The following is a 51,801-nucleotide window of genomic DNA, read 5'->3' as shown; positions in this document are numbered from 1 at the left end:
CTGATCCTCAACACTGGAGCTCCCCAGGGGTGCATGCTCAGTCCCCTCCTGTACTCCCTGTTCCCCCACAACTGCATGGCCAGGCACGACTCCAACACCATCATTAAGTTTGCAGACTACACAACAGTAGTAGGCCTGATCACCAACAACGACGAGACAGCCTATAGGGAGGTCGTTAGAGACCTGGCCGGGTGGTGCCAGAATAACAACCTATCCCTCAACGTAACCAAGACGATGATTGTGGACTACATGTAAAGGAGGACCGAGTACGCCCCATTGTCATCGACGGGGCTGTAGTGGAGCAGGTTGAGAGCTTCAAGTTCCTTGGTGTCCACATCACCAACAAACTAGAATGGTCCAAACACACCAAGACAGTCGTGAGGAGGGCACGACAAATCCTATTCCCCCCTCGGAAAACTAAAAAGATTTGGCATGGGTTCTGAGATCCCCGAAAGGTTCTACAGCTGCACCATCAAGAGCATCCTGACTGGTTACATCACTGCCTGGTACGGCAACTGCTTGGCCTCCGACCGCAAGGCACTAGTACATCACTGGGGCTAAGCTGCCTTTTTTCCACTGTCTTTTTACTGTTTTTATTTCCTTACCTATTGTTCACCTAATACCTTTTTTGCACTATTGGTTAGAGCCTTTAAGTAAGCATTTCACTGTAAGGTCTACCTACACCTGTTGTATTCAGGGCACGGGACAAATAAACTTGTTTGATTTGATTAGAGTCCAACTGTCGGCTGTTGCAGATGCACCTCCCCGACTTCAGTTGGTTGCTTTCGCCTTACCACAGCCAAAAGTCTGTGAGAGCATAGGAGACAAAACAGTAAAACAAAACTTATTGGATGCAGGAGTGCAGATTGTGTAGTACACAGAACAGCCCCATACCAAAGATTTTTTATAACTAAACCAAGACAAACCACAACCTGTCGTTTCCAATGGGAATAAATTAGCCATAGTGGGCAGAACAAGGAGGGGGGCAGAGCCCAGCACGAGCAAGCGAGATCTAATTGAAGCTTTCTAGTATTATCTGCATATTTTCATTTTGGAATGCCTACTCTGAAGTGCGTGTGCAGTTACTCAATTCGCCTTCACACTCCTAAACACAATTTCAAACTTTTTTTGTTCAAAAGATTCTAGTTTTGGGAACAGAAAACAGTATTGAGATCAAATGTTTCAATTAAAAATATTGTAGAATATCTGCCAAAATGCATCTAGCTCCATCTTCTTCCACTGCCCGCCAATGGGCTTCCTCTCACTAGCATATTTGCTAGTGAGTGGAAACACCAAGCAGATGCTTTGCATTAACATCCAGTGAAATATCTGGATCTTTGTCCCATCTGTGCCTATACCACTGGGCTTTTATCTAAAGTGAGGCTTGAGCCAGCAAGCCTTCTGTCTAGACTACAGGTCAAAACAATTGTCTGTGGAAGCTGTATTCAAGTGTCATTGAGGAAAGACATTACAAGGCAGAGAAAAGCAAAACACAGACTGCAGAATTAGTTAAAGATGAGTTTAATAAACAATCAAGCAACATTGCAAGGACTATTAATTCAGGCTAGACCCAACACAAGGCTGACAAACCATTTCCAAAAATAGAGTAAAAATTACAATTGTATAATGTCATCTAACAGTTAATTTTTTTTCCTCATGAACTCAAGTAACTAAAGGGAACTGAAATAGGGCTGTGATTTTGCTGAAGCAATACAAGCATGGAGGGGAAAGGTTGTTAACAGAACAAGTAAGCATCCAATCAGACTTCCTTAGAATTTAAGTTGCTCAGAGCATCTCTTAAGCCAATCAGCTGTAGGATGCAAAATCCTATTCCCTGCTGCATCCACATGGACCTAAATGAATTGTCTTGGGAAAAAGCTCACCAGAAACCTCTGAAATGCACAGGTTGTTTTCTTTAAAAAATAAAAATAATAAACATTACTACAAAGACCCGTTTTTCAGACAAAATAATCAAGATGGAAATGCGACGTCCAAGAAATTTGAGCAATTACACTTCACATCGAGTTCAATTAGAAAAACAGCAGAAAAATATTCAGCTCAGTGAAACCAATAGCAAGTGAATAGAACATGACGATGAATGAAGGCCGAAGCCATTGGACTACCATGCCTACAAAATTGGCTGGATAATCTGAACAGTAAAATGTCCTGTAGATGATGACAAAATGATGACTAAGCTTGAGCTCAACTTTAATAGATCACCCCATAACCAATGTATTCAAGGTAAATATCCATCAAACAGCTTATAAGCCTGTTATAACTCAGAAAAACACACTAGTTATACTTTTAGGTAGAACTAAGGAATGAGAATAGGACATTCATAGTCCAGTCGGCAAACCAAAGCATATACATATCTGAGTTGGGTTATTTGGTATGCAAAGTGAGTCATAAACCAATCATGGAGGGAGTAAACCCTGGAAAAAAAATCCCCCCCAAAAAACAAAACAAAAAAAATAAAAAAAAATAAATCGACAGAACGTATAGAGTGATCAAACACACCAACTTTAACAGAAACATTAAGTTAAGCAAATGTACAAATTCAACCACACCACCTCCCTCTTGTTTGAGGAGCTTCTCTGCATGCTAAGCAGGACTGTGTTTAAGAAGGTTCAGTGGGTGTTTAATTTTGGGGGGGTGGCGGTGGAGGCGCAGGGGGCATACCGAAGGGGGGCATGCCTGGCACCCCCATCCCCATCATGGTGACAAAGTTGGAGGGATCCATGGGCGGAGGGGGAGGTGGAGGGGCATACATCATGCCGGCCGAGCCGGGGGGTGGGGGAGGAGGGGGAGGGGGGGCGCCGGGGGGGAGAGGGGGCTGGACTCCGGGCGGAGGGGGGACCATGGAGGGGTTGCCCATGGGGGGAGGGGGCTGGGCAGCCGAGGCAGCGGACTGTTGGGGCTGCTGCCAGGGGGGCAGGTTGCCAGTGCCAGGACTGGACGTTGTGGTCGTATCTGGGGAGGAAATAACTTTAGTTAGTGGGAGACACAAGAAATAACACGCTGCACTGATTCAATGCTAGTGTTCTTACTCTGTTGCCATGGCAGTGGTGCACTAGTGGCCATGCTGCTGGTGGGAGGGGGGGAGGGGCCTGCTGTTGCCATGGAGGCAGGGGACCCGAGGGTGGAGGGGGAGGCTGGTTGTTTGGGGGTGGTGGTGGTGGTGGCATCATGGGTGGAGGCAACAGACCTGAACACAAATAAGAGAAATAAACACTTTACACTCGTGGAAATGGGCCTAAATGGAAATGTTCCTTACAGAAGAGATGAACAGAATATACACAGTAGCAATCTAAAAAGGGAACAGTTTTAATTATTAGACCAAAGACGGACAACATCTCATCCGACAAGACTGAAACCAAACACACTTTATTTTTGTGTGCATTTTACATTCACTGTACTTTCCCTCACATTTGTTGATAAAGAAATCTGAAAATACTCTGGATACATTCAGTAACGTAAGAAAATTCCTGGAAAATGTGGGGAAGCTGCTACATGACAAAGGAATTACAAGGGTTTGAGTAAAAGGTCTAATTGGGGGCCTCCTGAGTGGTGCAGCGATCTAAGGTACTGCAGCATAGTGAGAGACATTATTACAGACCCGGGTTCATTCCCGGGCTGTGCCACAACCGGCAGTGGCCATCAGTTTCATAGGATGCCGCACAATTGGCCCAGTGTCATCCAGGTTAGGAGGGTTTGGCCAGGGGGCTTTACTTGGTTCATCGCCCTCTAGCGTGACGGGTGCCTGCAGGCTGACCTTGGTCGTCAGTTGAACAATGTTTGTAAAATCCAACCTCTCCAAAGTGTACACAGTTCCTGTCATTTCAATGCATTTATGACTCAAATAAGTCTTCAATATGTTTAAAAAGTAATAAAAACAATAATAATAATAGTCAAGGTGCTGGTTTGAGCTCTGCTAGCTGTGCCGTTGAGGAACAACATGAAGCACATTGGGGTTCACACAATTACGGTTGTTTTCGTGATTCAAAAAAATTTGATTATAAATCTGGGTCTGGTGAACATCATGTGAAAGCCTGTTCTATTGCCAACATCACTAGTTAAGTTCTAAAATAGGATCTTACAGTGTTAGTCTTTCACAATGCAATTCAGGGAAACAGATTTGGTGATCATTGACAGGAGCCATGAGTGTGTCACAGTGAGTTCTCTTCACAATAGACTAACTGGGTCATTCTGTTCAGAACAACCCAGGGTATGACCACATGTCATCTTTTAACCACACATCAAGCAAAGTGATCAAACACATTGACACTGAATATTACAAATTTTATGATTTGGAAATGTGAAGAGCACATGTGGATTCACGGGTGTTTGTCTTTCTTGTATGACATCAAAGCGGTATTTATTCTAATCTTCAAAGTCTCATCTTTCAAAATACATAGTCGCAATAATTTACAGCCTTTTCCCCACACAACAAAAAAACACCCAAATGTTGCCCAATTAGCAGGAGGGATGGGGGCAACTTGTTGTGCGCCATTCTCAAGTTTAGAACAGCTGTCAGCCAAAATCCCATAAAGTGCTGTGAAGCAGAGACCCTGTGGTCTGACGCCATGTATAGCATGTATAGCTATTGCGTTCCAATTGAGGTGTTTATCAGTGCCCAAATATGCCCTTCTCAACCCAGGTACGAGTGTAAAGGGCTACAGGATACAATTGCGGCGTTATAACTGATTCGACTGCGAAGACCAAACAGACGGCTTCATGTGTACATGACACCACAAAGACAGTTTACAAAAAGGGAAAACAAAACAGAGGCAAAAACAACAAAGATATCTCTTATCATCGTCTCTCTTACCCATATGGTGTCCGTGTCCCTGGCCCATGGGGGGCGGTGGGGGCTGCATCCACGGGGGTGGCATACCGTTGTTGGGGGGCATGGGGTGTCCTCCCATGTTGGACATGGGGGGTGGGAAGTTGTGGTGGCCTCCGTGACCTCCATGACCACCGTGTTGGTTGCCATGACCACCGTGTTGGTTGCCATGACCACCGTGGCCTCCGTGCATGCTGTGGAAGTTCCTGTTCTCAGACTGGCCAGAGTTCATCCAGGGAGGACGGCTCTGCAGCACAAACATAGTCAGACAAGAGGCACTTTTTGGGATTCCATGACTTGCACGGTTTATCATGTAGTCTAAGCTCGTCTGTTGATAAAACTGAACTCCACGAAGGAACCAATGAAGTCTCCATGAATCTCTGGCATGGAACAAAATGCCTATTTTGATGTGTAGATTTTTGAAGACAATTGAAGCACAGGTCGTGTTAGTCACTACATTCAACTCACCGGCGGTGGCTGGTTGTTGCTGCCTCTGTTGTGGCCGCTGTTCTGATTGTTGGAGTGTCCCCCACCAGAGGAGGGTACAGGGGCCTCGCCCAGCTCCGCCATGAGGGACAGGTATTCCTTGTCCATACGGGCCTTGTCCTGGGCAGACTGGGGGGGCTCACCGGCCCTGGGCGCAGCAAAGGAGCTGGAGAGAGAGGTCCTTTTAATGCGTGGTACGTTTTTAGAAATTGTTTTAGAAATTCTCTTTAGCGTTTATGTCGGAGCTATGATCACTCCAAGTACCCACTGTTCCAGGTCCTCGGCATGGACCTAGCCCCTTCATTCGACGCCCCTCACAACACAGGCTCAACACTTCCAGTCGGACTGGAACGCCTCAAGGGGCAGGTTCCTGCATAATCTCTAGTACTAGATTGGGCTAGCCAAAAAACTATTTTGTGTACCTTATAAGAATAATCTAATTTCAAAGTAATTCCATGTGTGCAAGCAAAAATACTTATTTCTGAGCAGGAATAATTTATGTAACAGAGTACGTAGATGGTAAGTTACCTGGTGAACTTGCAGTCTGAGGAGATGTGGCCTGCACCGCCACACTTGGTACAAAGGGTGGTGTTGGTGACGCTGCGGGGTTCAGTGCTCTGCCACGGACGTAGGATCCTGTGGGGGAAACAGATGGGTGAAGCAGTGAGCAGTTATCCAGGCACCCGGGATCATCCAACATCCATAGAATGGCTGACATCAGAACTTGGCAGGCTCACCTGTTGTCGTCCTCTCTCAGGGTTCCGTTGAGTCTGGCCAGCTCTCTCAGCTGCATCTTCCTCAAGTCGTTCTGGTCCTCAGGGGTCTCGATGCCCTGCTTCAGGATGGTGCGGATCTACGGGACACACCATAGTGGACAACCCGTAAACATGTATGCAAATGAACATAGAAATGCATAGCACTAGCTAGTTATAGTATTATACGAGTGGACAGTGACAAGAGGTAAGCCAGTAGACCAGTGTTTCCCAAATGCTGGACCTTGGGACCCCAAGGGGTACAAGTTTAGTTTTTTGTCCTAACTCTACACAAATGATTCAAATATTGATGATTGGGTGATTCTTTGAATCTGCTGTGTAGTGCTGGGGCAAAACCCAAAACGTGCACCCCTTAGGGTCCCGAGGACCGAGTTCGGGAAAGCCTGCAGTAGACGTTATGAAGGGCTAACCTGTTCCACAGCCTTCTTGACGTTCTCCATGGTGTTGGCGGTGACCAGGGCGTGCAGCGGCTCGTCCTCCCCCGGCAGCATTTGGCCATCCTTACGGCCCACCTTGCCCTCCTTTACCGAGCCCTTACCACGGATCATGATCTTGGCACAGCACTCCTTCTCTATATTCTTCAGGGTGTTGCCACTGCAAGGACACAAGTAATATCCTCAGCATGTGTGTGAGATGTAGTAATGAATCAGCACCACCTACTGAGCTACCACCCAAGACTGTTCGCTCTGCTTCCGCACGGCAGGCGGTACCGGTTCATCAAGTTTGACACCAACAGGCTCCTGAACAGCTTCTATCTCCATGCCAAAAGGCTAACTAAACGTCTAACTAAATGGCTCCACAGACTAGCTGGGTTGACCTTTGTATTTTATTCTTATTTTAGCACCGTCTCAATGCAAACACACACAGGCACCCTACACGCTATGCACTGATACTCCAACACACATACAAACACACACTCCATTTGCACACACAATCATATACACTGCTGCTACTCTTTTTACCATATATCCTGATGCCTAGTCACCTTACCCCTAGACATATCTACCTCTATCGATTCAGTATCCCCCTGCACATTGTAAATATGGTACAGACCCTGCGTACAGTAGGCTTACTTTGTGTGTGTGTATATATATATATATATATATATCTTGTGTGTTTATATTGTGTGTTTATTTTCTACCTTGTTATTTGTAGTATTACATTGTTATTGATTACTGCATTGTTGGGGTCTAAGGCATTTCACTGTACTTGTGCCATTGAAACTTCCAGGCAAAACCCCAGACATAGTAACCCAATGTGCCAATAGACCCACAACACAGGAATATTATATAGAACCATTTTTTATGGGTTTGGGGGGGGATTGATACAGTTACATATTGGGATATTAATTTGAGGATATATCATGTCGTTTTCATAATACCGCAATATTATTGTTGCGCTAGTTGGCTGTATCTTCATAACTTGCTCCCCATATCCTTTTTAAAATACAGAGCCAATTTGGTGTTAGCACTTCTATTTCTATGACTGATCAAAACTCGTTCTCATGGCTCTCTTGAACAATATGTTTGGAACATCAAATTGCAAGAATATCATATTGTGAGGTCCCTGGCAAACTCCCAGCCCTATGGTAAAGGCCTGTAACTCACCGTGGTCCAATCAGCAGGCCAACAAAGTTGATCTCTGGGTACTCGTCCTGTGGAATCATCACCTTGTCGTTGACTCTGGTAGCTGGGGGCCTGTGTGGGATATTCATGTTTAGTATAGTGAAGGATACAACCCAGTCTCTACACATTCAAGCCAAAGGGAAGAGTTTCTCATTTCATATGCATATACTGTATCCTAGTTAAAACCACTCCAATATCGCTCATCCTAATACTTAAATATTTGGGTGTATTGTTATATACTACCACAATGTTGGAGCCAGGAAGACAAGCACTTCGCAACACCCACAATAACATCTGCTAAATAACATTTGAAGCATGGCTGTTCTCAGAAGTCATTAAAACCAGAAGAGACATAGCAATAGTTATGAAACTCAGACCAACCATGAAGTGTCATTTAAACAGGGAATAAACAAGAACATTCTGGGGGAATGGGAAGAAACTAGACTATAAACAGCTGTTGCTGTAGTAACAGCTAATGGGGATCCAAATAAACAACACTATGTTAGTAGATAGGGGAATAGGGCACATACTTGTAGTCAGCGGGGGGCTTGAACTCAGGGTTGAGTGCCACCATGTCGGTGATGAGGGAATGACGCTCCTCCTCGATCTTCTTGCGTGTGCGGTACTCCCTGGTGTTCAGCCTCTTGCCCTCGCTGTTATAGATGGGCTCTGGAGACGGGGATCTGGGGGAGGGGGAGAGAGTACAGACAGGCAACCATTAATATCTCCAACTGGAGGGAGAACTAAGACCATTGACAATCATACACAAGTTTCCCTATGTCTAAGCCTTGAATAACATTGTTACCAAGAAAGCTCTTTTTAAGGTACACTTGATAATTTCATGTCCCCGTGCCACTTCTCAGTGAAGGGGAGGCAAGAGAAACAATGGTTACGGTAAGCAGTTGGTCACACTGGGAAAAAACAAGTCATCTCTCATAGGAATGGCTATGCGATAGCTACTTGGCTTTACTTCCTGCATTCACAAAGGGACATTTGTTGCTACAATGCTATAGCGTTTGACTGGCCAAATGGTTTCTGGGATTTTATTTACATCTGAAAAATGGGGACATATCACCTTGCGATAAGTAATAAAGACTATTCCGAAAGGCCAACCACCACTTCAACAACTAAATCTATCTAGACAAAATGGACAGAATTAATCCTGCATACAGGATGTAATGTGAAAGGGGTGGGCAATAAAAAATGAAAACGTTTTTAAAAAAGCGTTGCATTCCTAAAGGAACCGCTGGCTTTGGGAGTAAGACTGCCATAATGGATGCCGAGGTGGAGAGGGTGTTAAAGCCAGGTCCATACCTTCCCCTTGGATGGAACACCTGAAAACCTGTTTCGCTGCGTTAAAGAGGCTCTGTGCTTGAAAAAGGTTAAGGTGACAAGGGGTAATTTGGGGTTAGAGAAAATGAATTATGATTAGACGTTAACCCTTTTCATTGTGCACTCTCCCACAAATGAGGTCTGGTCGATGAACAATTCAGGAGGAAATGTATAGGAAAGGTTTCTTTTATACATCTTGAAATTTCCACTGCGGACAACCTGAAACACTCCCGTTATTTGTTGGGAGTGGAGGAGTGACGTTATTAGCGTCCTGGGATGAGCTTTTTGCTGTTGCTGTGGAAACGTCTGATTAAGATAATGAAACTATGTCAAGTACAGACAACAGGGACTGTGGCCAACAAAGAGATATCAATCTCACACTCATAAAAACAACATGACATTTCCTGCTGGAATAATAAATAGATGCTTATGCACACTAAAGTGTCAGAGCCGGTCTGTGTCATTCCGGAATAGTCAGGATCGGAGGAGTTCTCCTCCAGAGCCCTAGAGTTCCACCTGGAATACTGTGGAACCCCCCCCCATGGGTGGAAGATCCAGAAGCCTCATTATGGAAAACCCATTAATGACCATGGAAAAACACCCAACGGTTAAAAGTTAATTTGTCAGGATTCAGGTGGAGTCTGACAATGTTTGGACCACTTGAATTGACGAGATGAGTCCAGAGAAACACATCAGGATGTTTTTTTTTGTCATGTCAAGCACTGGCAGAAGCAGGTTATCCTAAAGAAACCCATTACTGAAAACTATACTTGACCTAGTTGTTCAAATTGCAAACAGTATATCATTATATAACTATTTAAGATGCTAGACTCCCCATACCTTACACCTGACTAGTCAAGGAGACTGAAATATGCATTCTGGCCATCACTAAAATCTACAAATATCATCAACCATAGGCTGCTAAATGAACAATAAGATTAACTTAGATTCATAAGTATTGACCCAAACCTGCAGTGTTGAAGAAAAATGTCTCCATCAATAATCAAAATGGCACACACACAGTCAAGTCAACATCTGAGTTGACAGAATGGATAAATCAGGATGCATACACAATAAAAATAAGACACTGCACATCATTAACAGATGTTACAGCTAATGCAGTGAGATATATTCTGAATATCTATATAATATAAGGGTAATTGTTTTTTGACTTATGATTAGTAATAATACCATCTGTCAGGAGACAATGATGCCATTTAAGAAAATCATTGAGGAATATAAGAACAATATAAACTTATGAGGCTAATTTAGATAGGTATAAACATAAGCTGGAAATACTTGAAGAACACCAAGTTAACCGGAAAGGTGCCCATGGTAACTTCACACCTTACCTAAAGAGCCCAAAGGTTTCTATCATTTGTCACTTTTTCAAAATTACAATTTAAAATGGTTGGATGTCACACTGAAATGTAATACTGTATTCAGAGTCAAATCTTTAGTCTTCAGACGCCCTGGAAGTTATAACTATAAGAGCCTAGAAGTAGGACATCCCTGTGTACTTACTACTGAAGAAAATATAAACTGAGAAAATTACGCTACTATGTCACAATATGCCTCTACCACTAGTGAATGGATACTAAATCTACTACACTTCAAGACCTAAAGCATCTTCTGAAAATTATGTATAATTTTCCAAAGACCAACATTTGGCGTCAAAAGAACAAGGTAGAGAAAATGTTACTGTTCGTGGGTTTAAAACTTTTCCCGACCTGTCCTCAGGGTTAACAGGGATTCCCAGGTCTCCTGTACGCAGTTTACGAGTCAGGTCTTCAATCTGGAGTTGGACTGGAAGAATTCAGGTTAGGAAAGAAAAACAAGAAGGATGGAGAGAAATGCAGTTACCACCATAACATTAATCTGGAAACAGTGCTTTCTAAATTAGAGCACCGTCTCATTTGTTTAGAGGCAAAAAAAACCACGATTACAATGAATGATTAAACATTTACATTAAAACACAAGGGGAATAAAGTATACTTCTGAATTCCAGCAAATATTCTACAACAGTAAAACCCTTCCTCATTTCCAGGGGAAATGGATGTACCGAAATGACCATGCAAAACTCTACAGAGCCAATTCATTGAACGGAAAGTGAGCTGTCATCAGGAAATAAGCCCCAGGATGTGTTTTACATATGCATGGATGTTATGTACATATGCAAAATTTGGCATCCCATTAATGAAGGAAGGGTTTATATGTACAGCAACATTTCAGAGGGTCATTAGAGCAGGGTTCCATGCCTACCGGCATAAAATAACCACATTCCAAACCCTATTATAGGCATGTAGATTAATTTCAATTTGTAATATTATTATCATAATAATAATGTGACCTTTGTTATACGATCATAGTTAAGTGTGGCTTTAGTAGAATAGGGAAACGTAGAATAGGGAAACTCAATCCATAAGTCATCCTAACACAATATAACATTAATAAAGTTCAATGAGCCAATAGAGAGTCACTGTCTGCACACCAGTGGCTCTACAGCCAAGGAGCTATTGGTTATGTAAAATAGGAAGGAACAAAAATAAACCACTCATCACATGCACATTTCTGTATAGGAGTTACGACCAAATGTAAACCAGTCCTCCCCAACCTCCAAAAACTCCCACCCCTTCCTGACAAGATTCAAATGAGATGAACATAGCCACTGTGAATTGATATTTCACTGCTATTTCATCTTACACGCTTCCAACAAATCCTTTTGAACTTATTGTGTGGTTATTGTGGTGAATGAACAAAGGAAAAATAAAAAGAAAGAACAGAAGGCAGGCACAAATGAATGTTTACATACCAAGGAAGATCAACCATTAACAATGACTCAACATCAATAACCCATTCTGTACTGACATGTAGACAGACTCAACTGAAATCGGACTTCCGCTTTATCCAAACCCCTCCAAATGACACACATACAATACAGGTTGGAGAGGTTGGATCAGGGGGCGCCAATAGACAAGTTGTTGTGAGGGGTTAAGTGCCTTGCGCAAGGGCACAACGGCAGGCAAAGGCATCTAGGATTAAATACCAGCTGCACCAAGGCCGGTTTGGTGGTGTTACACTACTGTTGGAAGGCATTTAGAGTGAAGATGACCGTTTCTTAAACTAACTGGGTCTTAAAACATCCAAATTAGTGCCTATTCTAAAGGATGCACAGGAAATTAGTATTTTGCTTTTTGTCATTTAAGTAGCATTGCTCATAAACTAAACTCACACGTATGATATTAAGGAAAATCTTAGCATGTCACAAGGACAACATTGGTCGATCCCTTCATGCCAAGGGACAGTGACACCTTTCTTTTTTGCTAATGGATGTCCAGTGGTATGCAAACCTTGATGCCACAAAAAAAAAAAATTGCTATAGGAGAACCACATTACTGTAACTCCTTAGGATAAAGGCCTTCTTTTATACACCCCACATCCACAAGTTAGTATAGTCAGTTGTTTAAAAATACTGAATTTCGTTAGGTAGAGCAATACGATTCCACACTATAGCTTGAGCTGCAAAGCTTTGTCTATGTATTGGCAAATACTGTACTTGAATCAACTTCAACACAAATCAACCCTTTCGTGGTTATGCACTAGTCAGGACATTGCTCTCCCAACGTGGGGTGAGTGACTCTAAACAGACTGTTTAAATATGCTCTAACTGATGAAATTCAGCAAACATGTCATGAACTATACATAACATTTCAATACTCAGAAAGTGAGGGGGAAAAAAACACTAGGCAACTGGATCTCACAGGGACATGTAAAGAACCAGGCAGTTAATCCTGTAAATCTAAACACTAGCTTGTAAATTAATGTACAGTACAGTTCTGTTATATAGTAGTGGACAAGTTAGCAAGTTACCTATATAGGCCTTCTCCTGATCCCGAGTCAGTCCAGGCGGGATGACGGTGGGCATACCAGGAATGACTGTCTTCTGGTCGGGTGTTTCACTATTCCAGCGGCTCCTTTTCCTGGCTTTTTTCTGACCAAAGTCTGACAGATGAGAAAGAGGGTATTCTCAACGTGAGTCTTATACATGTTGACTGATAATGTACAATTTACGATTTCCTAAACAAACACCTAAGTAACGTTAGTTAAAAAGACGATGTCCTAATAACTACCGTGCATTGTTAAATGACCAGTTAACGTTGAACTAGTTATAACAAATATTGTGTTTAACGTTAATTACGTCATTGGCTAGAATCCTGTTCACTTCATTTGGCACATATTACTAATGTACTAAGTGTATTTCGCATTGCAATGACTAGTTAGATACATTTCAGCATATTAAGCATCGATAATGTTGGCTAGCTAATATGGGGTGTTAGCAAGCTACTTTAGCTGCTCAACCCACAACACAGTGAAGGACTTTCTCCACGCTGTTTAGCTCGCTAGCTAGCCTAGCTTACCTGACTGGGGCTGCATTCCGGCACCTTGGGGTGGTTGTGGTGGGGTGGGAAAAGCAGCCACCGCAGTAAACACCGGGTGAACTTGCGGGAAAGACACGTTGGGAATTGGTGGCTGAAAATTTGGTATCGAAGGAAAGGCCACAGGAGGCCCGGGTGGAGGCATCAACCCCGCACCAGGCCCAGCATCAAAACCTCGTTTAGCGCCGATACTCGGGTGCAGCTTCCCTAGAGGGGTTGCATTCGCTCCCGTAGCCATTTCCAAAGGTGCTCTGTTGTATCAAATTAAAGTAGGCTACCAACGCTTGTAAATAGATAAACAAATATTACATTGAACGACATCCACAACCTTCTCCACTCGAGCTGGGGAACATAAAATGGCGCACAGCGAAATATCGCAAAGGAGGATACCGAGAACCTGTACAGCGAAACTCTACTATTGGTATAGACCAGTTCCAGCCTAAACGTTCCCACGTTTCATTGGTTAAAACGAATAGGGTCAGTCTGCCATTCCTTAACTTCCTCGAAAAACGATTGGATGTTTACCATGACAATCATTGGGCCACACTCTTTGATTGGGTCTTGAATGTTGACGTCTGCCTACCGTTACAATTTGTTGCTGCTTTATCCACCATAACTGTTGAGAGCTGAAAAAATAAACAATGACCAAAGAATGTAATTTATTTTTATTTTTATATGCAGTTCTAAACATTTTGCAATGACAGTGACTGAAAATGTTTTATAGCATAATTTCACACAATTCTACGCATTTTGACATGGCTAATGCTGTGTTCTTATGCTCAAACATACAATCAATGGGAGTCTGATGTTCTAGCTTTTATTTTGATGATTGTAAATTCTCAAAGATTATAGGCTATATACATATATATATATATGCAAAGTACCAGTCAGAAGTTTGGACACAGCTTTTTATTTTTGACACAGCTACTTATTCAAAGGTTTTTCTTTATTTAAACTATTTTCTAGAATGTAGAATAATAGTTAAGAAATCAAAGCTATGAAATAACACATATGGAATCATGTGGTCACCAAAAAAGTGTTAAATCAAATATATTTTATATTTGAGATTCTTCAAAGTAGCCACCCTTTGCCTTGATGACAGCTTTGCACACTCTTGGCATTCTCTCAACCAGCTTCATGAGGAAAGCTGTTCCAACAGTCTTGAAGGAGTTCCCACATATGTTGAGAATGTGTTGGCTGCTTTTCCTTCACTCTGAGGTCCAACTCACCCCAAACCATCTCAATTGGGTTGAGGTTGGGTGATTGTGGAGGCCAAGTCACCTGATGCCACACTTCATCACACTCCTTCTTGGTCAAATAGCCTTTACACACCCTGGAGGTATGTTTTGGGTCATTGTCCTGTTGAAAAACAAATGATAGTCCCACTATGGGCAAACAAAATGGGATGGCATATCGCTGCTGAATGCTGTGGTAGCCATGCTGGTTCAGTATGCCTTGAATTCTAAATAAATCACAGACACTGTCACCAGCAAAGAACCCACACCTCCTCCATGATTCACGGTGGGAACCATACATAAAGAGATCCTCTGTTCATCTACTCTGCGTCTAACAAAGACACAGCAACATTTGGACTCATCAAAGGACAGATTTCAACAGGTCAAATGTCCATTCCTCGTGTTTCTTGGCCCAAGCAAGTCTTTTCTTCTTATTGGTGTACTTTAGCAGTGGTTTCTTTGCAGCAATTTCACCATGAAGGCCTGATTCACGCAGTCTCCTCTGAACAGTTGATTTTGAGATGTGTCTGTTACTTGAACTCTGTGAAGCATTTATTTGGGCTGCAATATGAGGTGCAGTTAACTCTAATGAACATATCGTCTGCAGCAGAGGTAACTCTGGGTCTTACATTCCTGTGGCGGTCCTCATGAGAGGTAGTTTCATGTTAGTGCTTGATAGTTATTGCGACTGTACTTGAAGAAACATTAAAAGTTATTGAAATGTTCCTGATTGACTGACCTTCATGTCTTAAAGTAATGATGGACTGAAGTTTCTCTTTGCCTATTTGAGCTCAGTATATATATATATATATATATATATATATATATATATATATATATATATATTGAAGTCAGAAGTTTACATACACTTCGGTTGGAGTCATTAAAACTTGTTTTTCAACCACTCCACAAATTTCTTGTCAATAAACTAGTTTTGTCAAGTCGGTTAGGACATCTACTTTGTGCATGACACAAGTAATTTTTCCAACAATTGATTACAGACAGATTACTTCACTTATAGGCTACCTGAAACGTTTGACCCAAGGTAAATACTGTCTTTCAAAGATAATTCATAAAACTCCAAATAACTTCACATATCTTCATTGTAAAGGGTTTAAACACTGTTTCCCATGCTTGTTCAATGAACCATAAACAATTAATGAACATGCACCTGTGGAACGGTCGTTAAGACTAACAGCTTACAGACGGTAGGCAATTAAGGTCACAGTTATGAAAACGATGGACACTATAAAGAGGCCTTTCTACTGACTCTGAAAAACACCAAAGGAAAGATGCCCAGGGTCCCTGCTCATCTGTGTGAACGTGTCTTAGGCATGCTGCAAGGAGGCATGCGGACTGCAAACGTGGCCGGGGCAATACATTTCAATGTCCGTACTGTGAGATGCCTAAGACAGCGCTACAGGGAGACAGGATGGACAGCTGATCGTCCTCGCAGTGGCAGACCAGGCGTAACAACACTGCACATGGTCGGTACATCCGAACATCACACCTGCATGACAGGTACAGGATGTCAATCAACAACTGCCTGAGTTACACCAGGAACACACAATCCATCCATCAGTGCTCAGAATGTCCGCAATAGGCTGAGAGCGGATTGACTGAGGGCTTGTAGGCCTGTTGTAAGGCAGGTCCTCACGAGACATCACCGGCAACAACGTCACCTATGGGAACAAACCCACCATCGCAGGACCAGACAGGACTGGCAAAAAGTGCTCTTCACTGACACGTTGCGGTTTTGTCTCACCAGGGGTGATGGTCGGATTCGTGTTTATCGTCGAAGGAATAAGTGTTACACCGAGGCCTGTACTCTGGACCGATTTGGAGGTGGAGGGTTCGTCATGGTCTGTGGTGGTGTGTTACATCATCGTCGGACTGAGCTTGTTGTCATCGCAGGCAATCTCAGTGCTCTGCGTTACAGGGAAGACATCCTCCTCCCTCATGTGGTACCCTTCCTGCAGGCTCATCCTGACATGACCCTCCAGCATGACAATGCCACCAGCCATACTGCTTGTTCTGTGCATGACTTCCTGCAAGACAGGAATGTCAGTGTTCTGACATGGCCAGGGAAGGGCCTGGATCTCAATCCCATTGAGCACGTCTGGAACCTGTTGGATCAGAGGATGAGGACTAGGGCCATTCCCTCCAGAAATTTCCAGGAACTTGCAGGTGCCTTGGTGGAAGAATGTGGTAACATCTCACAGCAAGAATTGGCAAATCTGCTGCAGTACATGAGATGCACTGCAGTTCATGAGATGCACTGCAGTTCTTAATGCAGCTGGTGGCCACACCAGATACTGACGGTTACTTTTGATTTTTGACCCCCCTTTATTCAGGGACACATTATTCGATTTCTGTTAGTCACATGTCTGTGGAACTTGTTCAGTTTATGTCTCAGTTGTTGAATCTTATGTTCATTCAAATATTAACGCAGTCGACAGTGAGGACATTTATTTTTTTGCTGAGTTTGTGCCTTTTCAAATCATGTCCAATCAATTGAATTTACCACAGGTGGACTCCAATAAAGTTGTAGAAACATCTCAAGGATGATCAATGGAAACAGGAAGCACATGAGCTCAATTTTGAGTCTCATAGCAAAGGGTCTTAATACTTATATCAATAAGGTATGTTTTTAATACATTTGCAAGAATTGCTGTCATAATGTGTCGATTGCTGAGGGAATTGTTTTATTTAATCAATTTTAGAATAAGGCAGTAATGTAACAAAATGTGGAAAAAGTCAGGGTCTGAATACTTCCCGAAGGCAATGTATAGGTCCATCATCTGTTCTACCTACTTTCTATTTAATCTTATCCATTTAAGTTCACACTGAACACGTTATTCCATCCTGAAATTTAAAAAAAAAAAAACTAAACCCACAGTTTGGGAACCACTGGACTAACCTTTTTCCAAGGGTTCATGCACTTCACTTGTCACTTTGGATTGATACATTCAAATGAAAAAAGGCTTTGGAAAAAACTTCACATTAACAAAAAAATGTAGGATTAAAATGATCACTGTACTGCAAATACTAAATCAATATATTGCAAAATCAAGTTCAAGTTGGTGTGTATTCTTTTCTTGATTTTATATGTATTATAATTATTTACACAGCCAGCATTTCAAATCATCAAACCCATGTGTATACTTAACCAAATGTTATGTAATAACACGATTTACCCATGAGGCACAAACACTGAAGGAACCTTTTCAGAAACCAATTTGTGGATTATAAACTGGGTGGTTCGAGCACTGAATGCCGATTGGATGATAACCGTGGTATATCAGACCGTATATGACAAAACATTTATTTTACTGCTCTAATTATGTAGGTACCCAGTTTATAATAGCAATAAGACGTGTTGCTGTGCGTTTTGCTACGGACGTTAAGGCTAATCTGAAGATGGTGCTGGCTAAAGATAAAACTGGCGAGTGTAGAGAGTATGGAGATATTGATATCCACGTCGGCACCAAGGATGTTAGGATGAAACAGTCAGAGGTCACCAAGCGCAACATAGCTTCAGCATATAAATCAGCTCAAAAGATGTTGGCATCGAGTAATTGTCTCTGGCCCCCTCCCAGTTAGGGGGAGTGATGAGCTCTACAGTCTCACAACTCAATAATTGGTTGAAAACTGTTTTCTGCAACACCCAAAAGATAGAATTTGTAGATAACTGGCCCTCTTTCTGGGACTCACCCACAAACAGGACCAAGCCTGGCCTGCTGAGGAGTGACGGACTTCATCCTGGAGGGGTGCTCTCATCTTACCTACCAACATAGACAGGGCTCTATCTCCTCTAGCTCCACAATGAAACAGGGTGCAGGCCAGGCAGCAGGCTGTTAGCCAGCCTGCCAGCTTAGTGGAGTCTGCCACTAGCAATCAGTGGTCAGCTCAGCTTTCCCCATTGAGACAGAGTCTGTGCCTCGACCTAGGTTGGGCAAAACTAACATGGCTGTGGTCGCCTTAGACATCTCACTAGGATAAAGACCTCCTCCATTCCTGCCATTATTGAAAGAGATGGTGATACCGCACATCTCAAAATAGGGCTACTTAATGTTAGATCCTTTACTTCAAAGGCAGTTATAGTCAATGAACAAATTACTGATCATAATCTTGAAGTGATTGTCCTGAATGAAACATGGCTTAAGCCTGATGAATTTACTGTGTTAAATGAGGCCTCACCTGGTTACACTAGTGACCATATCCCCCGTGCATCCCGCAAAGGCGGAGGTGTTGCTAACATTTACGATAGCAAATTTCAATTTACAAAAAAAAGCACTTTTTATAGCTACTGTTTTACAGGCCTCCTGGGCCGTATACAGCATTCCTCATTGAGTTCCCTGAATCCCTATTGGACCTAGTCACAGCAGATAATAATTCAAATTTTTGGTGACTTTAATATTCACATGGAAAATTCCACAGACCCACTCCAAAAGGCTTTCGGAGCCATCATCGACTCAGTGGGTTTTGTCCAACATGTCTCTGGACCTACTCACTGTCAGTCATACCTAGTTTTGTCCCATGGAATAAATGTTGTGGATGTTAATGTTTTTCCTCATAATCCTGGACTATTGGACCACCATTTTATTACGTTTGCAATTGCAACAAATAATCTGCTCAGACCCCAACCAAGGAGCAGAAAAAGTCATGCCACACCTTCTCTCGTGCCTTATTGCTTAATTAACCACCTATAAAAGGTGTGCTAACTAGTGTACAGGACAATATTACCAATATCATGCATGAGTAACAAACTAAAATGTGAGCAGTTGTGTTCATTCTAGGGGGAAAACAACCTTTTTCCAAGCTCACCTACTACCGTCCAAAAGAAGAATGGGGGGGTGGACAAAACATGTTAAGAAATCATGAATCAAAAGACCAATAACTTTTCAGACAGTGACTTTATTGAGAAACAGATGGACAGAAATATTTATCATATCATCATTCAGGACAAATGGTGGCAAATCCACTTCTAAAAAAAACTGATTTTGTCAAGATGGAATGGGTTCATGCGGCCGTCCCATGGTGATGTATAAGCCTACACAACAGTTTAGAAATGTTCTAAAACTGGGGCCTCCCGGGTGGCGCAGCTCCTCAGTTACTGTGCCACCAGAGACTCTGGGTTCGCGCCCAGGCTGTCACAGCCGGCTGCGACCGGGAGGCCCGTGTGGCGACGCACAATTGGGCCAGCATCGTCCGGGTTAGGGAGGGTTTGGCCGGTAGGGATTTCCTTGTCTCACCGCGCACCAGTGACTCCTGTAGCGGGCCAGGCGCAGTGCACGCTAACCAAGGTCGCCAGGTGTTTCCTCCGACACATTGGTGCGGCTGACTTCCGGACTGGATGGCGCTGTGTTAAGCAGTGCGGCTTGGTTGGGTTCTGTTTCGGAGGACGCATGACTTTCGACCTTCGTCTCTCCTGAGCCCGTATGGGAGTTGTTGCGATGAGACATTATAGTAGTTACTAACAATTGGATACCAAGAAATTGGGGAGAAAAAGGGGGGTAAAAAAAAGGCTCCAAAACTAAGAATCTATTCAAAGTGTAATATTTCATTCACATACAATTTGAATAATACTGTAACATTTGAAGTGAATGATTTTTTGATACAGGTACAATTCAGCCAAAAAGCGGGATTTGGTCATTTGTCCATTGCGGCCCCTACCTCAGGTGTATAGTAGAATTAGATAGGTATTGTGAATGGATGTGTAAATAATACACATGTATTTTCGATTGTTTTAAAATGAATTAGAACATAATTAGAAAATGACTGCATTCATCACAATAATGCATACAACTGCTACCTGGAGTCAACTGCATCGGATGATTCAACTGGTGCTACTTTTCGTATAACTGCAGGACTCTCATTCAAATCAACTTCTTTTTGTAAAAAAAATTCTATACGTACATTCTGCTTTTAGTGGGGAAATGCAAACGTTACTAAGCGATCAGTTGACACACGACACAGATACCGAACAGAGAAGCTAAATGTCTGCACTTTCACAGTCCCTCGATTGCGGGCCATAACCCGAAATGCATCATGAGTCGAAACAAAGATAATCTCGTGCTCGGTTGACCGTCGCGATACCTGAAAAAAGAGCATACCAAATAGTAACATGGTCACCCACAAGATGCATTTAAGTTCTACGGCACGCATTCTCTTCTATTTGATCAACAAGCTTGATGGGCATCAGTCTTATCAATCTACGTCAAGACAGAAAACCTGATGTTTCCTAGGACTTTACCTAGGAAATAAACGATCAAAACACCCAGTGTTTACATTAATACTAGTTCCCTGGGAACTTAATCACGCTAACCTATGAAAGCTAAATCAGGTCTCACCTGGACAGGAGGAAGAAAGGTTAGTAAGCATATCGCGCCCGCTCGGCGTAGGGGTCCCGCGGGATGTCGTAAGCCGATCTTCTGGGGAGGGAGGGCACCGGGGAGAGGCGCGCGCGCTCGTACGCCTCGGTAGGTATTCGCCGGAATGGGCTCCGGTCGCGGGAGTAGGATGAGGAGAGGGGGGCTGGTGGAGAAGGGAGAAGACAGCGCTCGTATAGGTCGGGGCTAGAGGGAGGCAGGCGCTCCCTCATTATGGCCAAGGAGGAAGGGAACGGTGGGCTGGGCAAAGGAACAGACCGGCGCTCTTCGAAATAACTGGCTCCATACGGGCGAGCCCGATACTTCTCGTAGAAGTCCACGGCACCATACGGATCACGGTCCTCATACGATGACCGGCGCACAGGGTAGGCTGGGACCACGCCGTGGCTCCAGCTGCTGCCTCCGTACGCTGCCTCACTGGCATACACCCGTGCCATGCTATGTTCGGCGGCGCTCATTCCGTAACCCGGCGGAAGCCCGTAACTCAATGTGCTTTCATAGCCTGCGCCCCTGCCATACCCGGGCACACCGCCAAAGCCGTGCGCGGGAGAATAGCTTCCACTGTAAACTGGATCACCGCCACTGTAACCTGGAACGCCGACATTCAAGCCCCGGTGATAACCGCAGCCACCGCCGAACCTAGGGTCAGAGCTTGGCTCGGCACCCTCTCTGTAGTTGCCCGAAGTGTCGAGCGGGCACTCTTTGGACCAGTGGCCTTCCTGCCCGCACCGATAACAACCTGTCCTCTCTCCCATTCCCGGCGTAGTACGCAGGCGGCTAGTCGAAAGCTTCACGCTCATCAGTTTGCCTTAAAAAAGAAAAACGCAAGAGTTTACCACGATACAACAAAGTGTTCAATCTATGCACATGCTCTAAGGAATCAGATAAAAGCCAGGCATGAATTAGACCACCACCCTCATGACATTCATCTCGGAACTCCTCTGAAAGTGAACTCCGACAATTGTTCCACGTTCTAGGCATATGAGTAAGTTACCTTCTTATTTATCACCACTCATCAATATTTGAATTATAATTCCTAAAACCATGTCTCAAGCATGGATTACACTCGAGTCCCATGCGATTTCCAGAGTTGGGTATGGCTGCCTTTTCCTGTTACGCTCCTTGCCTATGGAATAGCCTGCAGACTAAACTTAAACGTGAGACTCATTTTAAATATTTATTGGAGCATTTTTATTTTTGTATTGCGTGTAACGGTTTCGGGTAATGCAAGTTATTGTGCTGTTAGTAGAATAACCTGTGTAAATGAAATCTGTTGCTGTATTTGTAATTTTTGTATCATCTGTGATCGTTTTGTTTGTCTTGTGTAGTTTTTTTAATCATTGTACCTAAACTGTATGTGTAAACATGTATACGTAGGGCCCAGCTGTAAAAGAGACCATGGTCTCAGTCTGTGTTCCTAGTTGAAATAAAGGTATAATAATGCAGGCAAAGCTAGAGTCCACACGCTGGCCTGAAGTTGGGGGAAATGTGGACAACGTGTTGGATGCATTTTGAGACAGTGCTCGACTGTCCCTTACTCTGTCACCACTTACATTTATCCTTGAGTTACCCACCAGTTTTGTTAGTGAATAGAACTCATTCTAATTACCAGGGGGATACCTACACCACACCGGCAACTGACCAACCAAGCCCTGTGTGAGTTCACCTTGGAAGGCTGTGTTGTCCAGCCCACTGATGGCCTCCATGGCATCCTCCATACGCTCCAAGTGGACAAAGGCGTAGTCCTTCACTATGTCACACTCCACCACAGGGCCGTACTCCTCAAACTTGGCCCGCATCTCTTGGTTGGTGCAGCTGCTGTTGATATTGCCCACGTGCAGCTTGGTGGTGGCTTTGGGTCTGCCGCGGCTCATCTCCACGTTCATCTGCTCCCCGTTGAGCTCATAGTGGTGGAGGTTCTTGATGGCCTCCTCCGCTTCAGCTTTATCCTTCATGTGCACAAAGCCAAAGTTCTTGACAATGTCACACTCGGAGACCTTTCCATACTGGGAGAAGAGGGAGCGCAGCTCCTCTGCCATGGTGTCTGGAGACAAGTTCCCAATGAAGATTTTCACCATGGTGATGATCCCACTTTAGTATATGAACAATGGAAGAGGATTAGACATAGGAAATAATTTGATATAAAAAAATTGGCTCAGGGAGTCTTATGAACTCAAAAGTATATTGAGTAACCTATTAAAATATCAAATGTTTGATCAATAACGCTAGTGTCTTAGGACTCTGTATGCATCGTCGTCGGCATGTGTTTTGTCGTAATATATATATTATCCCAGCCCCGAATTAGTTTTTTTCTTAGGTAGGGCCGTCGATGTAAATACAAATGTTCTTCACAGACATGCCTAATAAAATAAAAATGCACTGTGCGGTGTAAGTGGATGGACTGGGTCATAAGTAGGAGGACCAGTTATTAACCAATCACAATGCTGTTTTTGCAACAGTGGTTATGCTTAACTAAACAAACTGTACATTGCCCATTCATTCAGCTCGCAAACCAACATTAACAATTTCAGCGACCAGCATATTTTTGCACGTGTACTCGTTTGGAACGTGCATGAGAACTAGCGACACTACTGCAGACAGGCTAGTAATTGCCTTTTGTGGCAACGCTAGCAAGTTGTGTCGTCTGTGTCTGCGTGCACAACGAGCATGCTACGCTAACAATAGATCCGAAACGCGTTGCATTACGGTCATATTTTACATAGTTGTATTTAATATTTGTGCTGGTTGCAACATACAATAAATGGATAGCTAGCTAGATTACATATTCTAAGTTCCTTCGTACCTTTCACGATGGACTCACTGGGTTGATGCCACTAGTTTCCGATGGGCTGAAATGGCTCCTCTCTGCCGGCGGTTTGCTACCTACGGCATCTCTATCCAGCCCCCCACAAGGCAAAACCAGATCGGGTTTCAAAATCAGACCTGTTGATTGGCCGAATGGACAATTACTTTAATTTTCTTGATTTAGTACCCATCATCAGGTTTTAATAAGTATCATCTGAAAAGTATTGTCAATGCATTATCAAGTATAGATGTGGGAAAAAGTCCGGATGTCTCAAGAGAGGATAAATACAAATAGGATTCTCACCAAAATACATTTTGGTTTATTAAAAAATAAAATGCATAAAACGTACACGCTTTGACTGTAGGAAATATACAAACTACAACAATTCCCATAAGAACTGAGCAGACAGATGCTCTGTTTAGACAGGACGCCCAATTCTGATATTTTTTCCACAACTGTGTCTTTTGACCAATCACAGATCTTTTCACATCGGCTCTTTTTGTATATCAGAATAGGGCTGCCCATCTCAACGCAGACTAAGGCACCCCAAGAAAGTGATCAGACTAGAGCCCATTATATCTCAATGGTAATGTCATGTAAGTAAGCATTTCACCGTAAGGTCTACACTTGTTGTATTCGGCGCACGTGACAAAGTTTGATTTGATAGCAATGCCAGTTATGCTCATGTTATTTACTGTATTCAACATGTTTATGTCTAGAAATAAATATTACATTAATAGAGGACAATTTTGGATTATTAAAGCTTGGGTTGTTAGAAACAATATTTAGAGTGTTGAAACAAGCCTCTTAAATTTGAATTTCAGACTGGGCCATCCTAATCATGCAAAAATAGTTACTCTTGGAAGTGTATTAAGCATGCACTGTTCGAATGGGTACCAACCGATTGCTTATTTTTGGTTAGGAAACGCACATACTGTTTTTAACCCTGCAAATACATCCAAAATATTTCTAAAGCTGGAATGTTGTCTTGGGATAATGACAATGTTGTGACAGCAGATATTAACCAAAGAATGATCGAGGCCTCTAGTGGCCAAAAGCTGTACTGGCATGGGCAGCACCAGAGGGCATCCACCATTTTAATATAGACAACTGGGTGGGACTTCCAACTTCATTGGTTGATCCCTCCTGGTGACCCCGCTGGGAGTCGTGTCCAACCAGGTCATCAGGAGGGAACAGCCAATTGTGAAGAGAATTGACTACCTCAAAATGGAGGTCTCAATGGTGCTACCCATGCAGCCACAAATGCTATAATGGCACAGATGCAAAGATGAGTCCTCTATCTCAATGATATTAACTCAAGATATCCTGTTGTCCTACTGCTTAGGCTCTCTTCTACACTTAGAAAATCCTCCTTTAACAAAATGAAAGCGTTCTAAAAATCCAGTGGATGAATTTCACAGATTGTTCTGGGGAATATTCATACCCACCTACTCTTACATTGCTTTCCCGGGGGGGGTAAATAGGGAAAACATTTTTAAACGACTACTGAGCTATACATGGAATGAAGTTAAATTAATAGTTGAACAAACCAATTAAATGAAAACGAGATATTTCTCAAAAAGGATAAATATTTCTCTAAACTACGGTCACCTCAATCCGACAAATAAAAAAGTGGCAAATTCAGAGGCCAATTTGCTTTGACGATATTAAATCACAAGGGGGAGAGGAGAAAAAAATGTTTAAAATCCCCCACAAAAAACATAACCCACACAAACTAACAAAGCGATTTGAAAGCCGGTATAATTAAGCTACTATTAACATCAAACTGTAGAAATTCCACACTGGTGGTTTTCTATAGCAAACAGGCTCTGTAACTGACAACTAAAATAAAGGAAGAATGTGGTGTGGACTGATTGGTTAGTTGAGAGGATTATTCGTCTGCCGGCACCGGTGCCAGGAAGATGCACACGCCAATTTCCGTCCGCGTCACTCTCGCGTCACCACATTCCGAGTCGCGAAAGGTTTGTTTGCGGCACAGCTCGATGGAACCATGCAGCTGGGAGGAGGAATGGTAGCAAAGGAAAAGTCCGGCATTTCATACACACCTAGAAAAAGAGCAGAGCATTCGCTTTGAGAAATGAGATGGTGTCTCCCGGTTTAAAAAGCACTGTGTGTGGGTGGAGTCTTAGTTCTTGTTCTTCATTGAAGAAATATAAAGATGAACACGAGTCTACAGTATCCCAGTCCCCACTGTAACATCAAGTACCTGTTTTACAATAAATGGAACGCACCATTCCAGAACACACTCACCCACAGGAATGGGTTAGTATTCCTAGTTGGTTGGCTCACCTTGGCAGTGTGTGGCTCAGTAAGCATAGCGTGCCCGATCGGTGTAGGGGTCCCTGGCCCGCGGGACGGCATACGAAGAGCTTCTGGAGGACGACACCGGGGACAGCCGCGAGCGCTCATAACCATAGCTGTCAGAGGCGACGGCCACTCGTCTGATCGGGCTGCGGTCTCGCAAGTAGTACGAGGCGGCTGTCGAGGGTGGTAGCGGGCGGCGCTCGTACGGGTCGATACTAGAGGAGAGCCTTGAGAGGGAGGAAGAGGGGGGAGGGGGAGGTGGGATATAGCCGAGGCGGCGCTCTTCAAAATAGCTTGAGCCGTATGGCCGTGCTCTGTACTTCTCGTAATAGTCAACGCTGCTGTAGTGGTCTCGCTCGTAGGCCGATGCCCTCTCAGGATAGGAGCTCGGAAGCCTGCCACTGTACCGATCCCTGGCATCTGCGCTGTACTCCCGAGCAGAGCCATAGCTAGGCCTACGGCTCAGAGGGGGAGGCCCCCCCAGGTAACTGGACGCTCTACTATACCCTAGCCCGCCCATGTAGTCGGATGCCGCAGCCCTGGGGGGCATCCCGTAGCCACTAGGGTATCCACCGCCACCCCTGCTGAAACCCTGTGGGAAGCCCCTGCCGCGGCCCCTCATTGGGCCACCCCCGGGTCGGTCATCGCGGTCACTGTAGCTACCGCCATTCTGACCGCCGTTAGGGCAGTCTTTCGACCAGTGACCCTGTTTCCCACAGACATAGCAGCCGGTTTGAGCTCCCATTCCCGGGACCGTGCGCAGGCGACTGGTGGACAGTTGTACGCTCATCAGCTTGCCTTTTGAGGAGAGAGAAGAGACGCATGAGACGGTAGACTTCTGACACGCTCCACTGCTTCTTAACGACTAAAGTTATTTTCTTATTGCAAATACTTATATATTAGCATCAATTGGTTCACCTGCACTGTTACGTTGAAACCGAATAAAAGAACCACGGAAAAGACTCAACCTTATTGCCGTTACTTATTAATTGACCTCAGAATTAAACCAAAATGCTATTCAGCATCACGTTACGATCTTTATGCCATCTAAAAAGGAAGTGTATTCTGTAACTACGGAGAGCACAGACTATCTGCTCTCTTCTGCCTGCGGGTTCACCTTGGAAGGCTGTGTTGTCCAGCCCACTGATGGCCTCCATGGCATCATCCACAGACTCCATGTGGACAAAGGCGTAGTCCTTCACTATGTCAGCCTCAACCACAGGGCCGTAAGCCTCAAACTTGGTCTTCAGCTCCTCATTGGTGCAACCCTCTGGGATGTTACTGACATGCAGCTTGGTGGTAGACTTTGGTCTGCCGTGGCTCATCTCCACGTTCATCTGAGCACCGTTGAGCTCATAGTGGTGGAGGTTCTTGATGGCCTCCTCCGCTTCGGCTTTGTCCTTCATGTGCACAAAGCCAAAGTTCTTGACAATATCACACTCAGAGATCTTTCCATACTCGGAGAAGAGAGTGCGTAGCTCATCCTGCGTGGTGCCGGAGGCGAGATTGCCAATGAAGATTTTCACCATCTTCAAATCAGAATGTTGTTATTCCTGGAAGGGGAGACAAGCAGTTTGTTTACCAAGTATATATAAAATATTTTTAGATTTCATTAAAGAACCACGTGTAGACTTAGCTTTGCAAGACAGACAACTTTCAAATGTAGTATGATATTATAAGCGTTCTTTAATACGGCAAGAGAATAATACGTCAGCAAGTTATCGGACGTAACATTAGCTAGTTAGCAAACGTTACTTCCGCAGCTAGCTGACCAGGCCAACTAGCAAACAGTTGTTTAACATTGATGACTTGCCATTTAATCATTCATGGCTAGCTATCAAGATTATATATAAATATTAATCTAGCAGCTAGCTTCAGAGGTTGCATCTAAAGTTGAATTTACCGCACTTTAGCCAGCTAACGTTGGTTAGCTTGCTATGCTCCAAGCTAACTGTTTTAACTACAATTTAAATATATATATTTAGCTAAATCATGTGACTGAAAACTGGCTTACATTGGGCGATAGTCTGAAACCTCCAACTGATATTCAAATGGTGCTGACAACCTAGCCAGCTAAGTTAGTTTGGTAGCCATTTGCGTTAGTTAGTATGCTAACGTTACCGCTGATACTACAGTAGTTTTAGGAAGAAACGTTTGCACGGTATGGTGCTAGCGTACCTAACTCGTTCCTACTTTTGGTCAAACAAACACGCCATGATAATATCGTACAGAATACCTTACTCCAAATACTAACAACTTGTTAAATAAAATTCACAAATAAATGAAATGTCCTCACCTGAACTATGAATTCAGCCGCCAATGAATGACTTCTGAAATGGCGTCGTGATGATTTTTCACCTTCTTCTTCTGTCGAATTATGGCGGTCCGCAAACATACCTTAGCACCAAAGACATAACAATGAGACAGATATTTCACCGGATGTATAAATCTCAAGCATCCGCTCGGCTTTTCCACTCACAACCACTTCTAAATTTGGTAGTGAGAATATGAGACGATATGGATTTTAACCGATATTCTGCAAATGTTCTCATCGATGAAACATTTGATCACAATACAGTTTTCTGTTGCCAAAACTATATGTGTGCACTATGTTCTGTAGACTTTACCCTTTGCCAAAGTTGTTTTTTAAATTGCGTGGTTTAGATGTATGCTAAAACGCGTCAACTATCTTATAGTAATCGTGAAATGGTAACGGTATCTTTGTGTAAGGTTCTTCTTCTTTGATGTTTAACTTCGGTTGGCATCCACCGCCACATACTAGATTGGAGTACAACAACTCTCCTATGCTTCCCTTGAAAAAATAAACAAATACCCTACCATCTAACGCTACACTCACAAAATAAAAAGAACACTCACCTACTACTCCACAATGTAAATGTAAATCTATTTAGTCCTACCTCATGCCAACAACCTGAAAGGATGGGACATCACCCTGTAACTCTTCTGACGTCAAGTCTCATTCACTCAAATACAGTTGAAGTCGGAAGTTTACATACACTTAGGTTGGAGTCATTAAAACTCGTTTTTCAACCACTCCACAAATTTCTTGCTAACAAACTATAGGTTTGGCAAGTCGGTTAGGACATATACATTATGCATGACACAAATAATTTTTCCAACATTTGTTTACAGACAGATTATTTCACTTATAATTCACAATATCCCAATTCCAGTGGGTCAGACGTTTACATACACTAAATTGACTGTGCCTTTAAAGAGCTTGGAAAATTCCAGAAAATTATATCATGGCTTTAGAAGCTTCTGATAGGCTAATTTACATCATTTGAATCATTTGGATGTGTACCTGTGGATGTATTTCAAGGCCATACCTTCAAACTCAGTGCCTCTTTGCTTGACATAATGGGAAAATCAAAAAGAAATCAGCCAAGACCTCAGACAAAATTGTAAACCTCCACAAGTCTGGTTCATCCTTGGGAGCATTTTCCAAACGACCGAAGTCATTTGTACAAACAATAATAGGCAAGTATAAACACCATGGGACCACACAGCCGTCATACCGCTCAGGAAGGAGACGAGATGAAGGTACTTTGGTGCAAAAAGTGCAAATCAATCCAGAACAACAGCAAAGGACCTTGTAAAGATGCTGAAGGAAACAGGTACAAAAGTAACTATATCCACAGTAAAACGAGTCCTATATCGACATACCCTGAAAGGCCACTCAGCAAGGAAGAAGCCACTGCTCCAAAACCGCCATTAAAAAAGCCAGACAACGGTTTTCAATTGCACATGGGGACAAAGATTGTACTTTTTGGAGAAATGTCCTCTGGTCCGATGAAATAAAAATATACCTGTTTGACCATAATGACCATCGTTATGTTTGGAGGAAAAAGGGGAGGCTAGTAAGCCGAGGAACACCATCCCATCCGTGAAGCACGAGGGTGGCAGCATCATGTTGTGTGGGTGCTTTGCTGCAGGAAGGACTGGTGCACTTCACAAAATAGAAAAATATTGTGGGAAGCTTGTGGAAGGCTACCCAAAACGTTTGACCCAGGTTAAACAATTTAAAGGCAATGCTACCAAATACTAATTGAGTGTATGTAAACTTCTGACACACTGGGAATGTAATATAAGAAATAAAAGCATAAATAAATAATTCTCAACTATTATTGTCACATAGTTGACGCTGGAGAGGCGAAGCAGGTACAGGGAGTCAAACATTTTATAAAGAACGGACATGGAAAGAGACAGGAACAGCATCAGCACATGGGTAACAAAGACAAAAACAATGAATGCATCAGCAGGGAACAGAGCAGAGGAACTGACAAATATAGGGGAAGTAATAAACAGGTGATGAGTGAGTCCAGGTGAGTCCAATATCGCTGATGTGCTTGACGAGAGAAGGCAGGTGTGCGTAATTGATGATGGCAGGAGTGCGTGATGCAGGGCAAGCCTGGCGCCCTCGAGCCCCAGGGGGGAAGAGCGGGAGCAGCCGTGACAATTATTCTGACATTTCACATTCTTAAAATAAAGTGGTGATCCTAACTGACCTAAGACAGGGAATTTTTACTTGGATTAAATGTAATTAATTGTGAAAACTGAGTTGAAATGTATTTGGCTAAGGTGTATGTAAACTTCCGACTTCAACTGTAACTGTAACACTACATGACCAAAAGTATGTGGCCACCTGCTCGTCGAATATCTCATGGGCTTTAATATGGAGTTGGTCCCCCCTTTGCTGCTACAACAGCCTCCAATCTTCTGGGAAGGCTTTCCACTAGATTTTGGAACATTGCTGCGGGGACTTGCTTCCATTCAGCCACAAGAGCATTAGTGAGGTTGGGCACTGATGTTGGGCTATTATGCCTGGCTTGCAGTCGGCATTCCAGTTCACCCCAAAGATGTTCGATGGGGTTGAGGTCAGGGTTCTATGCAGGCCAGTCAAGTTCTTACACACTGATCTCGACAAACCATTTCTGTATGGACATTGCCTTGTGCATGGTGGCATTGTCATGCTAAAACAGGAAAGGGCCTTCCCCAAACTGTTGCCACAAAGTCAGAAGCAAAGAATTGTCTAGGATGTAGCGTTAAGATTTCCCTTCACTGGAACTAAGGGACCTAGCCCGAACCATGAAAACAGCCCCAGGCCATTATTCCTCCTCCACCAAACTGTACAGTTGGCACTATGCATTCGGGCAGGTAGCGTTCTTTTGGCATCTGCCAAACCCACATCCGTCCATCGGACTGCCAGATGGTGAAGCATGATTCATCACTTTAGAGAACGCGTTTCAACTGCTCCAAAGTCCAATGGCGGCAAGCTTTACACAACTCCACCCGAAGCTTTACATTGTGCATGGTGATCTTGCATGGTGATCTTAGGCTTGTGTGAGGCTGATTGACCATGGAAACCCATTTCATGAAGCTCCCAACGAATAGTTGTTGTGCTGACGTTGCTTCCAGAGGCAGTTTGGGACTTGGTAGTGAGTGTTGCAACCGAGGACAGACGATTGCAACGCACTACGCACTTCAGCACTCAGTGGTCCCATTCTGTGAGCTTGTGTGGCCTACCACTTCGTGGCGGAGCCGTTGTTGCTCCTAGACATTTCAACTTCACAATAACATCACTTACAGTTGTCCGGGGCAACTCTAGCAGGGCAGAATATTTGCGAACTGACTAGTTGTAAAGGTGGCATCCTTTGACGGTGCCACATTGAAATTCACTGAGCTCTTCAGTAAGGCCATTCTACAGCCAATGTTTGTCTATGGAGATTGCATGGCTGTGTGTTCGATTTTACGCACCTGTCAGCAACCGGTGTGGCTGAAATAGTCGAATACACAAATTTGAAGGGGTGTCCACATACATTTGTGTGTATATACTGTATATTCATTGCGGGAAAGGGGAGAGTTAAAAATATAATATACAATACAAAAATAAAATACATCCCCCAAATCCCCACCCCACTCCTTCAGTGGTAATCTAAATCACATCCCTACACAAGCTCATGTGTCTGTGTTGAACGAACATTAATCGACAGGATTCCTTGTAATGCTCCAAAAAACGTTCAGCCGCACTCACAACGATGCCTATTTTCTCCGATTTCTTCTTTGTTTGCGCTGTGCAGTTTATAACCAATGCAATAAACGATACTAAGTCCACCTTTTTAACATGCAACGTGCCAGGGTCCTATTGGCTAGTAACATTTACTGATGTCTCTAATCCAGCTACCATGGTTTCTTCAACTTTACTCCCTTCTTCCACTCTTCTTACCCCCTCCGGATAGGAGATGCTGAACAGCCCTTATTCTTGTCACCTCGGTCTCCTTCACCCTAACAGGGCACTTCATGAATTCTGGTACATGCTCACCACCACAATTGCAGCATTTTGCCTCTACTGTCATATGATACTCCTCCCGTCTACATACACTTGACAAATGTCCGATAGTACATTTATCACACTGCAAGAGGTTTGGGCATGAAGCTCCAACAGGATATCACACATAACCCAAATATACGTACAAAGGGCGAGACTCTTCAAATAACAAAATAATGGGCTTCCTCACACCATTCACCATACGGATCAGTCGGCGTGCACCAACCACTGGGCTTCCTCACTCCATCCACCATACGGATCAGTTGGCGTGCACCAACCACTGGGCTTCCTCACTCCATCCACCATACGGATCAGTCGGCGTGCACCAACCACGGACTCTTTTTCCATTTACCAACCACTGGGCTTACATCATGGATGCATTCTCTTCCACCATAGCGCCTTCCTCACTCCATCCACCATCCAGTCGGCGTGCACCAACCACTGGGCTTCCTTTGGATAGGGCGTCACCAACCACTGCTTCACAGATCCAAACCACTGGGCTTCCTCACATCCACCATACGGATCATTCACAATCCGATATCTTTTTCAGGTGCCCTTTGATAGGCGTCCTGCTTCACAGATCCAAACACGACACATTCCAATCCGATATCTTTTTCAGGTGCTAAGCACGCACCTTCTGCTGCCACAGCCTGTCGTTTGAAATGGGAGCACATTATTCGTAGCGGGCAAAATAAGCAAGGAGGTGGGCAGAGCCAAGCACGAGCTAGCAAGAGCCTATTGGCGAGTTCTAGAATGTATTTGCATATTTCCGTTAGGGAACGCCTACTATGTGAAGTGAGCGTGTGCAATAACTCACCATTGCACTCCTAAACAACGCCATTTTTTAAAACTTTGGCAAATGGGAAAGTCTACCAACTAGTTTTGCGAAACAGAAAACTGTATTGAGATCAAATGTTTAATCAATGAGAAAATTAGCAGAATGTCGGACAAAAACCATTTAGCTCCATCTTCTCCCATTGCCGGCCACTGGGCTTCCTCTAACCCTACACCCATTAAAACATCACCACTATTCCACCACTTTGTCCCTATCTGATCCTTCACCAGGCCGGCAGCCTGGGAGGATGGGACACTATGGTTCGAAACATCTTGTAAGAATTCTGCAGTAAAATATAGTACACCCAAGTGCTTCTCCGCAGATGCCACATCTATTTTCTGGAGAAGCACCTGAAGGAGTGTGCAGTTCGGGGCTCAATGTGGGCAAACGCGTTTAACCCGAAACCTTCCCGTCTCCTTCAAGGTCACCCAAGTTGAGGTTCAATGTCAACGAAAGCGAATCTTAATCGAACCTAACCTACATGGATAAAAACATAAACCATGGAAGTAAGTGAGACTGTCATTATGCATAATGTACTTTGTAATACTCATGTTATACCAGTGCAGTGGTATATCTTTATATAACCAACTACCGCATCGATGTTAGCATAGTGTTAATTAGCACCCATTTGCATGTGAGCTAGCTAACTGCTTACAATGAGGGCATCTTATTTGGACAATTTTGCCTACTTGAGCAGTAAGCCTAAGTAGACATGTACAATTATGTAATCGATTTGATCGTTGATTTTCTGTGGCCATTCCCTAAGTTACAATGTATGCCAATATTGTGTTTGGCAACTCTAAATGTGTATCGTTGATGCCAACAACCACATCAAGGTCAACAACATTAAAGGTCAATAACCAATCAAAGGTCAACAACCACATCAAAGGTCAACAACCACATCAAAGGTCAACAACCACATCAAAGGTCAACAACCACATCAAAGGTCAACAACCACATCAAAGGTCATGCGTCAGTGAGGCACAGAGGTACTATTTCTTTCTTTGTTTATTGAATATATTTGACGTCCACGTTTTTTCATTTGCCCTGTTTTTTCACTTACTTCGTGTATTTAGTTTAATTTTATGACTTGTTACTTTGCTGTTATTCCTCTCTTTCAGAGTTCACGATCATAAAGTGTTGCTTCAGTTGTTGAAATGCGACACACTTTCATTGTTGCTATTGCTACGGCAACAATAATCAACAGAACACAGTTTCTGAAGCACCTGACATACACCCAGCACCCAGCACCCAGAGGCCCTTAAACAGTGGCCCCTCAAGAGCACCCAGAGGCCTTCAAACAGCAGCCAGTGGCCCCTCAAGAGCACCCAGAGGCCCTTAAACAGTCCCCAGAGGCCCCTCAAGAGCACCCAGAGGCCCTTAAGCAGTCCCCAGAGGCCCCTTAAGAGCTCCCAAAGGCCCTTAAACAGTCCCCAGAGGCCCCTCAAGAGCACCCAGAGGCCCTTGAACAGTCCCCAGAGGGAATGTGATATGTGTTATGTTGTTTAGTAAAGATGACATAGAAGTCACCCGAGTCGCTGATCTCTGTACTGGAGCTGGTATAACTTAATGTACGAAGCACATTCAGCTTGTCAGTATGTCTGTATGGTATATTCTGTCTCCATTCTCATGAGGAAAGTAAATAGCATTATAAATCAGGATAGGTAGTAACTTTATATATATGCTCAATTAAATAATATAATTACAAAGTCATACATCGGACGACACACAGTTGTACATTTCGATGAAACATGGTGAAGGCACAAAATGTCCTACCCTGGAAGCCTGTGTTTCATGCATAAGGAAGTGGATAGCGACGAATGGTTTTCTTTTAAACTCGGACAAAACAGAGATGCTAGTTCAAGGTCCCAGGAAACAAAGAGATCTTCTGTTGGATCTGACAATTAATGTTGATGGTTGTACAGTCGTCTCAAATAAAACTGTGAAGGAACTTGGCGTTACTCTGGACTCTGATCTCTCTTTTGACGAACATATCAAGAATATTTCAAGGGCAGCTTTTCTCCATCTTTGTAACATTGAAAAAAATATTTTTTTTGGGGTCAAAATTTATGCAGAAAAGCTAATCCATGTCTCTGACCCTATTGCAGGGGGCTGAGTCATTGGCTTACTAGTACTCTTCCATGCCGTCCCTAGGAGGGGTGCATCAATTGAGTGGGTTGAGTCACTGACGTGATCTTCCTGTCCGGTTTTGCGCCCCTTGGTTCTTGTGCGGTGGAGGAAATCTTTGTGGGCTATACTCAGCCTTGTCTAAGGGTAGTACGTTGATATCCCTCACATGGTGTGTGGGCTGTACTTTGGCAAACTGGCTGGGGTTTTAATCCTGCCTGGTTTGCCCTGTCCGGGGCCACAGTGTCCCCCACCACCCCATGTCTCAGCCTCCAGTATCTATGCTGCAATAGTCTATGTTCCAGGGGGCTAGGGTCAGTCTGTTATATCTGATATAAATCACCTGTCTTATCTGGTGTCCTCTGTGAATTTAGCTATGCTCCCTCTAATTCTCTCTCCCTCCCTCCACTCAAATTCTTATTTACAATGACGGCCAAACCCTAACGACCCTCCTTCTCTCTCTCTCTCGTCTTTGAAAAAATATATTGTTTGGCGAAAGTTAAAACTAAATATACATAAAATCTCTTAAATCCATATTCACACATCATATATCATATGATTTTGCTAAAATAAAATTCAAAAAGCAACATGCATGCTCCTTCAAGTGTATTTCATGGATGATGAGTGTTACATTGGGCCTCATACTGCACAACCAAACCAAACCAAACCAAAATCATTAAACACAACATAGTATCACTACCAGTCTTTGAGCATTTTGTGGCAAACAAACACATGTTGCAAGCCCTTTTTAGTGCAGGAATAGTCTTCATCTGGGTCTGGGAAACAGGCCTTTAAATTGATCTCAGTAAAGTATTTCAAAGCACTTTTACAATGTAGTGGCCCTCTGATTCTATGGCACATATTTTCTAAACTATTTATGTTGACATCTTGGAGTGGCGCCACCTATGCCATGACGTTACATAGTAATACTACAGTTAGTGGACAGAGCAGGGTGGTGTTCACAATGTTGTTTAAGGAGACAGATCAGACTTCAGTTAACAGTCAAACCAGTAAAAATAGACAATGGGGTTATGCAAGGTTAAAAGTAGTTTGTGTCATTCAAGGGGTTAGAGGTCACGACAGGGGGCTCTCTCTGACAAGTCTTTTTTTACAAGTCCTTCCATGAACATACACCAGCTCAGTTATCTCCCTGCGGTTTAGTGTCTGTCTGTTCCCCATATGCAGGTAGAGGGGGTTAGTTCAGTTTAAGACAAGTCTACAGTGAGGGGGCTTGTTCGCTCGTGAGTTTATTAGGTGGCAGAAAAGCACTTCCCATCTCAAGACACACTCTTCTTCTCTTCTTACTTTAATCCCAATTTCTATTATTTTCTTTCAGTCCTTTTCTCTCTTCTCTCAGTAGCTGCTTTCATGGCCTGTCAGGATATAGAGGTTGGTCATGGCTGACGGGTCCTCTGTGGGGGTACTCTGAAGGACGATATCCCTACGGAAACGACAAAAGATCGAATGTGATTGATTTTCTCAGATAACCTTTGACCCCTAATGCGAACACACATAATGTGGTATTCAAGGTAACAGACCAGCGTTTGGAGCATACCTGTTCGTCCCCAAGACCTGGAATACTCTGCTTTCGTCTGTGATTTCCTGTGTGACCTACAAAGATGAACGTAAATGTATTTCACTGTTTCGGCGAGATAATATACTTCCAATGCAGATCAAGCCTTTTATTTTATTTTTATGAGTGCATTACAATGAAACATAATCACCTCATTTGTGTGAAGACTCCTCCCTTGAAGACCATGCTTCCAGAAAGCCAGAACACTGTCCTGTAAACAAACTAGCCACACAACAGTAAAGTCACAAACAAAATCTTCCACGCACGTAGTGTGTGGCTGTAACTACAGTACCTCACCCCTGCCTGTACCTATGATGTGGTGATGAATTGAGAACATTCTATGAGGTATTATTGAGATTAAATGAAGTTAGTACTTAGTGTTTCAATGGGGAAGTCAAAGACAAGTTCAGAAGCCAGCTCCTTGGAGGGAAGACCTTGTAGGTTGACAATCTTCACAGTCTCTGTAAAGTGACATTAAAGATACCGTTAGTAGTGGACATTAAAAGGAAGGTGGTGCTAATGATATTCTAGGTAGGATGTAATATATTCCAATAGACTCACTCTCCAGTAAAATGAGAACCGTGTCTCTGTCCAGCTGTGTTGCCTGCATGGCTCCCGGTCCGGCTCCGGTCCGGGTCCGGTCCGGCGTACTCTCTGTACACACACGCACACACACACATGCACATATACAAAGACAGAGAGAAAGAAAGAGAGAGAGAGTGAATTAAGGTTATACAATTTCTCTACACAATGTCATACGGTTCAAATCCTAATATCTGACATCTCTGTGCTACCTGGTGAAGAATTTGGTGTGCCGTTCAACTCTATGATGTCGAACTTCAGCTGCTGGTTGGATGGTGGTTTCCCTCCCTCTGCAGCACAGTCCCCAACCCCTACACATAGCTGTGGGAACTCATCCTTCACTAACACCAGTAGCTCAAAGATAGGGAGCGAATCCGGTAGACGTATGTCTATATGCTGAGAGGGAAAAAGTGTAGAAAGAATTTTACAAGTCTTACAATCACGGTTCATATACATGCACCACAAAAGTATGTGGACACCTGCTCGTCGAACATCTCATTCCAAAATCATGGGCATTAATATAGAGTCGGTCCTCCCCTTTGCTGCTATAACAGCCTCCACTCTTCTTGGAAGGATTTCCACTAGATGCTGGAACATTGCTTCAGGAACTTGCTTCTATTCAGCCACAAGACCATTAGTGATGTCAGGCACTGATGTTGGGCGATTAGGCCTGGCTCGCAGTTGGAGTTTCAATTCATCTCAAAGGTGTTCAATAGGGGTTGAGGGTCAGGGCTCTGTGCAGGCCAGTCAAGTGTATGTTGTATGGAATAATTGTTATGTCGATACAAACCTTGAGCTGCAAGAACCTCTGCAGAGGCTCATACCACAAGAGTAGAATTAGACCAGATGGAACAGCCCCACACAGGAACGTGCTGTCTGTGTGTGGGTTTCTTGCTAGGAGAGAGGAGAAAAAGCCATTTCAATTGAAGCAGCTTTCTGTGTTGTGATTGAACATAATGCAGTGCCAAATTTCACTTACCCACGCTGCATCTTCGACAGCCTTTAGTGTCTGGTATCTTCACAGTTACAGCATATTTCCTGCTGATTTACATTTCATATATTTTTTACTTTAAATTAGGACAGGCACATACTGTATATTGAAGACAAATTGAACCCGAACACATTGATGCACACGCACACACACACGCGACCGCACGCACACACACACACACACACACACACACACACACACACACACACACACACACACACACACACACACACACACACACACACACACACACACACACACACACACACACACACACACACACACACACACACACACACACACACACCCCCTCTGCCTGGGGTTGATCCTCTCAGTGAGGCGGTTGGTACTGAGGGACAGGTGACTCTGTTTCTGCTGCTTGTGGCCCCTCTGTTCAAACAGAGCCGTCAGACTGTGGGAGTACAGCTGGGAAGACTTCCCTGGGGATGGGGTTGGAGAGGGGAGGAATGGTAAGAATCCGTGTTCAAATTTAGCAGTGCTTGATTGAGCTTGCCTGGTGCAATGCAACCAATGGAAAAGTCTCAAAAGTGCAAACCCCGCCCACCTGGAACTCAAGCAAACACTGAAATACTATTTGCAACCAGGTCTGGTTCATTACTGGAGTTGATGGAGTAGGATCCTATGAACAACATGATAGGTGTGTAATTGAGGTAGAGCTCTACCTGATACAGACATCAGGACATTGTTCATGACAAACAGCCAGGTACATCTTTGTGGGAGCAACTGTGGGGGGAAGAGAGAGGTATTTGTTTGAAGTTTTATTAGTCGTATGTACAGGATACGCATGGTATACACTGTCTAACGAAATGCCTACTCGCAGGTTCCTTCTCGACAATACAACAACAATAAGATAAGAATATGAACATAAAGTAAATGGCTCAGTAGAATAGTATTAGTAGTATGCTCTGGAATTTTAACGCAGACTACCCACATTAATTCATACTTCCCCACATTCATCAATATCTAAACTGTTACCTTCTCCAGGGTGTCCTCATGGAGCTCGTTGAGGTTGAGGGTGTAGACACCCTCTTCTGCCCCCAGAATAAGATACTGATCTGAGGAAGAGACAAGATCATGTCACGGCCATCTGTAATGACCTTGTCTTAACCTCTTTAACCCGTTCTGGACCCCTACCTCTCGTTTTAGGGAGAATCCAGGTCACAGCACAGTGGATCGTCAGAGGGCAACCATTGAAGACTTTAGAGAAACAGGCACCCATCTACGAAACAAAACGATACACGTTGTACTATCATGGTGCCTATTTCTACATTGCTGTACAATAAGCATGGTTGGACTATTAGAATGGGTTTAATGTTCATCTTAGCAAACCGTTGTTGCAGTGAGCATTCCGTCAAGCGTTTTTGAGACCAATAGCCATTAGCTACATAGCCTGTTCATAAAGCATGTGGAAATATTGTTAGTTATTGATGCAACAGCCTCTCTGTGCTGTCTTAGGGCACATGCTGTTTGACTAGACCCCTGCACTTACATGAACTTGAGGAGTAGGAGGGAGTCCATGGCAATCAGCTCTCTAGAAATGAAACAGGGTTAAACACAACAACAAAGAAGGAAAACGGTGTCGTTCAAATGAGGATGTTGTTTAAATTCATGTCACAAAGCAGCGCCCTAGGATCTGGGCGTCTCTGAATTCTGTCTTCCTACATGAAATGTTACAAAAAAGATGGTTTATTAAAGGGGATATGGAAGAATGTATTATTAGGTTAACAAACCACACACTTTTTTTTGTCAGTACCAGGGTTGATGTCAATTCCATTTCATTTCAGTCAGTTTAGGAAGTGAATTCAAATTCCAATCAAAAAATGAATGGCACATTATTACTATTATGCTGGAATTTCACTTATTCCTTGGAAGTGTCTGACTTCACATTGAATTGAACCCCTGAGTACTGGCTATGTACTGGTTAAGGCTACCGTCTACTGGTAGCCTCAAATCCATACAATGTATTGAAGCCAACTGCCACTGCCATTCAGCAACTACAGTACGGATATGAAGCTATGTACAGATACTGTATGTAGTGAGGCAACATTGCCCTGTGTTTTAAACTCACAGAGTTCGTCTTCCTCCTCAGTGTGCTCCACTCTGGAGAGAGAGAGGTTTCTCTGCATGATGAGGTCACCCCTTCTGTCTTCTTCTTCTCTGCCTGTACGGCGCCCCCCTCAGAAACACTGGGGTCACTACACCACTGTCTGCTGATGTCCTGAGTTGCAGAACACCTGGCCAAGACTGGAGAACCACACAAGAGGACGAAGGAGGGGGAAAAACATGTTGAAACGGGCTGTTGATCTTAGCATAGATGGAATTAGATTAAAACACAACGAAGATACACTATCATTCAAAAGTTTGGGGTCACGTAGAAATGTCCTTTTTGAAAGAAAAGCATGTTTTTTTGTCCATTAAAATAACATAAAATTGATCAGGAATACAGTGTAGAGATTGTTAATGTTGTAAATGACTATTGTAGCTGGAAATGGCAGATTTTTAATGGAATATCTACATTGGCGTACAGAGGCCCATTATCAGCAACCATCACTCCTGTGTTCCAATGGCAAGTTGTGTTAGCTAATCCAAGTTTATCATTTTAAAAGGCTAATTGATCATTAGAAAACCCTTTTGCAATTATGTTAGCACCGCTGAAAACTGTTGTTCTGATTAAAGAAGCAATAAAACTGGCCTTCTTTAGACTAGTTGAGTATCTGGAGCATCAGCATTTGTGGGTTCGATTACAGGCTCAAAATGGTCAGAAATAAAGAACTTTCTTCTGAAACTCGTCAGTCTATTATTGAGAGGTGACTCCGAGATGCTGGCCTTCTAGGCAGAGTTGCAAAAAAAGAGCCATATCTCAGACTGGCCAATAAACTGTCCGTTTCCAGCTACAATCATCATTTACAACATTAACAATGTCTACTCTGTATTTCTGATCAATTTGATGTCATTTTAATGGACATAAAATGTGCTTTTCTTTCAAAAACAAGGACATTTCTAAGTGACCCCAAACTTTTGAATGATAGTGTATATAATTTAACATATCGAGAGCTTGGGACCACAAGGTTCTATCTGCAATGATTCTTAGATAATTGGCTTAAAAGTTCCAAACCCTCATTGGTTGGAATGGTGTCAGCAATTTTTATCTAGTATTCTTTCGAACTTAACAACATGAATTGGGGTATTTAGAGTACTATTTAGGTAGAGAACAAAAATGCAGATAGAACCGTTTAGTCCCAAGCTCTCAATATTATGACTGCATTATAATTATAATAATTTGGTGGGTGCTTATATTTGTCCTGTTATACACTGTGTCATGGAAATGTGTTTTTTTGCATATCTCAACCCTCACTGAGGCACCCGCAGGGAGTGGGGTCATGGCCAGGGTCACTAGTGGTTAGAGCATTGGGCCAGTAACCGAAAAGTTGCTGGATCGATTCCCTGAGCTGACAAGGTAAAAATCAGTCGTTCTGCCCCTGAACAAGGCAGTTAACCCATTGTTCCCCGGGCACCGAAGACGTGGATGTCGATTATGGCAAAAGCCCCGCACCTCTCTGATTCAGAGGGGTTGGGTTAAATGCGGAAGACACATTTAAGTTGAAGGCATTCACTTGTCCAACTGACTAGGTATCCCCTTTTCCCATTGCACAGCTCCCCTGGAGCAATTAGGGTTAAGTGCCTTGCTCAAGGGCACAGCTCCAGTATTCGAATCAGCAGCCTTTCAGTTACGGAACAGTAATTATGTTGTCAAAACAAATACTGACATCAACAGACTTCAGTAAGTATTCACAACCATTAACATTTTCCGCATTTTGTTGTGTTACAAAGCGGGATTAAAATGGATCTAACCATAATTTTCTCGTCAATGATCTACACAAAATACACTGTAACGTTAAAGTGTAACAAAAATGTGATATATATTTTTTTATGAATGGAGAACAAACCCTAATACAGTATATCTTGATTAGATAAGTATTGAAACAATTTAAGTAAAAACTGTAACTAGGCCAATCAGGAACAATGTCATCTTGGTAAGCAACTCCAGTGTATATTTGGCCTTGTGTTTTAGGTATTTGTCCTGCTGAAAGGTGAATTTGTCTCCCAGTGTCTGTTGAATCTCCAAGTTATCCTCCAGGGTTTTACCTGTGCATAGCTCTATTCCGTTTCTTTTTATCACAAAAAAATGTAATCCTTCCCGATGACCAGCATACCCCTAACATGATGCAGCCACCACCATACTTAAAATTATGAAGAGTGGTACTCAGTGATGTGTTGTGTTGGATTTGCCCCAAACATTCGCTAAAGTTAATTTCTTTGCCACATTTTTTGCAGTATTATTTTAGTGCCTTATTGCAAACAGGATGCATGTTTTATTCTGTACAGGCTTCCTTTTCACTCTGTCATTTATGTTCGTATTGTGGAGTAACTACAATGTTGTTGATCTATCCTCAGTTATCTCCTATCACAGCCATTAAACTCTGTAACTTTTAAAATCACCATTGGCCTCAAGGTGAAATCCCAGAGCAGTTTCCTTACTCTCCAAGTTAGAAAAGGTGCCTGTATCTTTGTAGTGACTGGGTGCTTTGATACACTATCCAAAGTGTAATTAATAACTTCACCATGTTCAAAGGGATATTCAATGCCTGCTTTTTTTTTACCCATCTACCAATAGGTGCTCTTCTTTCGAACCATTGGAAAACCTCCCTAGTCTTTGTGGTTGAACATGTGCTTAAAATTCACTGCTCGACGAAGGGGCCTTACAGATAATTGTAGGTGTGGGGTACAGGGATGAGGTAGTCATTTTAAAAATCATGTTAACCACTATTATTGTATACAGAGTGAGTCCATGAAACGTATGTGACTTGTTAAGCACATCTTTACACCTGAACTTATTTAGGCTTGCCATAACAAAAGTGTTGAATATTTATTGACTCAATACATTTCAGCTTCAATTTTTTTATTAATTTGTAAACATTTCTAAAATCATTATTCCACTTTGACATTATGGGGTGTTATGGGGTGTTGTGTGTAGATCAGTGACACACAATCTCAGTTGAATACATTTTAAATTCAGGCTGTAACACAACAAAATGTGGAAAAAGACAAGGGGTGTGACTACTTTCTGAAGGCACTGTATATTAATCTCAGCACCCAGAACCAAATCAGTTGTCATGACAGATTGAAATATGGCCTGTAAACATTGACTCTGTGTGTGGATGTTCCGTACCTGACGTGAAGTTTTTGGGTGTGTGGGTGGAGTCGGGCCCCAGGCTGGAGCTGGGGCCAAGGGTGAGGTCCTTGTCCTCCAGGGTGGGACAGAATGAGCTGATGGCAGGCAGGGAGGCTGTGGAAGGGCTGAATAACCCACTCTTCCTCCCACCATTACCCGCCTACACAACCAGAAACATTAGACAAACCACTGTCACATAATACAATAGGAAATAGCTGAAATGTATAAAGGATTCTCTTCATATCTTGTGTTACACTTGATTGTTTCAGAAGATCTGTTTTTTTGGTGTTCTGTTATTGCTACTTACACCAGCAGATGGCACTCTCTTAATGGTTAAGCTCCTGGAAAAATAAATAGTCAATGGTAATGTTAGTGTTACACATATAACTTCTCAGAATGTCTCCCCTATGTGGAAGCTAGGTATAAATTGCAACAGCACATGACTGAATTCCAATGCATTTTCCCCCTCCCCCTCATTCCATTTGAGACTTGCGCTTGAGCCTTTTACTTTGGGTTCACCAGCTTCAAACAGCTGGGAAAGAAAACACCTGTGGCAGAGCGATACATTGGCAGCTTGACACGATTTCCACTAGATAACACAGCCACAAAGTAATAACAGCTTTCCCAATTTGACAACAGGACAATATCACTACAAATCGCAACACTGTCGGGTAGGTAATACTGTGAAACACAATCATTCCACTACTACTGCAGATATATTATGGACATTTTCTGAAATTAATTGTAAAAAGTCTTATGTGTAGCACCATTAATGCTCATGCACTCTCTACTAAATCAAAGGTAAATCAGATTTCCTTTCTTTGTGGGATGCTTGCTTTCACAGTCTATAAACTGACATGGGGTCAATTATGTTGGCTCTTATTAGGACAAGATTTGGAGCAGGGCAGGGTCAATTAATTGTGAATATGCATACCCCAACAACAATAATCAGTGATCAAATATTATTTAGTTCTTTATCAGATAATGTCAAGTATTCAAAAGGTAATAATTTCAATGTGATTAAAACAAACTTCCACAGCTTCCTTGATAAGAGACATTGTCGCCGGGTAGAATACTGCTGAATAGTGTTTTTACAATGGGTGGTCTGCTGGCCTACCTCAGCTGCAGAGCTTCCTCCACACATTCCAACAGGCTCCTGAAACAGGAAGACAAGATGTTAATCTCTCTCTGGAGCCACTAGTTCTGAGAACATGATGTGACAGAGAACCACCTATTCTGTGACAATGGGAGGGTTGGAGCTAGTGTCTTCTGTTATGGATTTAGGTTTTTTAAAAATTATTGTTCTCCTGTAAATTTGCTCTAGTGGGGACGTCAGGTCCATGGCCATACACACAGACAGTAGATGATTTGAAATAATGCTCATAATAATGTTTGCTTGACGTACTGCTACCAATAGTAAACTGTGGAAGAGGAGCATCTTACGGTGACTCAGTGTCCTCTTCTGAGACGTCCCAATCGTCTCCGGACGAGCTTTGCTGAAAAATTACGAAGAATCATCAACAACATACACACCCATAATATCCCTATTAATAGAAGTCATACATCCCCCACTGCCCCAAATAGCCATTCTATGTTGACTTGACCTGAAACTCCAACATGGCAAACACAAGAAAGAAATGTGACTCACCATATCAGGATAAGGCTCTGTCACTTTCCTCAACGGAGGCCCAATCTTCACCTGGTCAACTAAGGGATACACAACTAAGTTGATCATGAGGAAAATGTACACTTCAATCCAATATATGTATTTAATAACTGCTGAGCCAAAACATGTTTTATAATATGGCATGATCATTTTATGTGATGAATTTACTATCAGTGCCAGAGGATAAAATCCAGGTGGATCTGCTTTCCCACTGTCCTCTTATCATCCCCTGTTGCCTATTCAGATCGATTGGTAAACTACTCTCATACTGAACCCATATCACTGTGTTACAGTAATACCAAGTCATCGGCTTCAGGTAACTTTACCTTTCACCCCAGAAGACCCATTGTGATGCCCAAACAAGAAGAGTTACAACCCCCCTCTCCACTAGCACCATGTATTTGTTTTTGTGTTGACATGCTTGTCTAAAAATAAGCTGTCCTGTCCCTGGCAGCTGCAGCGTGGGCGCATTGTCCACCATCACCACACCCTGTGTATGCAGTCACCTCACTGATAGGAGACACAGCAATAGTTCCTCAATCACCCAGTGTACAAATTGTGTATTGATTTGAAGACTCACACTGCTCTTCAGACAGGGTCCTCAGGAGTTTCCCTGCAGACTGGATCTTATCAGGAGCAGCTTCTCCATTCTATAGACAAACACATACACACACACGGATGTGTTATACATTCACAGAATAAATCACACTAGGACCAAGCAATGTTTCCGAGAGAGCTAGGTGATTGCCATGTGTTACAAAGCAAGTGTGTGTGTGTGATTTGTATGTTTGTGTGTGTGTCACGCCCTGACCTTAGAGAGCCTTTTTATTTCTCTATTTGGTTAGGTCAGGGTGTGATTTGGTTGGGCATTCTAGTTTGTCTATTTCTTTGTTGGCCGGGTATGGTTCCCAATCAGAGGCAGCTGTCTATCGTTGTCTCTGATTGGGGATCATACATAGGCAGCCCTTTTTCCCACCTTCTGTCTGTCTGTCCTTGGTCACCTATCCTCACCTCCCGATCGTTGTCGTCCATGCTGTGTGTGGAGTGGAGGTCAGGGTTATTGGCCATGTCCAGCAGCTCAATAATCAGGTTACGGGTCAGCAACTGGGTCACAAACGGGTGCTGGGGAGACGACAAGAGATACAGCTAATGACCTATAGCTTTTATGTGGCACGACATCAATACATCACTTCATCATTAGTTTCCTTGATCTCTCTCAGCAGCTGTATCCGTGTTATGGGCCCCTATAGAAATAAACACAGGATCCTAGGATGGCTATGCTTTTAGCACCTCAGACAGAGGCTTTAGATCAAATCCAATTTTATTTGTCACACGCGCCGAATACAAGGTGTAGACCTTACTATGAAATGCTTACTTACCAGCCCTTACTTAACCAACATTGCAGTTCAAGAAATAGTGTTAAGAAAATATTTACTAAATAAAATAAAATAAAAAATAAAATAAAAAGTAACACAATAAATAACAAGACAGAGTCTACTGTATATACAAGGGGTACCGTAAGAGTCAATGTGCGGGGATACAGGTTAGTCAAGGTAATTTGTACATGTAGGTAGGGGTAAAGTGACTATGCATAGATAATAAACAGCAAGTAGCAGCATTGTAAAATCAAATGTTAATAGTCTGGGTGGCCATTTTATTAATTGTTCAGCAGTCTTATGGCTTGGGGGTAGAAGCTGTTAAGGAGCCTTTTGAACCTAGACTTGGTGTCACGCCTGCTCCCGCTCTCCCTCTCTGGCGCTCGAGGGTGCCAGGCTACCCTTCATTCATTTTTACAAGGCACCCCGATCTCCACCCCCAGTATCTCTGTCTTTTCTACACGCGAATGATAGGGATTTGGACCTGGTCTAGGAGAACCTTTGCGTCAGACTCATTAAAGAAAAAATCTTTGTCCAGTTCAAGGTGAATAATCGCTGTTCTGATATCCAGAAGCTCTTTTCGGTCATAAGAGACGGTATCAGCAACATTATGTACAAAATAAGTTACAAACAATGGGAAAAAACACACAAAGTAGCAGAGTTGGTTAGGAGCCCATAAAATGACAGCCATCCCCTCCAGCGCCACATTTTACCAGAGGTAAAACAATGTGGAGTACTGATCGTCTTTCAGGGGCTGTTCCTTATTATAATCCGGAAGGTTCGAGTCCTGAATGCTGATTGGCTGAAAGCTGTGGTATACCACAAGTATGACCAACAATGTATTTTTACTGTAGTAATTATATTGGTAACCAGTTTACAATAGCAATAAGGCAATATACCACAGCTAAGGAATGTTCATATGCACGACACAACGCGGAGTGCCTGGACACAGCCCTTTAGCTGTGGTGTATTGGCCATATATCCCAAACCCCCGAGGTGCCTTATAAATCTTTTGTCATACCCGTGGTATACGGTCTGATATACTAGCCAATCAGCATTCAGGGCTCGAACCACCCAGTTTATAATGATTAATTCATAATGAGCAGAGTGCACAGTAGTGTACCTGCAGTAAAGTTTCGGCCGACGGCCTCTTCCTAGGGTTCTTGATGAGGGACATCTTCACAAAGCTCTGGAACCCTGCAGACCTTCAGGGAGGGTGACAGAGATGAGACAGCAGAAACACATACCCATCCTGGAGAATATGGATGCTGCATTCAAAGAACAGTCTAGTGTCAGGAGGATGCTTTTAGAGTACAGGTATGTCACAGGTGCTGCATTCTGAGTTATTATTATGGGAATACGGTGTGATCATATTCATCTCACCACTTGGTCTTGTCCTTGAGCCTGGGAGGCTGGAAGCTGCTTTTTGACATCAACATCAAGGCTCTGGAATACAGTTTTAATAGTTTGAAATGTCAACACGGTAGAAAACCTAGCCTGGTTGTAGAGATCTGTTTATTATGTGCTTAAGCCAACTCCTTTGTCATTCGTTGACATGTTTTGCATAACAACGAGCACTACAGAGGGGGGTTGTCTGTAGCACAAATACATGTGCTACCAAAGTGTGGGCGATAGTTTTGAGTCACACACCAAACTATTATACCATATTGAGGTATGTGGATAACCCACAAAAATGCAACATAACACAAATATCTATCTTCATCTGTCTCTCTTTTATCCAACTTTTCAATGCAATTATGGTGGATCTAAAGGAATGAAGGAAAAGGGGATAGAATGGAAACTACTTATAGTTGAGGTTAAGGCTAGAGTCCAGAGGGGACTGGTATGGAGCCAAGTCTGTGTCCCTGTCTCTTCCTGGATATCTGGATCTGTTTCTGCCTGTCTGTGCCTCTGTCTCTGTTTGTGTTTGTGTCTGTGCCTCTGTCTCTGTTTGTGTCTGTGCCTCTGTCTCTGTTTGTGTCTGTGCCTCTGTCTCTGTTTGTGTCTGTGCCTCTGTCTCTGTTTGTGTCTGTGTCTGTGCCTTTGTTTCTGTCTGTGCCTCTGTCTCTGTTTGTGTCTGTGCCTCTGTCTCTGTTTGTGTCTGTGTCTGTGCCTTTGTTTCTGTCTGTGCCTCTGTCTCTGTTTGTGTCTGTGCCTCTGTCTCTGTTTGTGTCTGTGTCTGTGCCTTTGTTTCTGTCTGTGCCTCTGTCTCTGTTTGTGTCTGTGTTTCCGTCTGTGCCTGTGTCTCACCTCATAGGGTGGAGGTCAAACATTGGAGGCTGGAGCTCTGCCAGCTCGATGGCCGTGATGCCTACCGCCCAGATGTCACACAGATGGTTGTACCCACCCTTCTTCTCCACTGCTGCCACCTCCGGTGCCATCCTGGCACGGGTACATAAATACCAGTCAGATTAAATGAATATTATAATGGTTAGAATGCATTGTAAGACTTGTCATGTAAATAAAATATTATAATTTCATAATGATCCTGAAAGTTGTTCTGTTAGAAGACACATGTACGACTATGACCAAACCAATCAGTGTCTACGTAAAGCACAGACCAATCAGTATCTACGTAAAGCAGACCAATCGGTGTCTATGTAAAGCAGACCAATCAGTGTCAACATAAAGCAGACCAATCGGGGTCTGCATAAACAACCGACCATTCAGTGTCTGCATGAAGAAACTAATTGATACGGTGAAAGTAAGGATGAAGTATATGTTTCAATGAGAGTCATAACGTTGAAGGTCGTGGTTTGAGTTCAGTTATCTTACCAATAGGGAGTTCCTATAAAAGACTTCCTCTTGGCTACAGAAGCACTGATCTCTGCAGCAACTCCAAAATCGGCTGCAGGAAAACAAAGACAGAGAGTCAGACAGTCTAGTCGCCGAGGGAGACTGAATCTAGAATCCAATATGTATTACGTGTGGCATGTTTTTAGCACGCTAGTTAACCTCATAGTTATTGCAGACAGTGTGTGTGTGTGTGTGTGTGTGTGTGTGTGTGTGTGTGTGTGTGTGTGTGTGTGTGTGTGTGTGTGTGTGTGTGTGTGTGTGTGTGTGTGTGTGTGTGTGTGTGTGTGTGTGTGTGTGTGTGTGTGTGTGTGTGTGTGTGTGTGTGTGTGTGTGTATGCGTGTATGCGTGCGTGTATGCGTGCGTGTGTGCGTGCGTGTGTGTGATGGATGGATGGTATAGAATAGATGTTCACTGACCCAATTTGATGTCTCCTCGTTCTGTGATGAGGATATTTGCTCCCTATGGACAGATGGACACACACACACACACACAAGTGCACATACACACAAACACACAGACAAGCTCACAAAGATATAAACACAGAAGATTCACAGATTGACAACAATAACATACAGCTATGTCAAAATGATACCTTTATGTCCCTATGCATTTTACTTGTCTCATGCAGGTGGTACAAGCCCTGTCGAAAAACAAAAACACAGAATCAGTTTGACAAATCTCTCAACCTCATCATTAGTTCACCCCACAAGCAGAGATCGGCAAAAATGATCAAATACAATTCCAAAATATCCTAAAGACCAATGTATCAAAATAGTATTGTATTGTATTGTATAAGTATTGTGTAAGTATTGTATTGAATTAGAATACATAGAAACAGACCCTATATCATTTTATTTCAGGTGTGTTGAAAATTATTTAGAAAATACAAAATACTCTCTAAAGTATCTTGTTACAAAATACATTGGATTGTAGTTCAGGCCACTGAAATACAAATGACAAAATACTCAAAAGTATTGAAATACTCATTTCAAATACAAGTAACAGATATTCTGCCCATGTCTGCCTACAAGCCTATTGGAGCCAGTCACAACACAACAGTGAGCAACAAACAGGGCCGTCTCCAGGCATAAGCAACATAAGCAGTCGCTTAGGGCCCCCAGCCCATTAGCCCCCCCTCCCCTCCAAAACAAGTCCATATATTTTGGAGGGAACTCAGTCTGGGTCACAACTTACTGTTGAGAGTTAGAATAGTAGAATACACAAGGTGTACATTTGAAATGTGGTTTTCCATCAGAAGTTTTTCTCTTGTTTTGTCAGTCAATGACAGTCACTCGATTAGCCATGTCAGCTTACAATTTTATATTGGTAAGTTAGTCTAACCAGTTATCTAAATGTGTAGTAATCATGGCCGAATGCCGACCTGGCAATCTCCCCAAAAGGCTAGAGCCGGCCCTGGCGACAAACACAAACTGCTGACATGAATAAGGGAGGTAATGTTATGTTGCTGTGCTGTGTGTGGTGCCACGAAACTTGATGCTCCGCTTTCCTGTGGTGAGAAAGACATGCGATTATATTGTGACTGTATCCCCCCCAGTTAGGAAAGTGAGAGAGCTCATATGTTATATGACTGACTAACCTGGAGGGTTTCTCTGCAGATGTAGGCTATCTGCTTCTCCTTGAACGGCCCAGTCACTGTGGAAAGACCGGTAGAGACCTGAGATTAATGGCACATACAAGGGAGGGTGGAAAAATAGTTTTAGCTGTGCGTACCGTGGTAAATGTCTTGTAACGACCCCCCTCCACAGTACTCCATGCAAATCCATAATTTAGTGTTCCTGCAAAAATGATAGATACATTTTTATTATCAGTCTTTTGTCAATGCCTTCTGTTTCGTTGGCTTTCCAGACTAAAAAAGGGTATTTACATCTGAATATTTGGACAGTTTTCTGAGAACTTGGCTGTAGAGAAGTTTTACTATCCAAACATATCACATTATTATCTGCCCTTGAAATGTTACAGAGGTAACAACACTCAGAC

General features: G+C 43.1%; 3 protein-coding genes and 1 non-coding gene across 12 annotated transcripts in view; all 4 read right to left on the bottom strand.

The window, feature by feature from the left end:
• Positions 1 to 1,505: 1,505 nt before the first annotated feature.
• Positions 1,506 to 13,895, bottom strand: LOC118391895 (splicing factor 1-like). Its single transcript, XM_035783383.2, is given in 13 exon segments — positions 1,506 to 2,970; positions 3,048 to 3,101; positions 3,104 to 3,205; positions 4,829 to 5,090; positions 5,312 to 5,495; positions 5,858 to 5,965; positions 6,067 to 6,182; positions 6,513 to 6,696; positions 7,710 to 7,799; positions 8,258 to 8,410; positions 10,790 to 10,865; positions 12,930 to 13,061; positions 13,478 to 13,895. Coding segments are annotated over 13 exon segments (2,049 nt in total). The 5' UTR covers positions 13,734 to 13,895; the 3' UTR covers positions 1,506 to 2,638.
• LOC118392797 (small nucleolar RNA SNORA17) lies at positions 5,565 to 5,696 on the bottom strand. Its single transcript, XR_004827440.1, has one exon. It is a non-coding gene; the product is annotated as a small nucleolar RNA SNORA17 (small nucleolar RNA).
• Positions 13,896 to 19,627: 5,732 nt separating the features above from the next.
• LOC118391894 (RNA-binding protein 4.1-like) lies at positions 19,628 to 28,701 on the bottom strand. Of its 7 annotated transcripts, none has more exons than XM_052459394.1 (4): positions 28,550 to 28,701; positions 27,371 to 27,806; positions 21,084 to 21,930; positions 19,628 to 20,829 (listed from the first exon to the last, which is right to left on the bottom strand). In XM_052459394.1, the coding sequence occupies exons 2-3, from the start codon at positions 27,780 to 27,782 to the stop codon at positions 21,104 to 21,106; spliced, it is 1,239 nt and encodes a 412-aa protein (XP_052315354.1). In that variant the 5' UTR covers positions 27,783 to 27,806; positions 28,550 to 28,701; the 3' UTR covers positions 19,628 to 20,829; positions 21,084 to 21,103. The 7 variants fall into 7 exon arrangements, with proteins under 7 accessions (XP_052315354.1, XP_052315353.1, XP_052315355.1 ...); XM_035783382.2 differs by lacking the exons at positions 19,628 to 20,829; positions 21,084 to 21,930 and adding exons at positions 23,065 to 23,213; positions 23,926 to 24,065; XM_035783381.2 differs by lacking the exons at positions 19,628 to 20,829; positions 21,084 to 21,930 and adding exons at positions 25,846 to 25,994; positions 26,239 to 27,051 and having other exon boundaries at positions 28,550 to 28,700.
• Positions 28,702 to 36,153: 7,452 nt separating this feature from the next.
• Positions 36,154 to 51,801, bottom strand: part of LOC118391892 (mitogen-activated protein kinase kinase kinase kinase 2) — a 28,019-nt gene continuing 12,371 nt past the window's right edge. For 2 of the 3 annotated variants that reach the window (XM_052459389.1, XM_052459391.1), the window contains exons 4-32: positions 51,535 to 51,599; positions 51,401 to 51,456; positions 50,396 to 50,443; positions 50,220 to 50,262; positions 49,782 to 49,854; positions 49,257 to 49,388; positions 48,390 to 48,452; positions 48,130 to 48,211; positions 46,642 to 46,752; positions 46,211 to 46,280; positions 45,613 to 45,671; positions 45,408 to 45,460; positions 45,082 to 45,120; positions 44,272 to 44,305; positions 43,962 to 44,124; positions 40,800 to 40,975; positions 40,221 to 40,262; positions 39,866 to 39,950; positions 39,707 to 39,786; positions 39,394 to 39,454; positions 39,018 to 39,150; positions 38,699 to 38,760; positions 38,510 to 38,613; positions 37,932 to 38,115; positions 37,699 to 37,791; positions 37,512 to 37,598; positions 37,289 to 37,359; positions 37,120 to 37,175; positions 36,154 to 37,005 (exon numbers count right to left, since the gene is read on the bottom strand). In XM_052459389.1, the coding sequence (XP_052315349.1) occupies positions 36,918 to 37,005; positions 37,120 to 37,175; positions 37,289 to 37,359; positions 37,512 to 37,598; positions 37,699 to 37,791; positions 37,932 to 38,115; positions 38,510 to 38,613; positions 38,699 to 38,760; positions 39,018 to 39,150; positions 39,394 to 39,454; positions 39,707 to 39,786; positions 39,866 to 39,950; positions 40,221 to 40,262; positions 40,800 to 40,975; positions 43,962 to 44,124; positions 44,272 to 44,305; positions 45,082 to 45,120; positions 45,408 to 45,460; positions 45,613 to 45,671; positions 46,211 to 46,280; positions 46,642 to 46,752; positions 48,130 to 48,211; positions 48,390 to 48,452; positions 49,257 to 49,388; positions 49,782 to 49,854; positions 50,220 to 50,262; positions 50,396 to 50,443; positions 51,401 to 51,456; positions 51,535 to 51,599 (2,413 nt within the window). In that variant the 3' untranslated portion in view covers positions 36,154 to 36,917. The remainder of the gene's footprint in view (positions 37,006 to 37,119; positions 37,176 to 37,288; positions 37,360 to 37,511; positions 37,599 to 37,698; positions 37,792 to 37,931; positions 38,116 to 38,509; positions 38,614 to 38,698; positions 38,761 to 39,017; positions 39,151 to 39,393; positions 39,455 to 39,706; positions 39,787 to 39,865; positions 39,951 to 40,220; positions 40,263 to 40,799; positions 40,976 to 43,961; positions 44,125 to 44,271; positions 44,306 to 45,081; positions 45,121 to 45,407; positions 45,461 to 45,612; positions 45,672 to 46,210; positions 46,281 to 46,641; positions 46,753 to 48,129; positions 48,212 to 48,389; positions 48,453 to 49,256; positions 49,389 to 49,781; positions 49,855 to 50,219; positions 50,263 to 50,395; positions 50,444 to 51,400; positions 51,457 to 51,534; positions 51,600 to 51,801) is intronic. The other variant, XM_052459390.1, reaches the window with a different exon arrangement.

The sequence above is a fragment of the Oncorhynchus keta genome, chromosome 13, assembly GCF_023373465.1.
Source record: "Oncorhynchus keta strain PuntledgeMale-10-30-2019 chromosome 13, Oket_V2, whole genome shotgun sequence".
NCBI lineage: Eukaryota > Metazoa > Chordata > Actinopteri > Salmoniformes > Salmonidae > Oncorhynchus > Oncorhynchus keta.
The sequence above is the reverse complement of the archived record's forward strand: the minus strand, read 5'-3'. Positions and strand labels throughout refer to the sequence as shown.

Coding starts and splice junctions, on each gene's coding strand:
- LOC118391894 (XM_052459393.1), bottom strand. CDS start 27,782: ATGGTGAAAATCTTCATTGGCAATCTCGCCTCCGGCACCACGCAGGAT. Junction 21,931..27,370: donor GGACAACACAGCCTTCCAAG/GTGAACCCGCAG, acceptor TTCTTTTTTAAG/GCAAACTGATGAGCGTGAAG.